Source organism: Diadema antillarum, unplaced genomic scaffold (assembly GCF_040938485.1).
Source record: "Diadema antillarum isolate AM-2024a unplaced genomic scaffold, OU_Dant_1.0 scf00000030, whole genome shotgun sequence".
Lineage (NCBI taxonomy): Eukaryota > Metazoa > Echinodermata > Echinoidea > Diadematoida > Diadematidae > Diadema > Diadema antillarum.
The window spans coordinates 2,145,249-2,217,337 of NW_027270919.1; the positions used below are offsets into that span (position 1 = coordinate 2,145,249).

General features: G+C 37.8%; 2 protein-coding genes and 1 long non-coding RNA gene across 3 annotated transcripts; 1 reads left to right on the forward strand and 2 right to left on the reverse strand.

The window, feature by feature from the left end:
• The first annotated feature begins 5,317 nt into the window (after positions 1-5,317).
• On the forward strand, positions 5,318-31,409 carry LOC139740350 (2,3-dihydro-2,3-dihydroxybenzoate dehydrogenase-like). The gene is made up of 9 exons (XM_071650947.1): positions 5,318-5,357; positions 15,308-15,447; positions 18,491-18,556; positions 24,526-24,664; positions 25,824-25,864; positions 27,859-27,928; positions 29,421-29,457; positions 29,795-29,843; positions 31,257-31,409. The coding sequence occupies exons 1-9, from the start codon at positions 5,318-5,320 to the stop codon at positions 31,407-31,409; spliced, it is 735 nt and encodes a 244-aa protein (XP_071507048.1).
• A 1,222-nt stretch (positions 31,410-32,631) lies between these two features.
• Positions 32,632-34,776, reverse strand: LOC139740804 (uncharacterized). Its single transcript, XR_011711591.1, has 3 exons — positions 34,677-34,776; positions 34,087-34,215; positions 32,632-33,286 (listed from the first exon to the last, which is right to left on the reverse strand). It is a non-coding gene; the product is annotated as an uncharacterized lncRNA (long non-coding RNA).
• Positions 34,777-36,371: 1,595 nt separating this feature from the next.
• Positions 36,372-41,261, reverse strand: LOC139740793 (polypeptide N-acetylgalactosaminyltransferase 1-like). The gene is made up of 6 exons (XM_071651368.1): positions 41,113-41,261; positions 39,774-39,940; positions 39,061-39,274; positions 38,569-38,647; positions 37,640-37,852; positions 36,372-36,771 (listed from the first exon to the last, which is right to left on the reverse strand). The coding sequence occupies exons 1-6, from the start codon at positions 41,244-41,246 to the stop codon at positions 36,376-36,378; spliced, it is 1,203 nt and encodes a 400-aa protein (XP_071507469.1). The 5' UTR covers positions 41,247-41,261; the 3' UTR covers positions 36,372-36,375.
• Between the last annotated feature and the right edge of the window lie 30,828 nt (positions 41,262-72,089).

Genomic DNA, 72,089 nt, shown 5'->3' on the forward strand with positions numbered 1-72,089 from the left:
AGGAGATTGTCTACTAGGTAGGCCCGATATTTAAACTCTTTTACGGGTTCTGAATCCATACTAATATTTCTTTTGTTGTTTTTTCTTTAACATTTTTTGATGATGTATTGAATGTGATTTGTTATCATGCATGCCTATTGAATACAGTCATTTTAATTGACCAAATACTCAGTAACCACTAAATTTGAATATGTGATTAATAAAAGCGAGAGAAATTGTAGAATGAATTAGTACGAGATCAATGTGTTGATTGATTGATTGATTGATTGATTGATTGATTGATTGATTGATTGATTGATTGATTGATTGATTGATTGATTGAATTTATTGCCAATTCATGGGGTGGAACACCCTGATCAGCAGAGCTGGTTTCCATAGGGGTCCACATATATACATACATACATACATAAATAATGGTAAAATGCAAACAATACATACATCTTGAGTAAAAACATATATCATGTATGCACAGCAATACATTATAGAACAATACAAGACACATAGAACAAGTTTAGATTCAAAAGTAAAATACATGTAAGACAACTATAACAACTAATTATGGCAGTCACACCTTAAAAAAAGATAAAGAATATTAATTCCATTACAATCCCTAAGATGAATAAACATATATTATATACTGCACATCATTACATGAATACAGATTTGACAGTACATCAAACAACAATAAGTAAAAGTCACGCAAAGAGTACACCACAACAGAAAACAAACTTTCAAAAAAGCAAGACACTAAACAAATGTAAATAAAATAAAATGTGTGCGTGTGTGTGTGTGTGTGTGTGTGTGTGTGTGTGTGTGTGTGTGTAAGCTGCACCATATAGCATTAGGTGATTGTTTGCATGCGCTCCTTTAATGTGCTGTATATTTATTATTGATGAAGTACGAGGTGAAAATAAAAAGATAGCGCCTCTTTCTGACATGCCCAGCAAATTCGACGTGATTTCATTCACGAGAGCAGACACCTTAACTTATCCTTGAATATAGGGATGTCTTCTGAAATTGGTTAAAGGCCATCTTCCAATATCTAAGGCATAGAAACGCCTCCACAAAAAGAGACAGATGTCACGAGGGCCACTGATGATGCTATTTTTTATTCCCCCAAGACCTCCTCCTTTCAGGCGTGACGTTAAAAGTTTCTTTCAAACAGCATTTCGTGAGAAACAGACCTCGGCAGAGATGGGAGAACAACGAACCGCTGTCCCTGAGACGAGAAGAATTAGAAATAGTCTTCCACCGAAAGCGTTTGCCACACATGAAAAATATTCCAAAGAGGAATTAGCCTAGATTTGGGATGTGATGTTGTTTTGCCTCGTATTGCGTCTGCTCAGTTTTATTGCCAAAATCGATTCCCGTGTGCCCCCGTGGATAACTATGCGCCGAGAGTGAGCGAGAAAAAGGCGACATGCTAATCATAAGGGAAGCGATTCATATTTACCAAATAAAATGGGGTCAATTAGACATAAGAAGCCATTTCTGAAAGGTGACCAGTTGTTTTGTCGTGTAAGTGAATTTCATGCGTGGTTGTGTGCAAAGAGTCATGCAGTTGTGATTGTGCCAGTCATCTTAATTGTGTGTATGAGTTGTGTGTGTGTGTGCACGACATTGTGTGTTCATGTGTTTAGTTATATTGAATGTGTGCAAACAGGGATGTAAAACAGTACAAAATGCACAATTTCCAAAGCAGTAATGCAAATGTATAGAGCATACACACGCCAAATGCCTTATTAACACAAACATATAAAAGCAGAAAATGATCAAAAAGTAATTTCATGCCTTTGATCATAAATCATAAATTCAGTGTTAACGTGTTTAAAATTAATGGTGCCTGAGATATTAAAGCATACGCCAACTGCGAGAGTGCATATCGAGTTTTTATAACATTATGCGCATTGTTCAGGTGATATGGACAAGAATCCATGCAAGGTTGGCTTGCGTTGTAATGAATACAATGAAAGGTTCTCCATACTCATTTAAAATTTTACCGATAATCTTAGTAACGCATACAATGATATAGGATTTTGTAAGAAAGGTTAACAGTCACGACATCATTCCGTTCATTACGTAACAGTTAGCAATCTAATGAGTACCAAATTACCCAATTAAGACACTCTTCAAACGACGTTTTGAAGTGTTGTATCAGTGACTTTTTGTGATGTAATAACGATCCAGGCTCCACAAAACCATGCGCATTTTTCGTTTAGAAACTCTGTACGTTGTTGTTCTATATAATACAAGCAAGACCTGCCCAATTCAAAAGCCTAATCTGATATTGTTTTGGTTGAAAAAATTGTTACTCGCTGTTTTATTTGATATGGTCATCTCCTTCAATCCTACGACCCTTTTAAGAAAACAAGGAATCGTATCTTATTCTCTTGCATATAACATACCCAGGGGATACTTCTCTAATGACATGTGTGAAACGAGCAAACATGAACATTCTTGTGGAACAGTTCATTCATTGATTAACTATATCAATGATTCCCTATGAACAAGCCAATCGTAGGACCTACTGCTTCATTTTTGTAGAAAATGTAAGTCTGTGATGTGTGCGTTGACATTTTTCTTGTTGTGACCTCATCCCTCCATGATAGACCCATATACGTCAGAGATCTTGAGAGCAGAGAGGCACAAAATTAGAAGAAAAAAAATGTCAGTGAGATTGGCTGTGGTAACTGTGGATGATGCAGCATCATCGTTGCTTAATTTGGTCTGATCGCGTCTTTCCGTGATGGACACTCGCCTCTCCTCATCACTTGGCCCGAGTGTCGCCGGGCCGTGGACATCACGAGATGGGTGAAAGTGGAGTTTTACGAGCCGCTCGTAAAGCTTGCACCATGCATACATCCTCCCGCGTGGAGCAAGCATAACATCTGATGATTCGGAGGAAATTGATCCCGTGATGAATGAGTTCTGTCCGTCAGCTTTCAGACAAGGAGAGAGGGACAATGTGAGATAAATAGAGAAAAAGAAGAAGATGAAGGAGAAATAGAAGAAGAAGAAGGAGGAGGAGGAGGAGGAGATAATGACGATGATTAAGGAGAAGAAGAAAAGGAAAAAGGAGGGGAAGAAATAGAGGAAAAAGAAGAAGGAGGAAGAGGAGGAGGAGGAGAAGAAGAAGAAGAAGATGATGATGAAAATGAGAAGAAGAAGAAGTACATAAATGAAGAGGAAATAGAAGAAGAAGAAGGAGAAGAAGAGAGGTTAAAAGAAGAAGATCAGAAGAAGAATAACGGAGGAAGAGAGACTGAAAGAAAAAGCAGGTGGGGGCTAGAATAAATTGACCAAAGAGGAGGTGGAGGTCATTAAAACAAGAGAGTAGGAGAATATGAGAGGCATAAATCTCGACATCCCATCTATTTCTGTAAAGTTTCCCCTTTTTTGAAGATCTCCTTGACAACATTGACAAGAAGTGCAAGCGTCTGATTACAAACAACCACCCTACATCCACCAGAATCCAAATGAAGCATGTCCATAAAACGCGTCTCCCATTTTTTGACTGGCAGTGGCCAATGAACCTCAACGTTCTCATTAATGGATATCTCTTACAATATTCAGTACGTCTTCTCAAAACCCTGTGTGTGATAAATCGTTCGCAGCTTGTAACCAAATTATCGTTTTGCCTCCCTTTCACTTAATGATGATTTAACGAAACAAATTCAACAATGTAGAAGATGGTATAGAGAGTGTTTCCTCTTGGGTGGAGAAACAATGACATGTGCAATGAGCTTTGTGTGCTAGGAATACGAGGTAAACGGCGATGCTAACAGTGTCTTTTTTTTGTTTTGTTTTTTAGACGATGCCGTACACGAATCGTCAACATAGGTACCATGCAGTGCGATCACGTAAGAATGAAGCCACAGAGGCCTGAAGTTCTCATGTCATGCCGTTTCTTAATGAACCTTGGCCAAACAAGATTTGCCATCGGCGAGATAGAGTCTGCGCTTTAAGAAGGGCCACAGCGGGAACTGGATGTGTTCATGTTTGTTGTGGCGGCTGTGCACGGTCGGATTGCTTCATAACCGTCACTTCGAAGGGGGAGGATGCTCGTTGAACCAGCACGCCTCCAACGACAAGTGCATTTCACGATAGTACGGACGGAAACGAGATCGAATCCCTGTACGATGGCTTGTCTGGCAGTCTTTTTCATTTTCATGACTGCCGCACATACTAATTATTGATGTGGGTATCAGTCAGATCACGTAATGGTAAAGCCACAAAGAGAATCCCTACACAAGGGGCGTTCCATGTGTAGACTTGCAATAATAGCGAATTACCACGATTACGGTGCAACCATGAACATAATGCATAGTAGGACCTATGCTATGTGACATCCCAATCGACAATTTAGGCCTACACCTCGCACAAGGAGCCCTATTATATTCATTATCAGACTATAGGGCTCATATACAACGGCGCTCCCACAAGCTGTGTTTGAGTGTAGGCCTATCTGTCCGTTCTCATGTAACATTCACTGGTTCACACATACGTACCGTATATGTACGCACATTAACATACTGAAAATTTCAGCATCCGTGTCAACATTATCCGGCATACTGAATTACCGAAATAGTCGAACTCTGTTCAGAGTACAGACTACTTCGTAATTGACGGATAACTGTGGAAGACATGTTCAAAAGCTTTGAATGAAATACGTAGAAAAAACATAATACAATATTTTCTCGGTTTATCCATCGTCATTTTTATACCATTTCTTTCTACCACGTTCAATCGTGTCTGGTGACATTATGAGGGTAGGTACTACATGCTACTGGCATGTCTGGGACCCCGGTTGCAATCTTCAAAGTCTTTGTCAAAGCTGCGGGTACCTTTTTTTATATCAGTTCCCTGATAGGTTCTTTTATGGAAGAGAAATGGGAGACTCTCTTCCGCCCTAGCTATTCAATACGTCTTTGGATAGTGCCCTGAACTAAACGATATGACAACAGGTATTAAGCCCCCGAACCCTACAGTATAAGTAGAATCCTACTCGTGCAAATCGCAGGTATACAAGCTGCTTTCCTTTTAGCATCTTGGATTCTCCTCCGCACATTACTGACGCCTCATGAACACGTTTGCCCCTTGGAAAAAACAAAACAAAATACGCTTTCCTTCAAAGGTTCGGTACACTGTTTGAACACAGCAGGGCGCTTCACCGCGGGTTCGTTCGTTCGGCGAAGTCTGGGGAAGAAAGTAACGATCTCCAGCAGACGACAACAAAGGTCAAGACGCGACGGGAAACACACCACTGCCTTCGAGATAGTCAATAACAGACGCAGAACTGTGCCACAACTAGACCATCATGAATGTTAGCCTGCAGGGTAAAGTTGCCGTCGTAACAGGTACATGACTTACTTACTTATCACGAGCAAGACGTTGACTTCGAATTCGTTATCCGACATTTCTATTAAACCCAAGAATTGTGTATAAAGGTACAATGCTTCTCTGATGACATGCATGCGACATGATGGATTGTGAAAAACGTGGAAACTTGAAGAACGAATGCATTTCCTTGTTAGTTTCAAATAAATATAAAGTCCATGAAATGAGCACTAAAACTTGAAGCATGCGTTGTGATACGTTAATAACAAGTAAATCAACAGTTTCAGACACTAGAAAGGACTTGGGAAAATCATTATGTAACATTAGCCAGCAATTAACGTTGATTAAGGGGTGGGAAATACTTATCAGTAAAGCAGCAAAAAAGTGACGGGTGATAATGCATGGGGTCCAGTGGATACTCGTTTGATAATATTCAAGATGGCTACTTTCTGTTGTGGGGACTGAAAACTATAAAGCTCGTATCTTCTGAGTCCTTAAGGTGTAAAAATAATGTTAGCAAGAGAAAGAAGAAGCAGAAAATAAACGTACATACGCACTATAAATAGGACAGAAAGTATCACACACTCAACATACAAACAAATATACTACCAACGACTGCATGTAGGCCCTATACTACAGACTCAATAGGGCGTACGGATCACGTAGGCCTACTTGAAATGCACTTTATTGATGATAATCAGTGTCACTCCTACATTCACGCTTTCCAACTTACATGTAACTATCCTGATTATTTACGTACGTGTTTAGGGTTAGCCAGACTCCTGGGCTGTTAGCAGTTTATTGATATTGTTTTTTTATTTATTCATTCAGTATTCTTTACCCAGGGTAGCCCCATCAGTGGTTTATACGCTGTTATTCTTGGAGGTCCTCCAACACTGCTTTTATCCACACAGAATGCTGAGTCTAGTATATTGCTTTATGAAAGCAAATTCTTTGAATGATAATGATATTAGTCGTAATGATAGTTGTTGGTGTTTTCTAATTTGGTTTCAAATCGATTTGTTCACCGTGAACTCTAAGAAACAATAGGTGTTAAAACCAGGTAGCCGAAAACTTTAAGCCACTCCGAAGGACGATAGACAATGGGGATAAAATGCCTTGCCTATTGTCTACAGGACACAGCCGCTGCAACCGGTGTCGTATCCCAGAGACTCCAACCCAAAGCACCATCTTATCTGGAGATTCTCCCGCCCGAAACCTCTAGCAAACGGGAGACTCCAAGTTGATGTGTTCGAAGCACGAAGTTCCTAGGGTTCTAGATGTTTTCTGGTGCTATCTAAGGCTTATTTTTTCAACATACGATAGCAATAAGTAAGAAATCCTTTCCACCGGGAGACATAGAGCCAGGGCGGGAGAAATCAAATCTCAAGCGGGAGAACGGTAGATTTTGCAAAAATGGGCTTTCAGCGGGAGATCTCCCGTCGAGAACGGGAGAGTTTGAGTCTCTGGTATCCGTAATAAGTATGATGAAGATAATGCAAATCATGATGAAAATACTGATTATATATATGGTTACTAATGTTTACTAGCACTCTCATTATTACAAGCAGTTTAATTATCTTTATTGATAATGCTCAGTGTTTATTTGGCGAGGACGGGTATTCTTGGAGAAAATGCTGCACGGATGAGCAATAAAACGCTTCCTGTCTAGTAAGGGTCACGAAAGTGGATGCTGTTCGTTATTCCGAAGGTTCGCTATTTCGAAGGTTCGTTATTCCGAAGGTTCGTTAATCCGAAACACACAAATTCCCTATACCTAGAAGTTCGTTAATCCGAAAATGAAAAAGGGTTCGTTAATCCGAACATTTGTGGCGTTATTCCGAATTAGGTTCGTTATTCCGAAGATTTGTTAATCCGAAAATGAAATTCGGAATAACGAACCTTCGGAATAACGAGCTGTAACCCACGAAAGTTACCACAGAGGTCTGTTGTTTCACTAGAGTTTACATTGACGAAGGAGCAAATGTGGTCAGATGCTCTAACTAGCATATGGTTGCGCTGAACAATAAAGACGTAGTGTCAGAGTTTCCATAGTTTAACGACACACATTGTTATGTGATCAGAGTGATAATACAAATTATACTTTCCATATACAAAGCAATGTGAAATTCCCCCCCCAAAAAAAAAATAATAATGATAATTGGACATCGTAGGTATCAAGTATTTCTCCCTTAATACACAATACATGGCTTCCAGCAGCATAAGGCCGCTTGCAATTCTAAATATTGAAACGTCGATTATGTAGTCTTAATATAGCCATATATAATGTGATGTGTTAGGTGTTTTCACTTCATATTTTGTACCATGCTTTGAATACTTCAACAAGTTGTGTAAAATAAAATGGAAACTATAGAAATAAAGGATGCTGTGATGAATACACGTTAAAATTGACAAGGCGCACTTTTGTTTTACAACAAGACAAGAAGATTGACATTTCGACACAATTATTATAGATGTTAAAATAGATGGTTTCAGATAATAGGCATAAAACGCTGGCAGATAAGGAAAAGAAAATTGAAACAGACACTTTTGCAACCACTTATTTTAATGAAAAGCAACAGACACACAAGCAGACAGACACACACACACACACACAAACACACACATAAATGCAATGTCATTTGTATGTGAACTAATTATCAAATTTGTAACTTACAAAAAAAAAATCAAAGATGTAACAGGTCATTACAGTTTAGCCTTCGCAAAAGAAACAACTTTAGGTCTTTTTCAATCCAGACAAATTAAATGATCATCTCAAGAAACTATGTAGAATTATCAGAGACATATATCGTATCCACATGATATAATTGGTTTGCGTTTGGCGAGAGGTTTGTCTTTACATTGATGAGACAAGAAAGAGTATCAGAAATACTCTTTGTTGACGATGATAGGATGATAGCGTAACCATAGTAGCACGCAGAAATATTCGTCTTCTTGTGTATCTGCATTGTTCTTTCACATTTTACCCTTTAGGGAGATTCGCATCTTTCGTCTTGAATGAACGCACGTCAGTGCAGCGATGCTGAGATCTTGATCGCCTAGATGTTGTTTTGAATACAAGCAGTCAAACAGAAACAACAGATTTGAATGATATGGAACGAATGATAAGAAACTCATGCCTGTTTGAATGCCAGTAATGTACTTTGTCACCGCACGAGACGTCTGCTGAATTTGCCTATCTGTAATTTTACCTTGATTCTTTGAACTTTCATATTTATCTCTGCATCTGTTAGCATGTTTATTTATTTATCTATCTCAGCCTTTTTAGTGTTTTTTCGCTATTGTTTGTACGTTAGCTTTAAAATAAGGAATAATAGTCTCACATTTTCTTGACAGACTCAGCTTTGTTCTCGACCTTGGGAAATTATATTCATCAGCCTAATTAGCTTACCTAGATACTTAGCATAATATATAATTATGTGATATTATTATGCTGAAACCTGAAGACTCAGTTAAAAATCTCATGACCTTTCTAAGGGCTTCCTTATATAGGATTACAACACCAGTTTGTAATTGTAAATAATGCAAGTGTGATAAACAAAAACGCAAGAAAATGATAATTTGCATCATAAACTAACATAAATATGTTCAACAATCAAGCAGATGATACTATATACCATGCATTTGACCTGGAAAGGTTGTTAAAGTTCAATTTTTAAATTAATTGCTTACTTGTGTTTGGGATGGGTATTGAAGTAAAAATCAGGATTGATTGCCACCTTGGCAACCTTAGGCAATTACAATTTAGTAGCCTAATGAGCATAATCATCTAATTAGCTTAATATCTAATATGTTGTTAACGCTCAATAAAAGAAATCCTGAAAACAAGGATACAACAGTTTTCTATAAACAGGAATCCATTTATAACGCCAGTTTTTAGGGAGGGGGATTTGTAGGGGTGGGAGGGAATATCTCTCTATAAAGCAAACTCAAGTTTTTCGTTATTGTATGATTAAAAAGATTGTTGTTCAAGCGGACCCTGCTCGTTCGAAGCAAAAAGAAAAGAGGAAAAGAAAAAAGAAAAAAATGAAGAGAAGAACAGTTTTTTTTTTTTTTTTTATGTAGTTTGCATCTTACATTTGACCCCAAACCATTATTTTTTTTATATCTCTAGACAAACAATGGCAATGAATTCCATATACTCTATGAATGTCAATCAACTGATTATGCTAATTAGGCTTATAATTAATTATGCCTAATTTGCTCCAGGTTGCCTGAATGATAACAACTCTACCCATCTGAATCACGATTCAAAAGTTTGATAACAAGAACGAAAAGTTGTAGTAAACTCTTTCAAATTCATAAGAATGGCGCGTGGTACCGACGGTACCGTCTATGTTTAACATAATCTTGATAATCATAGTAACCAACTCACGGCCGTCTATGTTTAACATAATCTTGATAATCATAGTAACCAACTCATTGTGCTAACCATTCTCTTGTAATTACATTCTACAAACAGACTGATATGATAAATGGATTCCTTGTCGTAGAAAACCTGTGAAAAGTTTATCCTTGTTTTCAAGCTTCATCCAAGCTCATCAACATGCTATTAGCTAATCATGCTAATAAGGCTGATGAAAAATAAATTCCCTAGTCTGCCATGGTGGCTATAAGGCTTAAGCGATTTTACTTTCCATTCAAAACACGAGTAAACAACCACAACAATAACAAAAATTGAACTTGTGCTTGAAAACTTGTCAAGGTCACATACATGGTATTAGGCATTTTCCATTAGGCTATTGTATACATGTGCAACAGGGCAGGCGGAACCGGGAGGGCCGGGTATTTTGTTTTGTTTTGTTTTGTTTTCGCTGGAGACTTTTTTGTTTGTTTGTTTGTTTGTTTGTTTGTTTGTTTGTTTGTTTGTTTCCTTGTTTGTTTTGCTTGTTAGCTGATGAAACCCGGAAGTGGCACCAGGAGTCTGAAGTGACCCCCCCCCCCCCCACACACACACACACACTTTTGAAAACGTGGCGCCGGCCATGTGCAATTTAGGTCATGGCGCTAATTATGATATTCAAAACACTTGTACCATTCTACAAATGGATTCCTCGTTATAGAAAACCCTTGAAAATCGTACTTTTTGTTTTCATGCTTCCTGCGTTGAAATTAACAACATGTATAAGTCATTGTTCTAATTGCTGAATGATTACTTTATGCTAACAAGGCCAATAAATGCCCTAGACTGCAAAGGCAGCGACCAAGCTAACTTTTCTTCGATATTTACCCGTTTAACACACGATTCAATAAGAAAAAAAACCGTTGTTCTCAGTAACTTTTACTTAACAACCAGGCCATGTGGTATGTATATGGTACCACCTACTGGACTATCGTAGGCCCACATTATGCAAATTAGCTCATTATGGTAATTATGCTATTTGAGGCATTTAAATGTATCATTGGAAACTGAAAACTGGTGTTGTAAAAGGATTCCCCATTACAAAAAAAAAACCTTGAAAATTCGTATTGCGTTTTCAGGCTTCCTGTTTGTTTTTTGCTTTTTTTATTTAGGAACACTGCTTCTTGCGTAATGCCATTTACATGGTTATGCTAATTAGGCAAATAAAAAAATTCAAGGTTGTCAAGGGGACATCCTAGATTTACACTTATACCCTTCTAGAACACGATTACACAAAGGAAAATAACTTGTGCTTAACAACTTTTCCAGGTTATGTACACGGTCTATAGGGCTGTACACTGGACTTTCATCAAATAAAAACGACATGTATAGTGTGCCTTCAGGCGAAAGTGCTTGCACGTATAATGCGTATATTTCTTATATTTTTAGTCAAAATCTATCGTATGTGAACTTCTTCATCTCTCTTATACATATGCATCTTTTTTTATATTCTTGTGTGTGTGGGCGTGTTTGTGTTTATACGTGTGTGTATACGTGTGTGTCTAGCATTATAATAATAGTAAGGTCTATAATTCATCCGCGTAGCCTCTTCAGTGCCGCCACTGCTCCTCCACAGGGCCCTGTCATTCTTATTAAACTAGCGTTGCCAGGTGCCCATTCATACATCTGGGTCGAGAGGGACATTTTGGGTAAAAACCTCTTGTCCAAGGAAGTAAGCACTGGGCGGGAATCGAACTCGGGTCCTCCGTTTGGGAGTCGGGAGTCTTATCCACTATGCCACAGGACCCTCAGAAAAATTAATGCAATGCAAATCATTAGTGGAATGTACGATATTGGAATCTTTAAAAAGAGGTCATGTGTATGGGGGAAAGTAATTACATTGTATTGAATTTTTCTCTACATCTGACATTATTTAGGAAGAGTTCCTTGTCTTTGAGGAGCTGACAGGGATTAAAATGTACCTCTGCGAACTTTCGTCTCAATACACGAACTTCCATCTTAATACCTTTCGTCAGCTTCCATTTTCTCACCATTTCGTCGTCCGAGTCACATGTTGTTGAGATGTAGTAGTCTAGTGGATTGTGTACTGCGGTTTTTAATAAGGTTCTGGGTTCGAGCTTTTTATAATGCTTCCTTTGCTGGGAAGAACACAGTGTGAAGTACAGAGTTAAATTCGGGCGGCTTAACAGTGTCAAAAGTAGTGTCCAACACTGTGTTCAGTGTGCACACATGATTATAGTCAACTATTTATGTGTACATCCTTTGAACACACGGTAAACAGTGTGGGACGCTGTGTTTTTGCAGGGTTACATCCTATGGGCTGGATACTTTATTGAAAACGATACGTTGTGCTGAGAGAATGACCGGATACTCATTTTGCAAGCTTGGCGTATTAAAATTTGGTTATATTTGAATCGTGTGTACCATAAAATGGCAATCTGAATTGAAAGGTCCTGAGGGAATCGAGAGAGTGCATTGTAAGTGCGAGTTCGGTATCATTAAGGGGGAGGGGGGCGGTGAGGTGGTGTACTTTTCATACGGCTTTGAGCGCTGCATCGTGGCGGAAAGGCGCCGTGTGAAACAAGTAACATCATCAGCATGATTAGCATTATCCCACGATTTATTGGTCATGCACCTGGCTCCGAGAACGGCAGGTAGTTTGGTTCATGATATGGTTTCCCATCTTGCCGTTTCGTTCTTATGTGATTTAAATAGACGAGATTTCGTCCAAAAACTTGACTCTACATTTCACACATGTATACCTTGAAATCCAATGCATTTATTAGAATGATTAATCACATCTCAAAGTCAAACCTTAAAGAAGCAATTAATCCACTAAAAAAATATCATGCAATATATCGGCAAGATTGCTCTCGTGATTGTAGTACCATTTATGTTTGCCATCTTGGCAGGGAACTATAATTATCTCACAATACACTTTTTTATCTTCATTAATAATTTGTCAATGTACAAATGAGCTCGTTGAGATTACACCTTTCATTAACGTAAATGTTGGAGGTGTGAGCATTGAATTTATGAAGACAAAACAAACGTCTGCTATCTCTCCCTCCCTCCTCTCTCTATCACAGCAGACCACCCCCCCCCCCCAATCTTTTCTCGTGTTTTCCTTTTTATTTCCCTCTCTGCGCGTAATTTTCGTTCTCTAATTTTCATTTTTCTTTTTGTATTCCGGAAGCGAACAACATCAAACTGTGACCAGTGACAATTTAGTCAATTTCCTCCACTTCTTAGAATTCACGCAGAGTGCCTGGTTTTCGTCACCTTGATATTGAATGTAGAGCATTTCTGTCATTCTCTGGTTGCATTTTCCGTCAACCATTGAACGTGAGTGGCGCTCTACAATTACCACTTATGGGCGGTAACCAATCGCCTGACCACAGCAAAGTGATGATTTTGGCTGATGGTAAAGAGTGGCTGACATCAAATTGTCAGAGAAACCAAGACTGCATCTTTACTCTGACTCACTCTCTCTCTCTCTCTCTTCCATCATATAAGAGAAAAAAGATGAAAATGTAAAGACTACTTGTGTAGGTAAAGGATCTGTACCATCCATCATGATCCATTCACACACACACACATAAAAAACAAACGATGAACACTAAAAAGAACGGAACACTTTTTATCCGGTACGTCATGGAGGCATTAAACTCCCTGTTCTTTAAGCAAAAATTATTGGATTCACACTTACAATGCTTATTCACACACCATAGTCCACTTGATTACTTTCTCCGAGTTTTCCTGTGAAGAGAGAATGAGGACTAAAAGTTTTACTGATTTGGTTGCTTCAGAACAAAACACTGTTGAACAAAAGTTTTTGTATCTTTTTTTTTCAAAACATTGACATTGAAACGAAGATCTTATGTGTACTTTCTATGGCTCACATAATCAAAACTAGACTGTGATGTTTATGTCATTGCATCATTGTTACGTACACCCCCACACACGCATACATCCACACATACATACATGAAATGCACACACACACACACACACACACATATATATATATATATTACATATTCATTCATTCATTTTTTATTTATTCACCTTTCTATCTATTCATTTAACAATTTGATTATATTCTTATATTCCATATAGTTGAATACGTTCAGGAGACACAAACTTGTCTCCGTAAGGTGACTTCCAAAAGCTGTTCACTATACTATTTCATAACATGATGTTATTGTTGCGTTTCACAATACTCTTACTATGGCTATCATTATCACTTGTAATGTCATCAACCACCTTTATCATCAAGTTGTTAATAGTCTGTTAAGCTCAGTACGTCTGTGCGGATTTTAGCATGCAAGTAATCAATTCCATTTTCACTTGAAGCTTATGACAAATGTGTCCACCACAATAGGCCTATCTCACACAATAAGTTATATGGTATGATCAAGCAATGATTATAAACATTGTGCAAGTGCCACTGAGTAGCATTTCACATGACAGCATGATACTGAAGTGCTCAACGAACCGTACTTATAGTACTCACAGACTTGACAAGCCCATAATACTCTCTTCCCCTTCTCACGCAGAGACATGCCGTTACGTCAACAAGAACAATATATTGAGAATTTACAATTTGTTTGTATGAAACCTGCAGCATTGTACCAATCTAATGAAGCACACAAGCGTATTGACTATTAAATATCCTGCTTCTCTCTGTCTCTGTATATATATATATATATATATATATATATATATATATATATGTATATATATATATATATATATATATATATTGTATATTACATATATATATATATATATAGAGTGTGAGAAGGGGTATCGACCATTTACAGTACCAGTGTGTGGCCTTCATTATTTGCATTCAGTGTGAAAAGAAGAGCCAGGTGGACGTAGCTAGGTCAACGTGTCTGTTTATTGCCGCCGAGCTTTCGGTCCCAAACGGACCTTCATCAGGGCTGTAACGATACAAAAATGACTCACTCGTATGGCTACACTAATAAATATATATTCATATATGTATACTAATATAAATCTAACTGGCGTGAGTCTGTAATGACTGTGTAATCAATTACAGCTGTATATAACATATTCCAATAATCATATACATAATCAATTGCATATTATTGAATACATTTCATATCACACTCGTGTTATTTGTATCGTTACAGCCCTGATGAAGGTCCGTTTGGGACCGAAAGCTCGGCGGCAATAAACAGACACGTTGACCTAGCTACGTCCACCTGGCTCTTCTTTTCACACTATATATATATATATATATATATATATATATATATATATATACAAGTAAACGGAAGAATGAGGACTAACGTAACCAGTGATTTGGCTTTTCAATTGGTAATCACATAGGTAATAAGTGTGTAGATTTCCTCTTAAGAGCTAGTGTAGTGGTTTTTGACAGCATACAAGTCAGGCATTATACATGCAGTTGTAACAAAGCGTGCATGCATGTCAATGTGCTTGTGCGTGTACGTGTGTATTAATGAGGGATGGGGAAACATCCTTAAATCATTTGTTTCCGACAAGTTGTGCATGCATTCATTATCGATCTGATTTCCCGCCGTGTCATTCAAGGCGCGGGAAAGGGCGTGGGTGCAGCCGTTGCGAAGGACTTTGCGGAGCGAGGGTGCTCCCTGGCTCTGTTGGGACCAGACGAGGAGAGACTACGGCTCATAAAGGACGAGTGCACACAGCGTGGGGTTCCCATCCAGAAGGTGACTCAAGTTAACCTTTCGCAGAAACGTTGCGGTGCTAGGAAATCTCTGATACATCATCGTATCCGCTTCCTTGTCCCGTTCTTCCTCCTCTCCCTCTTCCCCTTCTTCTCTCCTCCGTTCTTCTTTCATGTCTTCCTCCTCCTCTGCCTCCTCCTTCTCCTCTCCCCATCCTCCTCTTCCTCCCCCTGCTTCCCACCCTCCTCTTTATCATCCTCCTCCTTTTCCTCCTCCTCCTACTATCCATGCTCCTTCTCCACCCTTACCTCTGCTCATCTTCCTCATCATTCACCTTTTCCTCCCCTACTTCTCCTCCTCATTCTCATCTACCTACACGTTGTTATCAGTATCATTCATCATCATCATCATCATTTTCATCATCATCATCATTATCGTCATCATCATCATCATCATCATCATCATTATCATCATCATCATCTTCGTCATTATCATCATTATCACCATTATCTCCTCCATACTATCATCCGTAAGGACATCACCATCACCAGCATTACTCTCACTATCTCATGGACCTATATACAATATGCACTATGTTTATTACTTCATAATTTCGCGAGTTCAGGCTTCAGTTATTTCATTTCCTGATTCGAATCAAAGATTAAAAATGGTAACCAATATTCTTTTGTAACCTTCCTCTCATTCGCGACATAATTAGATGGGAAATTTCCATTCATTCAGGAAGTCCTCAGCGATCCAAATGACTACAGTATTCCGTGTTTTTAATATTCAGTTCTCGTCATTGTGCTTACGAGGGAATGAAGGACCAAACAGACAAACATAGTGAGCGTGATCGGTAAAACTATTATTATCAGTGATGTTGATTCGTGGCTCCGCGGTTAAGCATCACAACTTGAGTCTACGCATCATCGATACACTGTCTTGCTTCGCTTGCTGATCAAGATGCATGACATGACGGTGTTAATTTGGGGCCATCCCACGATCTAGACACCCACGAGTCATACTGCCGACGTGCTAGACACTGAAAAAAAAAAGGTCCACATGAGTCATATACCCACGAGTCATACAGCCCACGAGCCGGACACCATGCAAAACAGGCGCATGAGCTAGACACCAAGTAAAACAGGCCCACCAGCTAAACACGAGACAAGGCCCACGAGCTCGATACTACGTAAATTTCAATCCCATGATGTAATGTCGAGCTCATGGGCCGTTTTAACAGTGTCGAGCTCATGGGCCTTATTTGCCTGGTATCTAGTTCGTGAACTGTACAGTTCGTGGGTCTGCCTTACTTGATGACGCCCTCATAGACATTGTTCACTCAGTGTCTATAGCCCTTGAGCTGTATGACTCGTGAGTTTGATAATTCGTGGGCTGTATGACTCGTATATGTCGAGCTCGTGGTGTGCATTCGTTTATCCTAGTTGATTTGAGCATTTTTTTTACCTCCTTTCTCCTTCAAATAACTGGGAATTCGATGTCGATATAGTTCCTGAAAGTGCATCGTGGAAATCATTTGGAGTTGAATATCGTTAATGCACATTGTTAAGGGCGCCCCCACAAGATAGTACACTGATCACGTTTACTGCTTCCTGTCCTACATATCATTTATGAATTCCTGAGCCTACGCTTCATTTCGTGGATTCGTTCACTCGCCTTCTCTGATAATCTGTCTCAGCTTTTTGTGATTTATAGACGCATTATTTTATTATTCTCTTCTGCCATGTGGGGCCCGCGTAGACACCAAGAATAACTCCGAGCATACGCATTAATATAAACACTGAGAGTCAGCAACAAGAAGAAAACCTCTACAAGTGTATTTTCCCCAAAATAAAATAACTTTATTCCTGTGGTCTTAGTTATAAAACGACGTGTTAAAGAGGATACAATATAGCTGAAGTATAGTGTAATACCAGGGGCCCTCTTGGAGCGCGATGATACAGCACAAAGAGCATATCCTCTTTAGACCTGCAAATAACCCTAATTCATGTTAACTCCGAGAATAGTTACGCTTTGAATCTCATGTCGGGGAATATCATTGAATTGCCTTATCTTTGTTTAATAGGGGCTGGTTTCCAGAGGTATACGCAGGTCCAGGTTACGTGGTCTGCCTTGGCTCTGCACGAGTCACCGCTGTTACATAAACATCACCCTTTCTCGGTTGAAAGTTTGCCAACTACACCCCTTTAACTTCAATTCATCATTATGATAGTACCGCAATAACACCAACAGCTTCTACTACTACCACTATATACTATTAATATTACTACTACTATTACTGCTACTTCTACTTCTGCTTCTATTGCTATTATCATAACTTCTTACTTCTTCTACTCTACTACTAGTAGTAGTAGTAGTAGTAGTAGTAGTAGTAGAAGTAGTAGTAGTACTACTACTACCATGATTACTACTTCTACTTCTACTACTACTACTACTACTACTACTACTATTGCTACCTCTACTACTACTACTTCTACTACTACTTCTACTACTGATACTACTACTTCTACCTGCACTACTACTACTATTTATACTACTAGCACTATAACTACTACTACGACTACTACTATTACTACTACATCTACTACTATTGCTACTACTTCTACTACAACTTGTACTACTACTACTACTACTACTACTATTACTATTACTATTACTATTACTATTACTATTACTATTACCATAACCTCTATTAATTGCCACCAATATTGATGCTACTATAGATAATCCTGAATATATTAATCAAAATTGTAATATTGTGAAAATCTAAAACAACAGGCACATTTCATCGTCAGGCATCGCTACATCACAGGAATATGTCCATGGAAGCAAAGTAGGTTCGTGATAACACTTCGCTTTCTGTATTTTTATCACAACACACCCGTTCAAAATGAAGCAACTTCTGATAATTCTTGAAGTGCAGGCAAATCAGTTAAAGCAGGCACAATCTCCACTCCGTGAAGGAGTGGTGTGCATTCACTTGAATGCAGCTGCGTAGAAAAATGCAGTTATAACCGAGTGTGTGTTTATTCTACAGATATTGACTTTCGTCTCCGACGTGCAGAGAGAGGAACAAATGGAAAAGCTGCTGGCTGGAGTGGAGGCGTCTCTGGGATCGATTGATATACTGGTACGTGACATTGCTCAGTTTTCTTCCTTACTTGTCTGCCGCTCAGTACTGTGGCGTAGTGGTTGGGGTTCTGGGATCTCAAACAGAATGTCCCGAATTCGAATTCTGCCTGGAGCTTACATTACCATACAAGACTGTCAATTCACAATCTCCTTTTACCAAGGTGTGTAAAATGAGTTCTTTAGAGAGGTGAAGTGCTACTAATGGCAGCGCCCTTTTCAAGAGTTAATGTTGAAAATGGGGCTGCCATGTTAATCAATGAGGGGAGGGGGTAGTGCTGTTGTTAGTATCGTCTCCCTTAACAAGGTAACTTAAAACAAAGTAAATGATGTTAAGGACCTGATGAGAAGTAGCTGCGAAGACTGACCGTGATTACTGGCAACCACTGACAACAAATCGCCGACCAAACCCAGACATTTTTGATTGGCGGCTGGTTGTGTAGACCAGTTACCTACCGGTTGCAGACTGTTTGCAAATCATTTGGTGACCGGTTGGCGATCGCCTTGCTAACGTTTTGCTAACAACGGAAAACCTGATGATGGGTAGGCAACTGCTCGCAGAAAGGTTTGCAAACTCATCGGCGACTGGTCGGCGACTTTGAAGACCACAGGAAACTGGCAGCCAATTAGTTGCCGATGTTTGCTTGACGTTCGGCAATAATTCAAAGATTGTTATCTCTCCCTCAGTCTCAGAAGCACAAGATTGGTTGGTGATATCAAAATGGTTCCAGTCACTGTCATTCGGCTGTGATCTGTCCCGACCCTTGCCCCAAACGACGCGGCACGTGGACGCAGAAAGAGTTTATGGTTGATCTGGTCGGCGACCACTTCACAAGTGGTCGGCAACTGGTTGCCAACCGAAAATCTTCATGCCAAAGGTTAAAAATCACTGAAGACCAGTCCTCTACAAGTTGGCAACCAGTCGGTGACCGATTTCCGACCTTGTCACCACCAGTTAAGAAAACCTTTTGCCTACCAGTTTGGTCTGGAAGAGTTTTGATGCAGCACCGCAAACCTCTAGCCGAGCGACCCACACCGATACAGGTCCTAAGCTTTGTACGAAAGCCTTTTAGATTTAGGCAGAAATCGACATTGTCCTTTAAGAATCATGCACGCCTGCATTTCATAGCAACAGGTGAAAAATTCAATTTCGTTAAGTTATCGTGATTCATTTTAATGTTAAATTTGTAGCTATGTATGGTATTTGAATTATAAGAAAATTCTGTCTTATATTTTCATATTAGAAAGGACAAGGAGCATAATTCAGTGATCATTCAGGTAGATCATCATTTAGAAAAAATTTTAGCTTCATCGCAGAAAGAATGTACATATTTAAAGGGGAATATCATCAGCCGAACTGAAGGTTTCGACAGCTGTCAGTTCGAAAAAAAATGTGTATGATTGAGGAGGCTTCCTACGACGCCTTGCCGATTGTGCTTATATTGGTCACTGTTTAACTACTTTGACTGTATTCTCTTAATGAACTCTTCCTTGCTTTCTGAGACATTGGCTCAGATGAATAGATAGATTTAGGCTACTAGACATGCTAGATCATCAATATGACCAATACAGGAAAAGGCGCAGATGTCCTTGAATAATAATAAAAAATGGATGAATAATTTTATGTATTAATGAATGAATGAATGAATGAATGAATGAATGAATGAATGAATGAATGAATGAATGAGTGCTTGTACGTGAATGAAGGAATAAAGTAGGGGAGGGGAGTTCATGCCGTTGGCCCCGAAGTTGCTCCCTTGTAAGCATTCATTCATTCCGCAACTCCACATACAAAACAGATCATAATGCACAACAGCAATTCCTTGAACACCTGTATACAATATAACATTCTTTCAACATGTTCTGCCATTTATGGCGTCCAAGCGTTATTCTTGTCTTTGATTGCAGCACAGTTATCAAGTGGTCCCCTAGCATGACTAGCTTTGGATTTCCTGAGTTCGAATCCTGTTCTGGATTAAAGATCCATAAAAAGGGCGGCCGTTTGTCTCCACCTGACCCGTGTGTTACAAAAGGGTGTCAGGTAGTGCTGTGATTATGATGATAACAGAGACAGATGGTACCTAGGCTTAATAAGATGATGTCACGATATTAATGATTTTAATCATTATGTTAAATCTAGTGCTGCTGCTGCTATACTACGTCTACTTCTAGTGCTACCACTATTTTTATTACTACAACTAGTGCCTACTACTACTATACTACATTCTACTACTGTTGCTGCTAATACTGGTGATAACAACAATACAAAATATAACAATAGTAATACTAACGTTTATGGTTTTTCTTAATATCGATGAAACTTTCACTATGATTATCATGATTTCAATCATCCTTATCAGCATTATCACCATCGTTTTTGTAATAAACGTTATCAATGTTGTTACTTATATTGCTACGTAACCGTCTCGGTCAACGTTACTAATAATTGAGTAAGACCTGATTTTAGTATTCCCCGCCAAGACTGCTAGACCATGAATGAACCTCAGATTTCTCTGTTAATCATTCTGATCACTGCAGCGTCTGACGTGAAGACGTGACTCTCAATGTAATTCAGGAACACACCATGAGGCTTCACCATTCACCGCAAGCACATTTTCCCCCTTTTTCTGGGGAGGAGGGGGAGGGGGCTGGATCTGGATGAGTCTGCAAGTTGTAGATAGTTCATACGTGACCGAATAAGATAATGGGTCTTTTATCTACTCTAGCGAGGAAGAACGACATTGTTCCCCCCCCCCCCTTGCATTCTGATGGGCAGGCAGGCAGGGAGTCTTCTTTAATTGCACACCTGCGACAAGGGCAAACGCCGAGAGCTTGAAATCATCGTAGGTTAACGAATCATTGTAACATGTGCCTGATTCTTCGCTTCAGGTCGGTCTGATCAGCGAAACTGTAAACGAAGCGGATTAGATCTTCAGCCATTTCAAATCCATTCTTAAAACCCACCTTTTTCGTCTTCCTTGCTCAAGATAAACATTCATTACCCCTTTTTGTTAATTTTTGTATGTATTTTGTTGATTGTTATACTTGCTAGTCGTTTGTTTGTTTGTTTACATTTTGCATTTTAATTGCATAGAGAAGCATGTGCTTATTATGCGATTTGCAAATATATTGTTATTGTTATTACTATTATTATTATTGCGGTAATTGTCTCGCGATTATGTGAGATTTCTCATCTCTCGTGTCATAGTGATGCGTGGCAGTCGCCATGACGAGATATCGAGCTATTTCATTTTTTCTAGATGTTTGTACGCCCACTTAATTGGATTTGTTGTATTTCAAGGTATTTGTATATTCACTTCATTCTATGACAAACTATTACGTGATGAATTACCTGAATAATTATAAGAATAAGAATAAGAATTGCCTATGTGCCTATGATGACTGACGCCCAGTAAGTCGAATACTTGTATAGAGGTCCATTCAATTGATGCCTTGTTTTCAAATTTTCAAGAGTATTCTTTTTAAGCAAATTGATTTTTTTTAATGTTTGATAGGTTTTAGCCAATAACATAGCCCTGAGGAAGGCCATCAATTTATACAAGCAAAATTAGACTTGCATGATTGTATCATTTTGTTATATTTAGAATGTTTGATATTTGTCTATCTTGTGCTTTTTGTATAAATATCTTTTATGCGGATCAGGCCACTCTTTACAAGGATTTGCAATAAGTGAATGAAATAAATAAACGCAATGTAGACAGGAGGAACTTAGTGCTTCCTTAACTCCCGTTCGATTGGTAACAAGAACGACCATTGCGAGGGATTATGCGGGTATAAACAAATTTGATTTAATTACGAAATGTATACAGCAGCGTGGTGAGGATTAAAGCTCTCCATGAGAAAGGTAGTTTTTTGCGAGTTTACATGAATCCTACTGAAGGGGGATGGTGGAGGTTGGAGGGGGATGGTGGAGGTTGAATGGGGAAGGTGGAGGTTGAAGGGGGATGGTGGAGGTTGAAGGGGGATGGTGGAGGTTGAATGGGGATGGTGGAGGTTGAAGGGGGATGGTGGAGGTTGAAGGGGGATGGTGAGGTTGAATGGGGATGGTGGAGGTTGAAGGAGGATGGTGGAGGTTGAATCGGGATGGTGGAGGTTGAAGGGGGATGGTGGAGGTTGAAGGGGGATGGTGGAGGTTGAATCGGGATGGTGGAGGTTGAAGGGGGATGGTGGAGGTTGAAGGGGGATGGTGAAGGTTGAATGGGGATAGTGGAGGTTGAATCGGGATGGTGGAGGTTGAAGGGGGATGGTGGAGGTTGATGGGAGGAGAGGAAAAACCGAAAAAGAACAAAATGGGGTGGGGATATCATAAACCAAGAGGGGCAGAAAAAGAGACAGGCAGACAGGCAGACAGACAGACAAGTAGTAAGTCAGACAAACAGACAGACAGACAGACAGACAGACAGACAGACAGACAGAGTGAACGTGACAGGAGAAAAAGTATAGCACAATGAACAAGGATATTGCCAAAAAAGCAGAGCACAATGAACAAGGTGATTCCCAGCGGCAACGCGTCGTAATGGTCCATAATAATAAACATCTGTATCTATCAATTTCATTTGTCTTGACAGATTGAACTCTGTCTCATCAAATCATTCAAGATTTGTTCGATTTGATGTCCGTTTGCAGCCAACCCCATAATACATATCTAGACAGCGTCGTAGCAATGAGCAGTGATTAGAGCTCCTATAGACTAATTTGATTATAGCCTTGTCCTGTCTGCTTGGGAGAGCTTTGCTGTTTCACAGAATGTCAATGTGCGTCACTCTTCGAGAAATGAATATTAGAATATGTTCGTATCAGATAATTATGATACAAGCAGTGCCTTTCACATTCTGATCCCCAGATTAAGCCGTATTCATATACCGGTCAATATATCTCTTTATCCCTCTCTATATTCTTTTTGTTTGTTTTTGTTGTTGTTGTTGTTGTTGTTGTTGTTCAATTTCTCCCTCTCTCTCTCTCTCTCTTTAATCTTTTAAATCTTATCAGAAAACATAATAACATAACATTGTGTTAAGATTTGATTTTTATTATTGTTAAATTGTGCTGATCGTATTCAATCACGTTTCTCAGTGCTGTAGACCTATTCTTGTTTGTACTGTTGGGTGTTGGATGAAATTAACTCTGAATTGCATTGCAATTTAATTCGATTTTAGCACACAGATAAATATTGCCTAATCAAGAAACATGCTGTGCCTCAAGGCATGTAAGTTGCTAGAGATCTATGGAATTAAGGAACAGCCAGTTTCTAAGTTATCTCTCAAATTGCTGAAGCCTAAACCGGTTTGGAACGAAACGAAGTTATCTTCATTTTTATATTCTCTCAACTCTTTCGTATTTTGGCTTAAAACGAAATTCATCATTCTAGTGGATACTCCCACAACCTAGTAGGTATCATGAAGATAAAGGCATTCCTGCGGTAAAGTCTTTATTTGACTAAATTCATATAAATTATCACCTTCAGTAAATAATATCATTTATGAAAATGCTCATGACATTTTGAGGCGATGGTATATGACTGTATGAAGACTTCCAACTGTCTGCTATCAGTTCTACCTTCCACCATGTCTATATAATTGTTGCTGGGTTTCGATTATCTTAGGACTGACTGTGGAAGGTATATGTACTTATGTTCGTGAAACATCGATGGGAAACGTAGATAGGGAGAGGGAAAATGAAAAACGTTGAATGAAAGCAATGGAAATTCTATTTCAAAGAAAACAAATCAGTCAAATAGATCGGCGATAACAAGTCATGTGAAAAAACAAACATATCATTATATTGAGAATAAGAATGTATGTATATGTTTCTGGGTGTGTGCTTATGTGTCTTGTAATGCAGGGAGATACTAAGTGAAAACGAATAAACAAATAACGGGGTAATCGTGATTACAAGATTCTATTATCACCATTGTGATGTAATTATTGTCATCGATGTTCTTTTTCTTAGGTCAACGCCATGGTTAGTATGGAGCCAGGGCAGTTAGCTGATACAACGCCCTCTATGGTTCATGGCGCCATGAATTCCAATGTTATCCCCATTGTGATTGCTACCAAGGCTGTCGCGAAATACTTGGAGAAAACGAAAGGTACAAGTAGTTTCAGATCTTTGCAGGTGTTTCGTGTACACGCTTTTTTATGTTGTTGTTTTTTTTTCTGTTTCAACTCTGTTGCGTGATGTGTGTGCGTGAGTGTGTGTGTGTGTGTGTGTGTGTGTGTGTGTGTGTGTTTATTGGCGTTTTACTGTTGAGTATAAGATATCAATCACATAAAGCGAAGCACCCACCGTACTACTGATATGATTTGAAATGTAGCAGTCACACTCTGTGTTCTTTTACTCAACATCACTTTGTATAATTAGTACGATCGTATTTTACTATGATAATTACATGTGACGTTATTACTAAAGTCGACTCGATAAACTACTTCTACCAATGTTAGTAACTCCTTTACTTCAAATTCACAACATAATTCAGAGACATCACTCATTAAGCATGAATGAAATGACTACAATAATGTATCTCATTCTAATCTCGCCGGATTGATGATTACGTTACAGCCAACAAGAGCAAAGAAGTGAGCTTATTTCAGGAGAGTTTGTTAGGAAATGTTATAGTATTATGTTACTCACCAGACATGCTATGATACTAATCAAAGCATGAATCATGTTATAGGAATACTATTTGACTCACTCACATGTTATAAACTGAATTACATGTTTATGTCATAGGACAGTAAGACTTCCAAAACCATTGATCTTATATCCCATTTAAAGACAGGAAAATATGAGAATATGACATCAACTTTGTGATCTACTGACTTTGAAAAAAGACCACCTTCCTTACTTTAACCCAGTAATACCTGCCGTAATCAGGGGTTACACGCGGGCAATACTCCAACTATAGCCACTTTGAAATCTGCGCCTAAACATGGGACCGAAACAACAGTTTAAAATAAATTGTATATGATTTTATTCAACGGAACACTCGATGAAATAGCAAGATCAGCCTTCGCAAGACAGTGAAAATAGAACAAAATTAAAAATACATTTCCCCTGCCATTCGTACAAAACAAGCATGTACTGCAAAAAGAAATATTGATACCCCACTGAAAGAACAATGAATTTCTCTTAAAACAAATCTTGGAATTGCCGAATGAATATTGTTTGACCCCCCGAGCTTATGTAAAGCAGCAATCGAGGATTTACTTATCATCGTTACTGTTTCGTTTTCATTTGAACTCCTCTAGGTTGTGTGATAAACGTATCCTGTGCTAGCGCCAAGAGAACGGTAAGATAGAGAGAAAAAACAAAACAAATCTGTATTTGAGGGCAACCAGCTGTGAAACACAAATCTCTTACTTAATTAAAGACCACAGAAACGCAAAATAAGACTCTCTTGCCTTTTTGTTGTCTTGGAGTGGGAATAAATCATTTTATGGTTCATTATAATAATATAATTATATATAGATATATGTAATTTACATGATAATAACTATTTATTATTATCATTATTATAACTATAACTATGATATACACACAAACTTTTCTGCGCGGTGAATGTTAAAGCGGACGAAGAGGCAAGCGTGATTTAAACTGCGAGAGGGACTGACATTTAACGAATTTAACGAATTTAAGTCAGATTGACAAAGCCCTATGGGCAAAGATTCGTGAAATAATTGTCTGTCAGTCATAGAACTATATTAGGGTTAGCCTTAATACGCCTCCAAAAGCTTCGAGCAAAAAAACAAGCAAACAAACAATTAACAAACAGACATTATAAATGTATATATATGATTAGTATACACCATATGTCCCCCCCAAAAAAAAAAAAAATAAATAAAATAAAATACAACGGGACCCTCCGCAATTATAACTTTAAAGATAGTAAATCAATCCAAATACAATTTCAGGGTGTGAAACCATAACTCATTGCCCACATCTCACAGAAAACCCTATTCGATTTGCTTCAGTGGTCAAAGAGAAATGAGGAGTTTTGTAGAGCATGTCAGGAATCCCTTCCCGCCAAGTTCTGCCCATTTATACAGTTCCAAGAGCATCCAAGTGCTAAACTTGGCAGAATCAGACTCATAACATGCTTTACAATAATCCACATTTCTCTGTGACCACTTAACAAAACTAAGTAGGGTTTTCTACCAAATAGAGCTAAGATGTTGTATTTGTAAGACCCTGAAGTATAGCATTGAGACAGTTTAATCATATTGGGAGTTATCAATGCGAAAATCCGATTGTAATTTTCGTTTTTAACATACTGTATATGTTTATATATCTAAATAATAATAATGATAATGATAATAAAAAATACATATATATATATAATTCAAAAATATAATTGGAACAGAATATATATTTTGAATGAAAATGAGGATGAAATGAAAATGAATACAGGATTAGGGTTTTTCCTCAAGCTCAGACGGTAAGCAAGTAAGAGCGCAGCTGACTAGCAATCTGGGGGTCTCGAGTTCGAATCCTCATGGAATCCCATTTTCTTTGCTTATTTTCATTCATTTTTTTCTCTCTCAATTTCATATATATATTCATATGATATATGATATATACACACAGTTAATGTATGAGAAATTCATCTGAAAGTTGTTTTGTTTTTCCTTCGATCTTGCTTATCATTTTTACCAACGATCGCCTTTACATATCATCAACAGAAATTATTCCAGCTAATGATAATGTCTCGAGATGTTAATTTGCATCTTTCTGAGATACAAAAAAAAAGTTTAATTTTCACCACATTTCACTGGTATGTAGAAATGACAGAAATTTCAATTTACTAGAGGTGGAGATCTATTTTTTTTTTATCATAAAGCAAACAGAATGGTCTCAAGCAGTGTATATCTGAATAAAGAGAAATACATGTAGATACTGACAAAAAGGAAGGGGCTTCCCATTTTTAACACCAAATCAAAATAATATTGACTGCGTACCGTTCTCAATATTGTGAGAGTCGTCGTTACTAGGGTAGGCCTAAGGATGGGGATTGTTTGTGCTTTTTGTTTGTTTTCGTTCTTACCTTCAATCGACAAGGGTTATGAATATCTCTGGAGGGAAGTGTGCGTATATATCTCAAACTGGTATGTCAACATCATATTCTCATATCTCTCCTTCTTCATATCCTCTGTTAATCCTCGTTTACCGATCCATTGTTTCTTTGTCTCACAATTTGCTTGACTGTCCATTATTCGATGAATCGTTGCGTCTTCTGTTTAATTCTATGTAACATGAATGAATCGACTGTTCTCATCTCTTTACCAGTCACCAAGTCTTCTGGCGTTCGGAATGTCACAAGCTGCCGTCAACTATTTCACAGAGACGTCTGCGTTAGGTATGTGAATTATTATATATCATAATTATTGTATCTTCTATATCATGTATCATGTGTTATATATTATGTATTATATGTTATCTATATTATATAGTATATAGTATATCAAATACATTATATAGTTATATATTATATATCATATGTTATAAAACTATGCATAATATGATTCCATATTATACTTAATGTCGAAAATTCCTTCACGCTGTTGTCGTTACTGTTGCTTCAGCTCCTGCTATTTTTGCCAACCATAGTTGTTGTTGTAGTTGTTGTCGTCGTCGTTTTTGAGCACTTCTTATATACCGACAGTGCAAGAAGAAGAAGAAGGATTAAAAAAAAAAAACGACACCACAAATTCCAGAGACTGAGTGCATACATGTCGCAACCATGCTGCGAAAGGCCCTAAGAGGTGATAGGGTATACGACACTGTCAAATCTCTGCGGTTTCTAATAGATAAAGGATAGTTTCATGACGTATCGTGACGTGGATATGACGTAAGGTGTTCTCTGTACTTGAGTATGATATTTCCGGTTTGTCGAACTCGTAGGAAATGGGTTGATTAATATCATAGATCTGATGGGGATAGTCCGTGGAAAAACGCACGTCGTCCGTTAGTGATGAGGAGAAACTGAGAATCTGGTCACCGCCAAAGTAAACAGAGCGCCACCTATCTCCAAGAATAATCTTCTGTAACAAGGGCTCATCACATTTTAGGGCATGAAAAAATGAAGCAGGTCGGAAGAGCCAGTTCACGTTCAAGCGCAAATCTGTCTCATTGTAGACTCTAATTCCAAAACGGGTTAATCGTAATTTTAAACGAAATCCTTTGTTAGATAGAGAAAGGTAAAACCTTCCCAATAAAGCTTCACTTATATAGCCTACATGGGCGATCCTGGAATTCCGTAAGGAGGTGGCGCCTTTACAAAATTAAAGGGGGGCGCACGCACCCCTCCCCCATTTTTTCTTTTTATTTCTTTTGTTTTAACAAAAAATAAAGGGGGCGCCCGGTGCGCTCCCCCCCCCCCATCCCCCACTGGCATATGAAGGAATATTAAAAGTTATAAATACAAATGATCCCGTTTTTTGCATTAGTCAATGTAACGTGTATGACACCAGAAATTGGATTTTTTTTTGTCAGCTGATTGTACTGTTGATGACATCTGAAAAAGCAAGAATGTTAATATGAGGGCTTAGTTAATGGGAGCAGGGAAATATCAAACTACATGTATTACGTAACACAAGAAATAATCTGTTGTGAATAAACAGTTCCAGAATTTGTGATTTGTAAAATTTTTCATCAGCAGAGGTCAAGGTGGAATTAGATGACGTGGGATATCAAAAGTGAGTCAATACCACTATCTTATTATAGGTGCATGGCGTTTGTGAAAAAATCCTATTCATTTCCGCATTCTCTACTAATAGATTGATGAATTTACCAAGAACATGACGATGCTTTCATATGTTGCCCTCCTGTTTGAAATATTTTTGACACAGATCTGGCGTCGAGAAAGATCCGCGTGAACGCAGTGAGGTGAGTAGGCCCTTATACACGACAGACATCTATTGAAGCATTGCTTTGTTTTTAGATCATAATAATGCATGATTATAATAATATTATACACTGCAGCTATAATTCAAAAATGTAAGAATCTTTCAAAACCATGTTCACGGACGGATCAAGGACGTACCATACACGAAGTGTTTGTAAGTGTAATGAGAATGGCTCTTAAAGGTGAGAAAGGGGCACGATTAATTAAAATCGTGATGATAAAGACAGCGAGGACAATAATTACAATAAAATAGTAAAAACAAGAACAATAATAATCACAGCTTTCTATTTCATTCACGTCCTTCCTTATTCACTGCAGTCCGTCAGCAGGTGTCTTCACAGACGTGATGGGAATACCTCCATTAAAGGTAAGCAAAATATCATATCACATTAATTTTGCTGTATGTCACCTGTCCTGTGCAAAATTTAAACACACACATACATACATACACACACACACACACACACACATATATATATATATATGTACATATATATATATATATATATATTAGTTTTATATGTTTAAATTCATGTATCTAAAGGCATGATGAATTATGTATAGAGAGGGGGTGAGGCCTGGGAGAAAGCTGTACCGGGGATTGTGACATCATCATCGTTATCACCATCATCATAATTTTGACTTTAACTAGATCTGGACGATCTCAGAGTAAAGTAATTGGAACGTTTAGAATAATATGTGATCACACGATTCAAACAATGCGAATTGTTGCCTCAGGTTTCATGTTCGTCTCTAAGACAGTAACAAGGGAGGTTGTTAATATGCCACGTTCTCAGCTAATTTGTTCAAGCGGTGCAAGACATCATAAACAAGTTTAAAGAACTCTGCAGCACCAAGAACGCGTTATGAAATAGTTTCTTTAGTATCTATTTATTTAATAGCTTATATATATATATGTATATATATATATATATATATATATATATATATATATATATATTACTTTGAATACTGAGATGGAATTATGAACCTGCTCCAAATCAGTGGGGATTCGAGAGCTCACACAACCGTAATTTGCTTTGTTATAATTCCTATTTTACTTCCATTGTTTATGTTACTTGAAATGTTTTATCAAGACACCAGTTGAGATAAACCTTACCGTACCTCGTTGAGGACCCGTTAAAGATTATGTTATTTTCTACTCGAAGATTATATATATTTGGCCTGTCAGATAATTTTACACACTTAAGCATGCCCATGAGAAATGTAGACATTATATCCTCACCACCTTCTGTATGTCCTGTTGTAAGGAAAATGAGCGAGAATATTCTTAGTTTTGAGTCTCTTACCGGAGGACATTACTAGATGGTATTTAGATGAACAAAGTTACGAGAAAGCGTCCACAGTGAGACAATTTCATCCATCTTGGTCGAAACTGATTATAATCTTGTCACGCTTTCCGGAACTTAAGTCATTCCGCCGCCATTCGATCATCATTATCTTCCATAAAATGGCTCGCAATTCCTGCTCGGAATCGAATTCCTAGTGACTTCCCTCATCCAAGCCTGTACATGTATCGTGGGAAAGCCCATTGAGTGTGTGTGTGTGTGTGTGTATGGGCGGGTGAGTATGTTTATGTATGTTGTGCATTACCATTCATTAAATTTGCGGATTCTCTTCCACGGAATATCTCGTGTACGAAATTTACTGGTTTCCCGTACATCACAAACCAACAGGCAATGCGAAAGTGGTATTTCGGTATCATCAGTAGGTCCTACATTCACTTTGTGCTATTTCCATATCATGCAACCACATACAGGAGCCGCGGTCGCCCATTCTGCCCCACAAAGTGCCAACGCTGGATGACGTCACCCAGGCAGTGGCTTTTCTCGCGTCTGACGAGAGCCTCTTCATAACGGGCGAGAACATCTGCGTCGACGGTGGATACCACGCAAGTGGCATCGCCTTTTAGCCCATTGATGACGTCAGACCGAACAAAGGAAGAAATTACAAGTTTTGAACAGGCCTCAATTATAATAACGTATTATGTCTTACACATGCTGCGACAAAATAATAAGCCAAACACCATCTATGACAACTCCAATGATTTACCCGCCGATGAATAGAAGCCCTTTTGTGTACATCATCAAAATAGAGGCAGTTATTCTTATGAATGACAATTCATGAACCGACTTTATTGCAGAGTTTATTGTTGTTTTAGTACATAGAAGACAAAAAGGCTAACAATTAAAATTTAATCATATATAGGCAGTAACTGATTTTTTTATCATGCAGGCTATTCTTTTAGCATTTCCCTTCTCTTGTGGTACCAGATGTTAAAGTAGAATTAATGAAGTGACTTTTGATACATATTGAAGCGACCCCTTTTCCGAAAAGAGGGAATTTATGTTTACATTTTTCATGGATAACACAATTTTCAAGCATTGCTGACGAGAAAACTTGCAGTCGCTTGGATATTGCAGAGAGGCAGCCTATAGCCACCCCTCCCCCCCCCCCAAGTGGTAAATAACATTTTGTCAAACTTTAGTTCTCGTGAAAACAGGACCTGAATGTTGTATTGAAAAGAAGGTTTCGTCTCTGGTTTCAGACAAACACTGTCTTCTTCAAGTGTTTGAAGAGAGATTGTTCAGAAGCAAAAGTTCACATCCAACGTAGATGGCGCCAATGCCATGGAGCAAACACTGGTCCTTGCGCTACGTTGCACAAAGGAAGGTTTGCACCCCCTACACAGTCGATGGGTTGCTAACTTGCTATAATTTCATTGCTTAAGGGGGGGGGGGTATTCCACTCCATTTATAATTTCACATCATGTAGTATATCAATCAATAGTGTCATGCTTGGAGCAAATACATCAATTATTCTCTGAAAGACACAAAACAAAATACACAGAACAGTGATGATGACATAGGAGGCTCACACGTTATTCCAGTAATGTGGCAATGCCATTCCGTTACAATACTTCTTGCTCAACAAGTTCACCTGTGAAGAAATACCATTATGCATGTTTTCTTTAATTGTTCTGCTTGCTCGGACACCAAATCATGCATACCTTATGTGAAGCTGCTATGTCACCATTCTCGTTCATCATAATTTGTTATGACTTTTGAAAATATCTAAATCACAATAGATTCTGAAACTCTGTAACCCAGTACTACTATAACCCATTTAATGTTCCAATGCAAAAGTATACTTATCATCTGGACCTCTCCTTTAAAACACATAACCGAGCACAAACCAGCTGATAAAACGCAATTACATGCCAAAGTACACTGAAAATGTCATAACCATAAAACCTTTAAAAAAAAAAGAATTAGACGGATCATCATGTAATTGACAGTCAGTGTAATGGATGTGTATAATGCATGTGTCAGAGCATCGAGGTGTAGTAGTTGGGATATACTAGCTATTAAATGAAAGGTCCTGAATTCGAATCGCTCCTGGAACAATGATTCATTGGAAAGACATTTTCCCAACAATGTCGCTCTGTACCTAGGTGTATTTATTAAAATGTTCGTGGTGATGCTGGGGTACCACCTGGCAAAGCTGCGACCACAGAAGAGCTTAGAATTGAATAAGACCATCTTCCGTTGCAGCTCTCGATATTGTTTTTCGCCTTACTAGAATACAATACTTAAAACGAGAAAGAAAGATGAGAACGAAGTAGGTTCGTCAAAGAAATATGTTTTCAGGTCGAAATTTTTGCGGCATCTCCCATCGTTGACCAGGCTTAGCTTCCGAGCATTCCTCCATAACTAGTCCTGCTTCTTTTCCTATCGACTTGTCGACAGTTAGGCAAGATTTATGAATGCCATGAGGCACAAGTTTTGTCTGGAGAAGAAAAAATAGATGCAAGGTAGACGGCAATAGTCTGACTGATATCATGAAAAGCAGGATGAACACAACCATGCATTTTAAACAAGACGCATGTAAATCAGAGGTTAACGCTGGGGTAACAAACTTATTGAAAATGGTGCACCGAATTATCTTTTTACATTGCTATTATTTAAGACTCTTATTGACAAGTGTTTAGGTATTCTTAAATTCCTATGTGCAATGCAAAAGAGCAAAACAAATCTCCAGGCGATATCATGCTCATTTTGAAGGACCCTTACCAGAAATGGCTCATCATTAATCATCCACATTTTGTTCTCAAGCTGTAAGGTCAGCTAATCAGCAGTGTGGCGTCTTTTCTTATGTCATATTTAAACAAGTTATCAAATCTGAGCTCTTCCTCACAAGTTTGTCTCCATTTGTTTATTTTCTGTGAGGTCCGCTAATTAGCAATAAAGCGTTTTTTCCTATGTAATGTTTACACAATCTAACAGGTAAGCTCATCTTCACAAGATTTTTTTCTACATTTCTTTGTTTGTGATTTTCTTTTATTGCTTTTACTTGGAACTTTTTTTTCAAGTGCAAGTGTCTGAATTAAAATGAATGAGATTTTTTTTTGTAGCTGATATATCAAAATAAATATATTGAAACCGTTTCTTGGTGAATGCTAACCAAGCTTATGTCGAAAAATCTATGTTTGTTTGTTTGTTTGCTGTTTTCTTTGGTTGTCGTTGGAAGGGACTTTTTCCATGAACATCTGTAAGAATTATGATGAATAAGATTTTGGTTGTACCCACCTTGTTGTCCCATTTCCAAAACTGGTTCCCCTTCATACCGTGACAGTTGAAAGTGACGAGAGCGGATCCGTCATAATCCAGGCAAAATTCGTCATGTCTGATCTCAGAGTTGTTGGTGTATTCCCAGAGCTGTCAAGTGTTTCATAATTTTGTAAAACGAAATAAAACGGGATGGGGGGGGGGGGTGTAGATATCGACATTGAGAGGTATGCCATATTGTGCATGTTATCATAAGAATTTGGGAGTGATTCACAAAATTTACAAACTATGCTTTTTGTGGATTTCCCCTTTTCATATACAGTTAAAAGAAAACAAAATTGTAGTTGCTTACTTGTTCGTTTATCGAAACATAAAGATGAAATGCTATGATATGACTGTACTATGTATAATGAAATTTGTGCGATTTTAAATTAATTATTCATCTTAGCATTATGTATTTACCCTGCAAATAATTATCACTTTCAACCTCTCTGTGAGGAGTCGGTGGAAAAGCGTTATACTACTGGCTGACTTGCCTACTTAATAATAATGTCTGCATTCGATTTTGATACCTCTACACATTGTATAATTAAGCCATTTCAAACTCTTACCTGTGAAAAGAGTTGCTTATTGTTGCACTTTCCAAGCTTTGCGGCTGTCTTTCTAGAGCTACCATAAAGGCAGCTGTTAGTGTCCGCCAGACTTCGAATCTATAAATTACAAAATAAAATGCCATTTTTAGAATCTTTTTACCCTTCCACATGGCTTTTGTCCAAACATATTCTTTAAAAATGTATATTTGAGAAGAAAAAAAAAGGATTGAAAGAACGAACAAAAAACATTAAAGTATCTTTAGTATATCATGTAGAAAATTCAAAGTAGTTCTGTATACTGTTGTGTTTCAAATCCATTTCTACTTTGTAAAGGGATATGAAGGTCAAAATTGCTGATAATGCATATAATACATACAAAAAATAATTGTGATCATCAATGTACACTAGTAAACTCCAAAATTGTGGTTCTATGGAGAAGTAGTAAAGAAGAAGTAGGAATAGAAAGGGGAGCAGTCCTTGTGGTCGATACAGCATCTTTTTTTTTTTACTTTACCGAGACTCCGAGTGTAAATTTGCAATTAAGAAAATCATGTCATGGTTTGCGTGCACTAAAGTAACTTTTAGAAGTCCTAATCATTCTTATATATATATATATATATATATATATATATATATATACATGTATATATATATATATACACATATATATACATGTATATATATATATATATATATATACACATATATTACGTGTGGTGTCGTTAAATTTGGTGTCGTAATATTGGGCATATATATGCACACTCTGAATATATGCTTTACTACATCTTAATATAATAAGCTTTATCTAAATAACCTTTTCTACTTCAACCATGAAATAATAAGAAAAAATGATAACAAGGATTATGATAGTATGCATTAGTACCTCATAAAGCGTTAGGTACTAAAACATGGTTTCATCGTTTTACAAAATTAGTACTTGAAAATTACAGTCATAACGTATCAATGAACCACAAAACATATGGAAATACTTATAACAACATATATAGATCACTCGTAATACAAATAAGAAACCGAAAATATAAAAGTATGAGCGCGTTTCTAAAACACTCCCGACCTAAATGTTTCTAAAGATTGATATTTACAAACGGAGGTGGGTATGTTATTCAAAGGTTTGTCGGGGAATGAAACCCACATTTACGTGGAAATTGTTGAAATGCAGCAATATCAGTTTTAAAGTTTTGGTGCCGCCATCTCTTGATGTCATATGGAACAAGAGGGCTTTGCTTGTATAAAATGTGAGCATATACATTACTTCGCTGAGGTAGATGTTCATTTACTGACGGGTTGATAACAGGCCTTCAATTCCATGCCATTAAGAAGCCATATCAATTGAGATATTTTCTTTCAAATGAGATTTTGGAGTTTTAAACATTTGAAGCAATAACAACAGACTCGGAAAATACTTTTGAATGTTTGACAGAAATCCTTCGAAACCGCATGAAAGTGCAACATTTATGGACAACAGAATTCTGGAAAATGTTCAGTTAGAGGTATGACAATAAAACGATAGTATTATTTTAAACATGACAACTAGATTAACTTTCACTCTCGTATCACCCTCTCGCCTTCTCGTTCTGAAGAAGGTGATTTGCAGGGTTTAAGAATTAAAGTTGCCTTTTTCAAGCTTCTGTACAATGAGGATTGCGTCAATAGCTGTTTGTGGCAGCATAGCGACATCTTTTTCTCTTTTCTTTTTCTAATCGCCAGCTTCATACGTTGAGAAAAGGAAATTATTAAAAGTAAATACGAGACTCTTCTTCGAGGTTATCATCCAACTCACTCGTCCGAAAAGCCGACCAGGGTGTGGCCAGGAAGACTCGGGAAACACGTTCTCAAGATACCATCGAAACGACTTACATCCGAGTCTACTCCTTAGCGCTTTCTGTTTGGAGACGTCTCCGCCCTGAACATGACGCATGCTCGGTTGCATTAAGTAAAAGAAGTCCTGATATTCGTCCAGCCACACTTCCGCCAGACGTTTGTTGTTTTTCATCAAGGCATTCCCCATCCCTTGGTAAGGTGCAAAAGTCCTGAACACGTGACCGACATGAGAGCACACCATCACCGATAGCGTTCCACCACACATCCAAGTCTTCAAAATTTAGGATAGGAAATGTGGTGAGAGAGATATTGGTTAAGTGTCAGCAAACGGGATTTTGAAGAAAGGCGAATCAACTTTATATTCAATATGAAAGCTGTCTACCGTACTACAAAGAAAATAAAAGACCTGTAATGTCTTATCTGAATGCGATACGAGCTTAAACATATAAAACATGACAATGTATTTTGACATTTACAATACAATACATTTGAAGTCCGTCTTGTGGAACTTTGGAACAGCGTCAAAGATTCCGGCTGCACCTCACGATTTTATGACAGAAATACGATTAAAAAAACAACGTGAACCAAAGATAAAAAAAGAGCATCATGAAAAGACCAAAAGTTTAACAATATTCAACAAAATGTTTCTGAAATTGCTTGAGACCATCAATCCAAAGACCTAATACTACAGCGTCTGTTTTGGATACTCATGAGGACACCGGGATCTTGATTTGAAAATTTGTGTTTCTCACCACTGTGTCGAGCTTCCGAGGATATTATCTTTAAGCTTGGTATTACAACATCGTTACTATAAGTGTTATTTTCTGCTTTAACACGGTCAAAATATAGCATGCAAAAAGTAGTATTTTGATACCAATAAACACATTAAAATTACGTGCGTGTCAACACAAAGTTTCGAAGAAAATGAGTCATGAAATAAAATGATACCAGTCAAAAGTTTTAGATCAGAAGTTTAAAAGAGATTTAAGAGCGACGAAATATAACCCCTTGGGCAAAATTATTAAAGACCATACTACAATGTATTTCAGAATCCCATGGATTTCATGGAAACAGACGTAATGATGTCTGTTTTTGTGTCCTTTCTCCGTCATAGGTCTACATGCTTGCTATAGACCTACCTTGAATGAAAGTTCAAGATTTTCAGCTCCCCAGATTTGAAATCCCGGATCGTACATCCCAAGGTCCATGAAGAAGCTTTTGTCGATTGCAAAGAGCCCGCCCGCCATCGTCGGCGATCGAATCGGCAGAGTTGGATCGGCTTCCGCTGCTTCCCTGTCAACCCTTTGAATGGGTGTCCAGCGAAATGACAAACTCCACGAGAAGCTGCCAACCTTTGAAATTGATGAATATCATTACATCAGACAATAAGATATGTGATATATGAAATCAAAAGAACTATTCTTCATATTCGATTTGACATTGGTGAAAGTTAAGTTATTGAATAAAACATTGACAGTCCTGTAAAATTCGAAAAGGAAGCTAGCAAAATGTAAAAAAAAAACACGGGAAAAAAATCAAGAAACAGTAGCACTGATCACAGTCTTTTAAAATGTAATAAGACATAGCACTTAAATTCTTCAAATAAAGTTAAATCTCCGAGATTCATAACAGTACAGAAAATTAAGTGCACGAGTTATTTTTGTTTGGTTTGATTTAGTTTATTTCTGCATTCAAACGGGTGCAAATTCAAACTCAAATTCCAATGATTCATACAATGACAAATGCAAAGATCAAATTTTGACAAAAAAATCACAAGTAGAAAAATGTAAGCAATAGTACAATACAAATCACTGTTAACACACTATTTTCGAAGGAAAGGGGTCATATCACAAATGAGACAAATCAAGAGTTTAATTTTAGTTTGAGAGATTATAAACTGCCCACTACAGATCATATGTTTGATAGGATCTGAAAAGAAACTAAGAGCGTCAAATGGGAGAAATAAACATCGTTGACAAATAGGACCTGGATCTAAATTAACCATTTCAGTAGTATCATACTGTAAACATCTTTGACATTAAGCAAATACAAGGATGATGCCATTCACCTGCGGAAGGGAAGTGTGTCCTCTATATTCAAAGGTTTTGTCGTTGATAACATCAATGACTGGTGTCACAACATTTCTCCTGCAAGCAAATATAAGATTAATGGGTGCCTTGGTTACACTTCGAGATTGTAAGATGACGTCATTATTTCTGAGAAATGCATAAACGTCTGCTGCAGATTGTGATGAATAATTATTCTTATGCATCACTAGAAAAAAAAAACCACCAAAACCCTTCATCATCATTCGCTTCTCATTCTTCAGTGTTCTTTAAAGTATCAGCAACGATTATGTTGCACATTTTATCCTTTTTCCTTATTACTCTCATTGCTATTGTAATAGCTATCATTATCATTAATATAATTAAAATTTGGGTGATAAATTGTCATATCTCAAGACAGACATGAAAGATGTAATCAATTGCGATTTATCTGAATCAAAGCAATTTCAGAAACATTTTACTCAGAAAGGTAAAGACTCTGATGAGCTGCGTACCTGTCCTGCTGCACTCGAGAGAGAAGTGGTTCCAGCCAGCCAGTCGTGACTTCACAATGAGAATCGAGGAAAGTAAGCACGGTTCCCTTGGCAACCAGGGCGCCATGGATACGAGCACGAATTAGTCCGGACCGATTGAGCAATCGCTCGACTCTTACTTTCGGTGGATTGAAGTGGCGGGAAACATAGTCGTCAAGTTTCCGTTTTAGGAATTCTGTTTAAAAGGCATGTTTCCAAATAATTACATTTACATCAATGAAATTCAGACAACATGAAATACAATGCCATTTTGTAGGGAACACGTGCATCTTATATTTGTACTTTGTTTGTGATCTCATCAAAAAAATATGATTTAAAATAAAGTAGCAGAAAGGTTAAATTCCAATTAAACACGTATAAAAACACACATACAAAAAAAAAAAAAACCCTAGAGTAAGTATGGGAGAAATTACACGCAAACTGAGAATGACTATGAACTAAAGAAAGAAGAAATATTGGTCGAGATGGCGAACCAACATTGAAGTAACTGAAGCACCATCAAGAGGATATCAAAAGAGAAATTACAATGAAGAGAAGTGCCAAGTATTACTGTCTGGTAGTGACTGTTGCACATGATTGTGCATGATATTTTACACAATGTATTTAATCGTGCAGTATTTCGTCACGGTACAACGCAATCATTTCCCCTTCTCAAAGTCATCTGACATGGATACCCTTTTTGCTGGCATCGTCGACGAGTATGACCTCAGCCAGGAGATGAGGCGGGGATCGGTTGAGGACGCTGTGAACAGTTCGGAGAAGGGTACTCCACGCCTCGTTATGGAATATGATTATGACACTGGTGTTTGGAAGCGACGATGAGTAGTTGATGGACTTACACCTACCGGAAAACAAGGCATCAATATTGCCACGCCGTTAAACAGCATCATGACGCATACATTTCCCCCACACACAGCAAAAGTCTGGAACTCTTATGCCGAATTCTCTAGACACGATGAGTCAGAACAGGATCAAAATAATAAGGATAGGACAGTTTGTTTTTCTTTGACACAACCACGCGTAAGTCGTAATGCATCCACTTTTGAAATTCGAAATAAAGTGAAAACATTCCATTGTGTGGCATATCATATCCATTTTTAAAGAAATTTCCAATCATATGATTTTACTCTGTTCATTCAGGTCAACTTGCGCATACACAGAGTGACTTTTCACGAGCTGAATAGTAAATCCTGCTTTATCTTATAATCGTAGTCTGCCATTTACTTGACATTTTTTTTCTTCTTGTGTCAGCTTCTCTTCCTCCCTAAAGTCTTCTCCACTATTCCATCGTCTTTATTGTTGACGTTAATATTTATGATTATCATCATCACATTCCACATTTTCTTCTGTTTTTCTTTATCAAATCCTTTCGATTGTCCTAGTTCTTCTCTTACTTTTCAGTCACATTTTCGTAATTTCTCGTCAGCACAGTTACCTTCGTGATCTAGTATTTCTTTCTCCATTTGATAATTGCATGTTTTCTGTGCTGATGTTATTTCTTTGGATTTTCTTCTTCTCTGTTCATCAAGTTACATCATTACGAAAGTTACTATGGTTACTTAAGGTTTCTTGTCTGCATAATTCATCCTCTTATAATGAATGTGTTTTCGTTAAGTGGATACGCTACGCTGCATATAATAACCTGGTTAACATCTTTCTGCCGTTGGCAGAATAAAAATAATATTAAAAACGTCCTTCTCCTCCAATAAATAAATCGATAGACGAATAAACAAATGAATAAAGTATATATGAACACACTTTCGGCAATACTTTTTCCGTCGTAACATCGTCATTACATAATCAGCTCATCAATTCAGAAATATAATCATATACAATCATAAATCTATAAATACATATAATCAGTTATACATATACAAAGGAATATATACAAATTGTATGAACTATAATCATACAAATAGATAGATGATAGATAGGCAGACACACAGATAGATAGATAGATAGATTGATCGTTGATAGAAACGTGTTATAGCAAAGCCGAAACCAGTAACTTACGCTTCTGGTCGGAAATCCGGAAGAGATCGATTGAATGCTATTCTGTCGCTTGCAATCAGATTGAATGCATTTTCGTGGAACAAGAATTTCGCCTTCTCTTCGAGTTGCGGTTCGAGGATAACCGGTTTTCCCATCTCTCCGGGGCGGTTTGCTGGGTCTAATGGTTTCTGCCCAACCGTAACAGCTAGGAGCAATGAATATTGAAAAAACTGAATATCCACAGTCATGAGGATAAACACGAGCGAGAACAAACCTTTTGTTATGCGTTTGCAGAATTTACAATCAAAATACTTTGATCAATGGAAACGGTGTCTGTGGAGGAAAACGCTACGTTATTCATTTCCTTGAATAGAATGTAGATCATAAAATTGTTCGCAAAAGTAAAGCTTTCATACTGTTTTCATTAATGGCTTGAATTTTCAATTCATAACGTTTAAAAACGATAAATGTTATTGTAATCAATGTTTCTGTACGCTGTATTATACAATGTGATGGTATAGCTGTTTATATCCATAATGTGATATGATAGTCATATTACTGAAAGCATAAAACTCCCCTTTATTTCTTTCAACGTTTACAATGTAAAAAGAAGATGAAATGAAGCATGATTCACATGTTTTTCACATGAAAGGATGACATAGGTCATCATAACAAGGCCGTAACAAATCAGATTTAAAAAAAAAAACAAGAAAAGAGAGACGAAGTATATAGTGAAAGAAGAAGGTGTCCCGTAAGAGTTTCATGGGCTATAGCAGTGTTGGGATCTCCTGGCTGCAAAGAGTTGGAATACACAAGAATGTCGTTAACACAGTTTTAACCACACGATAACTATCACCAGCAAGATTATCACAACATTATTATAACTATCTTCATTGATACTGATATTAATTAGTTGGTAATTAGATTTTAAATGGCCTCACTGTCATACGCAATTTGAAGGGATAAGATTAGGCGAAGTTATATGCAGTGACATTTTGTTCTTCTATCATGTGCAAGAATGGTAACAGTTCTGATTGGGAGATTGAATCACAACTGAATTTTTTTTTTATTCAAGTTCCATATTCCACATTCCATATTCAGGTTTCATATTCCATTTGATTTCGGTGTAAAATATGTATAACACAACATTCAATTCTAGACATAATTTCACAAATGTATAAGGACATGTAATAAAATGATGTGTAAATATGAGGAGCCTACTAAAAAGCAATGCTTGTAGGATGTAGGTTCCAAAGAAATAATATAAGCGTTTAGTACACCATGGTAATTACGAAAGATGACGAAACACAAGCGAAAATCGGTATGTCGAGATTATAATAAACTCTACGGAATGTACAAAATAGTTTATGATGTTCAAGGTAAAACTCAGGGATGCAATGCTCCATAAAATTGCACTATTGGTCAAAGAAATGTGGTCAAATGAAGTCACCCGAGCAAGGCATCATTGCGAATAAGAACAGATATATCAAAATCAAGTAACTATACATAAGACTTTCAAAAATTGGCTTTTAAATTTTGCTTAAAGGAACTTAGAGAACTTGATTGCAGCCGGACAGAATCTAACTCATTCCAGAAAGAAGGACCCGTAGAAGTAATTGTCTTAAGGGCTAAAACTGTACGAACGGGGGAAAAGTGATATGATCCACTTTGTCTTGTAGGGTAATTATGAATTTCACTGTTTTTAACAAACATTGCGGAAAATAAACTAGGAAGATCACTACATACGTTCTAATTAACTTCATAGCTTCCTTCTCCATATTGTCCTTTGATTAAAATTTTGCTGAGTTCATCTCATTCATCGTTTTGCGTGATATTTATTGTAAAAAACGGAGAATCAACAACACCAACAAATACGTGTGTGAACCTTGTCGCGTTTTCATTGGAAGAGATTGATAGAATAGAGACAATGGTTTCATTCAGGAATCTTGCGAAGCAAATATGAGCTTTCAGACATAATGTGAAGTGAATATTAACACTTTTAGTAAGTGGTAACCACGGTTATTGACAAGAAATCACATACTCAGTCATGACTGGAAAACAGCTGTAAAACTTTGGCACATGGAGTCTAAGTCACTGTCATAATAAAAATTATACGGATTCACCGCAGTTATTGTTGGAGATATGAGAACAATGCGTTATTCTTATCATTAACGTAAATCGATGAAATAATATATAAATCCTGAATTGATTTGTTTACTTGACCACTAGGGAAGCAATGTATGCTGCATGTAAGCCAGCAACCACACATTGATGGTTATAAATCCCCTTGGCGATTAAATGTATAAGGATAAAGTGTATGTTTATAATAGTCCTGTTCGGTTTGAGTGTTGTTTGTTTCAATCAATTTCAGGTATATCTGGGGGCTTCAGTATGCCTAACAGCTGATTTATGCGCAGACATAGCAATGCACTTGATTCATGGCATAACATACTGAATCCTCTTTTCTTATCATTTTTTCATAAGATAAGATGAAGATCATTTATTTTTGGAAGCCTCCAATTATGACCGACATAAGTTACAGTGTTTTAAAGCCGAATACTATTAGTAGGTCATGGCGGCACAACCAAAGCAGCCCGGGGACTTGAGTCTGTGACCTTGTGAGTGAAAGTTCTTGGTCTTGTACCACAGAGCCACCATACACCTCCTGACAATGGTGAATTTTAGGTGAAAGAACCTGAGTTACTGACATATTTTAACTGTTTCATCTCGGTCAAACAAAACACATTGTATAGCCACTATAACACATCTCCGGAAACTTTTCAGACCGTTTCAATCACTACTGCCTTGACATTTATATTTCACCAGAGTGTAAACACTTGCTGCATGGTAAACAATATAATGCGTTGAGAGCAATCTATGCTGTGGACACCACCTAAAATCGCGCAGTGAGAGCACACTTAATGTTAGGAGTTCAAGTATATAACCAAACAAATCCCACTTCTTGATCAAACACCTGTCCTGCTGATTAAATGTTTAGCAGTCTACTGTATAGTATAACAACAGATGCGTCTTGCATCGTATTTAAGTCGTGATAGCGTGAAAGCACAAAGCGGCATCGTCGAAACAAAAACAAAAAAGTTTCTGATGATTAAAACGAAATTTATAGTGTCCAACAAAATCTGATAGCAAATATTTCGTACAATAATTTGTTTTACACTTCACATACGAGACAGAGAGCATAAAAGAAACTTGCGTTAACAGAAGGGAATTTCCTGCCGTAAATCAGAATCTGATATCAATATTTATATAAAGTTATATCACGTCACAATATTCAATGTATATCTGTGCTATCTGATGAGCCCCTGCCATCCAATTCAATTAGCAGCCTGCAAATCTGGCTGGGTAAAGACTCTCGCCATAAAAACAAACAACAAAAACGGTATGTGGAACAGGTGGTAGTTTTGCGTCATGTTAATGATGGCGGCAGCTATATACAGTCGCACATTTTGTTATCAGTTTGGGGACATCTGAGTGTGAATCTTTTCGCTTTGATTTAGAGCCAGTTATGATTTTAAAGATGTGTCTCGCAGAGTTACACGTTACATGTCGTGTGGAGAAGCCATGCAGCTAGTAATGTCTGATGTAACTACGAATACTGTTTGAGGGTTGATTCTAGAGGATTTGTCTAATATAAATATATATCATATCTATCTTTATCTCTCTCCGCCTATACGTGTATAATGAATACACTGTAGAACCATATCATTCTGTAGTACCGTAAATTGCATGGACGATGTTAATCAAATTGCTTAAAATGATGTAATGTAACTGTAAAGCATGCCTTGCAGAGAATAAATCAAAATATTGATCAAAAGAGGACATCACCTCAGCTACTCTGAGTCCTTGTCTCCTTGAGAGCTCGAAAGCCGTTTTGCAAATCAAACCAACTTTTCTTCCCCAGCCACTGTCTTATGTGGAAATAAAAATAATAAGGTGTAACTTCATGAACTATATACTTGTAAAAATTACTTGGCATTTTTCATCGACGTCGTTGTTCTATTCGTATCCTGTTCTGTTTTGAACGTATTCAAACATTGTAATCATACATTGAAAGTTCATGTTTTAAAAGTACACATTCTAATTTCAGTGTTTTAGTACATACCTAACAGGCTCTTGTTGAATTTGTCTGGGTCAAACACGATTACAGGCACACGACTTTTCATGACTGGTTGATCTAGGGCTGTTTTTTCTGTGACCAATTGCACTGGAGCATTCGGGAAAATTCGTCCAGTCATATTCCCAATCCCTCTCCATGGCAGTTCCCGGTCTGCTATTCCAACCTTCGTCGAGTTCTTTTTGGATGAGCCCTGTACATCCTGGTCATTCTGATTTCCAGGCAAGGTTGGTTTTGGTTGATGACGTTCCGTACTCTTCGGGTTTTCTCTTTGTCTCTTGTCCAGTTTGACGAATGCCTTGTCATTAGGCCTACTGGTACGATAGTACCTCTGATTTGCAAGAGGGGCGTTGTCCTCCTTCACAACTTGCCTATCAGCTTTGTGTTCTAGGACCAGAGCACGATGCTCCTTATTTCTTCTACGATGCCCCGTTAAAGCTTGTTTGGGTTTGTTGCCGTTACCAATATCCGCTTCATCACGAAATGCATTTCCCGCGGCAATATCAGACCCATTAACACGGCTCTGTGGGTTCAATTTCCTCTTATCCCACGGCCCTGTCTCCTCCACTTTGTTGGCTGGACCTACACGCCGCGGAAGATCCAGGTCGCTTGTAAGGTGGGAATAGGGAATTACATCGTTCTTTATAATGGAATAAATTACAAAAATGACGAAGGCCAAAGCGCAATATTTCAAAAGTTTTCTCGGACGAAATCTCATATTGTCTGTTGGAAACCGTAAACGTAAAGTCCAGAGGTGAAGTGCAAACGTAACTGAAAATCCTGGTACGGGATATTGTGCGTAGCATGAAACGATATCTGCCCGTTCAAACCAACCAAGCGACAGTAAATTAGAAAAAAAAATGGTGGTCGTGTTGCCAAAGCACAGACGGTGTTTACCAGCATCACATTATAGCAGGGCGTGTATTTGCTGCAATCCGAGCCCGCTAATTGATCTATCAACATTAATTCAATCAATTTGTCATAGATCAACAGATCTGTCATCCTTTTCTAGCTCTCTTACCTTCTCACCCTCTCTCCCCGCTCTCTCTCCCTCTCTCCATATATATATATATATATATATATATATATATATATATATATACTGTATATCTATTTCCTATAAGAATCATCATTACCACATTATCTTACATAGATTTCATTATAGGGATCGTCATGCTTCCATGTGTTTTATAAAGAACCCATTCACTCACGAATGTAAAATAACGCCAGTCTCAAAGGGATTTTTTTTTTACATATTTGATTTTGATATATATTTTTTCTAATTAGGTATAGCAACATCTAAAGCCGTGAAACTGGCAATGGGATAACCTTGTGCTCTTGTCGTTGCAAATATAGAGTGCAACAGCCTTACTCATTTACTATATACTTGTATACACCTTCAGTACATTGAACCCCGTATGCGCTTTGAGTGACGATTAGCACAGAAGACCTCGTATTGTTGTGCACACAATCCTAAGTCCCTGGCACACAGAGGGTTAATGCTAATACACTCGGCACATGCATTGTCTCGTCTCACAGCCACTCAATACTACGTTTCGTCACTCTGAACAGATGGTATCGTTAAATCACCACTGTCACAGGTTCCAATGATCAACGGCTGTTAGTTTCCCACAGTAGCAGTCTGCTAATGTTGCCCGCTCACTGCAGATAATTATGATGACATTGGTTGTCACTAAAATGTGCCTTCAAGAGAAACTGGCTCTTTTTGCATGACACGGTCTGTTTCCGTTGTCTGTATTATTGCCACATAATAGCAGATCACAGCCACCATATACATTGTACACGATGCCAGTGACATAAACATAAAGTATATACGTTTTGTTGTTGCTGTTGTTGTTGTTGTTGTTGTTGTCGTTGTTGTTCTCGTGTGCCAGCCGAAAATTGTATCCGAGAATGAATGATATAACAAGCGTTGATGCTGCTTAGCATTGTAGCAGCTTGGTGTGAAATGACATGTTTTACACGACTCAAAGTGCTATGTCTCAAATGGCGATCACAAACTTAAGAGAGATATTGGAAAGATATACGCAACCTCATTTTCGTTTTAAATAATATGGGGAAACACTATCAGCAGATCAGCATAGATCTATATAGGATGTCACTTAAAGTATAGCACCCCAGTGAAGGGGTTTTAGTTACAGTTTGTTTAGGTACAATCCAATTGATACAAACTTACGTTCATTAAAAAAGGAGATATAAAAGTGTGAATCTTCCTGTAAGGTATAATGAAGGTTGCAGCAATTTAATTATAGTTTTGTAGACTTAGATCTAGCGGACATTTTCTTTGGAAGAAAGTCCTTTAGACGTAGAAAGGTTACTGCCTGGCAGACGAAGAGACTGTTAATAAATCATTAAAGTTATTAGTAAAATGTCAGCTGTGTTTGAGGAGATGTTGGAAAACTCTTCCAACAACTCCAGGTGTAAGATAGATTGTATCAACAAGCATCAGAAGGAAAAGGGGGTGTCATCCTTAGGCGATTCCCAAGCTCCTCACAGAATGAAACGGGGCATAACCGTAGAGATTGGATTTTGGTCTCATACACGTCTTTTTTTATACGGAAAAGCAAGAATAAAAAGGATTTACGGCTCCGTCCTGAATTCTGATGCTGGTTCTCAACAATTGGCTCTCTTGGAATTGCCTTTTTGTTTGAAGTAATTATGTGAATGATATCAATATCGTTTAAAGGACTCTGGCGGTTTTTTTTTTTTTTTGTATTTTTGTTTCCCACAAGATAGATAAATATGCAAAGCCCGAAGGGAATACGTAGGAGATGGGATAATGAAGGTGAAGATTAGAGCTTGTTTTATTGGCTTTTCTTTTTAGGAAGGAGGAGGAGGAGGAGGAGGAATTTGAAAGGTCCCATTTAGAATTGTACATTTATACATTTCTTTCCTGATTCTTTAAGACCACTATATACTTTAATTTGTCTGTTTTGATTTCATTTGTTGTTGTTTTTTCTTCTCATTTCATATGCCATAGGGGTAATGATGTGAACATGTATTTGGTATTCATTCAATCTCTCTCCACTATCTTCCTTTTCCCCTCCCTCCTACCACTCAAATTACAACCATATACATATCAAAAAATGCCACGCGCAGCCACTACTACCATGGAACTATACATGCTCCCATGCAAAGTGCAAGCGAAGGGCATATTTACCAATCGTTTACCCTTCAGTCGGATCGCTCAGTGCGACTAATATACCCATACGTTAATAACGTATTTGCCAACTTGAAAAAAATCGGTTAACTTCTCAAATAGCGATCCAAAATATGCAGAGGAGGGTCTGAACTATGAACTCGAAGGAGTACACTGTTGGATGGATCTTGACAAATTCAGTATAAACCGTGAAAGAATGTTACGTTTATTAATGAATTCCTGTTATACTTTCACAAAATACACTGTTTGAATACAGCAAATATAAAGTATGCCGCAATCCTTAAAAAAAGAATATTTAATATGCTGTGAAGCAATCCAGCGTGTTACTGGTACAACGTCTGAAATGAAATATTCACGTTAAAAGTGCATGCAGAAGATAGGTGAACTAATTGAGTTTCTTTTCATTCTGTCATTATTTTTGAGACGTATAACTTGATTATTCTTCCTTTAATTCATTATCTTTCAAACATTGGCTATGACTCATCTTGCAAAAGATACATGAAATATCTTGCGACATTACAAAATAAAGCACTGAAGAATTTTACGATGAATAAGTTCCCAAAAGCATGTATCTAATCTCGAGCCTCATCAAATCCTATGACTACATCGTAGGCCTATCAATCACAGAACATAGACGAAAAAAGTGGATCATCTGGAGATGTTTATATATAATTTTGTCACGGTTATAACACCTTCGTTCAAGAGAGTGGTGACTGGGATTTTTCCAAAACCCTACTGATTAATACTGCCAGAAAATGTTAAGTTGCAGGGGTACATATATATGCGCTACTGATAGCCTCTAACAATGACATTTAATGAAGATATCAATCCTTTGTAACCAAATGAACGAAAACATTCGAAGTTTAATTTTGTGGCATGCTTTCCTTGATATCTTTAAAGAATGATCTGTTTTCATTGCAGTGTACAATAATAACACATGCCTAATGCTATAACTCATCATCATTCTGACACCTTTCTAAAGCTCTTAGTTCCCCTTGTTTGTCATTGACAATTAAGGATCGTCCATTATGAATTCATAGAGTTTGTAGAGTTTTAGCCACAAGTCTTCGACAGCTGTATTTGATTTATTACGACTACCGTGACTACACTCTTAATAAAAGTACAAGGAATGAAAGTATATATCACTCAGCCATACTCTATTAGGTGCATTCATTTTGTCACTCTTTTTTGGTAACATACAGTGGAGAGAACAAGGCCATTGGCAATTTTGCGTTCATAGTTCTTTTGATAACAATTATAGAACCGATACATATTTATACAATAGCAGAAAAGAAAAACATGGAAAGCTTTGTCTTTAGTTTGTACGACGCAGTTTTGTTTTTATGGTGCCCATGGATTATAACACAATCATGGAGAGTTAAGATCAGTTCCGAGCAGGTTCGTTTGGCTTTAGCATAATCTGAGGATGATGTCACTTAAGAAAGAAATTCAGCATAGGCTTACAGGTATTACTGAAATTATGAAGAATTCTCGGGGTATATGTCATCAAAACCATATCTAATGAACATTTCTAGTTCTTACTATACTTATATCAGGGGCCGCGTAAAGCACGGGACTTCAGGTCGATCCCCCCTTTTTTTTTTGCGGGTCTTGAGACCCCCCCCCCAAAAAAAAAAACAAACAAACAAAACAAAACAAAACAAAACAAAACAAAACAAAACAAAACAACAAAAAACAACCCAACCACAACAACAACAACAACAACAACAAAACAAAACAAACACCGGAATGAATAGTGGAAAAACACAACATCCATGAAAGGAAAAGGGGAAAGGTACCATTTCTCTTCACCCCACCTCCCTCCCCACCCCCGTTCCACAGCCCCTCCATGCTAAAAAAACGTGTTAGGAAAATTGTTAAAAAATGATGGGGTATATATCATCAAATCAATATGTAATTTGCATTCCCTAGTGCTCACTACTTATATCACTGGTTGTGAAATGATCAGTAATATAATGGTTTGCAAAAACAGGTGACAATTCAGACATCCATAACATGTGGTCCCATTTTTCTGTGAAAATTAAGCTTTCATAATACTATGTCTTTTTCAAGTATTATTTTGTCCCCGCCCCTCAAAAAGGACTTCTACTATTCTCTTCGTCTGATTTCACTCTTATGCTTGAGTCAAGTCACCATGGTTGGTATTCATTGCATTAAGTTTTACCAAACAAGAGTATACTCCACATAAATGTGTATATGGTACAGATTTCACTATTCATAATAACATCTCTTGATCTCCATCTCTGGCGCATTAAAGCATACAATAATGTGATGTTAAACGTACCACATGCTGACATTTTTGAATCGCTTTATCTTAACATCGCGTCCTTGTATCCAGTTATTGTGCACCATTACAGGGTGTGTGATATTGCTCCTTATCCGCCTTTTCTCGTTGAAAAAATCCTTACCGTTTGGAAAGAGTCTTGGCTTTAGATAATTCTTTCTCAATAGATTTTTACCAATTTCGTCCCTCAAAAGCTTATTCAGGTGAGTTTGATCAGGTGCAGCAGGCTTCTTTTCAATGTACTTTATCCACCTTTCAACAAAACTTATGGTAGCATTCGTGGCATAGTAATAAACAAATCCCGCACAGATAATTTTACGGTTGTCCGCCTGGTTAACAATATCCAGCTGAAGATGGACATCGAAGTCCCCAACGAAGTATGGGAATGGGTTCTCGAGCAGGACGATGTCGACGTCGCTGAAAAATACGTCGATGCCTCGTTTAAGATAATCGAGGATATAGTTTGGTCGCTTGTTCACCAGTTCTTTGTAGTCTTTGGAGCCGAACTTGAGATTATTGCTGGGCGATTTCTGACTTATCGTTAATCTCACATCTAATTTCATATCCGTCCGATTGCTCAGATATTGAAAGGCCTCTTCGTCCTCTGCTATAATGGTCACGTGTTCCTTGATACCACACCTCTTCAAGCTTTCCAACCAGTTATCCGTGAAGTCCAGAAAGGCTTTGTTCGTGGACGCCAGAATCGTGAACGAGCCGGGTTTACGGTCCCCGAACACACTCTTCCAGTTGGCAGTGAATGGGGTTGGTATTGGTTCGTCCTCTTTCGATGCGTTGACATTGTGGATGAAGCGATGCATCTTATCCCCTTTGAAACGGAATTGACTCGACGGTACCAAGCTCCTTACTGTTGCTGTTTGGATCAGTTAATAGACACAGATATATGACGTCATAATCAATGTAGATTAAACACTTAAATATAATTCTGCAGGTGTCATGGTCTAATGGACTTTTTATAATTTTTCTATTGGTCATCTGCAGTGAGGTGTAATTGCATTGTTACATATGCAGGAGAAAGGTGCAATCTTCAGTCTTTTCCATTATGCTCACAAAATGTGACAGGAATATATAATTATTATCTTTATCATATCCACAGTGATGCAAACATAAGGTTTATTCAAAATCAATATAGGAAATCAAATAGCATGATCTTCTGGTATGCTCAATATAATACATGTAAAACATAAGTGAATCACATTCATCAAGATGACTACTTTCAGTAACGTTACCCACGTTAAATTTTATAAGTTTATGAAATGCATAGTTCAAAGTTCAAAATTCAAAGTATTGCATTGTCATATAAAGAAATACAAAACAAAAATGAACTATCGTTAACTTCATTCAGAATAAGTTGCTAGTTTTTTTCTGCTCTTAGATTTCTTTACAATTTTTTATGAAAAAATATTAAGTTATTCCATACATCACGTACATCAGATATTTTACCTAAGAAGCATTCCTTTAATCTCTATATTTATCTATTTTGATTTCACCACAATTTGCTTAACCTCCAAACTTTTACATTCTATTTTTCGTTACGTGTTCATGAAAACCATCACTCCGCGAGGAAAAAAAAATCTGATTTCTGACAAAACTTACCAGATGAAGAGTTCCACCATAGGAAGAAGGTTGCCACGATGCAGTTGACAAAGATGAACGTTGTTTTAAACTTTTGTGGAAATTAGAAAAAAAAGTGAAAAATGTTAATAAATACACATAAATTTATGCCTTTGGTATAATCTCACAATCTAGAAAATACGCTTTCCTTGTCTGGCAAAGGTCAGGTGACAGTCGCGCCCTCAAGGGTTAGCCAACAGACATAGTGTCCTTCCCTAAAATATTTGCTTTCTTTCTTTCGGTCACCGCTTTCTTCTTCTTTGTGTGACAGGTCTTCAGTACCTTTGTCTTCAGTACCTTTTAAGAGGAAGAGGCTGCAAAATGTTCGGAAACACAGCTAAAGTGGCGGGAAATCAAATTAAAGGATGAGTGTCATCAAACTATATTCAACCTCTTAATCCATTCCAGGTTTGAACTTAATTCCGATACTTCTGTTCTTGGTATAGCTATAGGTAAAATCAATTACGATAAATATGTATATTAGGCCCTACCTCCTATACCTCTTACGGGAAAAGTTCCGATATACTCAAATCTCATTTTCATCATCCGATTACTGCCGTGTCTTCATTTGAATGTTTTAATCTAATCTTCACTTCAGGGTTTCTTCTTACGCTTTGTTCTTGGGTTTTTGTTTTCGTTTTGGCTTTTGTCTTTGTTTTTTGATTGATGAAACTTAATTGATTCATAAAAACACATTAAAGCCCACTATAAAAGCATTCTATGCGTTTCCCTCCCTCCATGCCAGGCTAAAACCAGATAACACCTTAAATCCAGCTGGAAAAAAAAGTAGTCTTGAGAAGAGTATATATGGGAAAACATGGGGCAGAAAAGAGACACTGCGAGTATGGAGGAATATGTCTTACTTTGCCATAAGCATGAGTTATTCCAAGAATACCATCTAATAGAGTATACTTACTAGTCTGTTATTTGACGTTCCCTGCATCATGATGACTTATTATTGTTCCTCCAGAGGAATAAGACGATCAATGCTGCTGGCGCTATATTCATCTATGCACTGTCTAGGGAAAAACAAAACAAAACAAGACACGATATCATGCAACCTGCAGTTTTAAACACTTGCATGCTACTTTTGTAACAGATTATGGAACAAAATGATACGCTCTTCAAACGGAGAGTGCCCTGATATCACTCTCATGAACCGATTAGAGGAATATCACGTAATTTCCGTCTTTTTTTTTTTAAACATATTATCTCGTTACTCTTTGATAGAAGAAAACTATTTTGCAATTGACATCAAGATTACACCGAATTACTAAATAGCAACAAAGAATAGAAAAAATACACAAAGTAATAGTGGGAATCAAATTGTCAAAAGACTATATTTCATTTTGATGATAAAGTGGTAAGTAAATAAACTTTGCAACTACTATTTTTCTACATTCTTGGTTTTATCAACAAGACAACCTGAAACGGTAGATGAACTTACTTTAAGACATTGTGAGCTTATTGATAAAGAGTTTACTACACCATATAGATTAGATAGCATTAGATGAAATATATAAGTCGATGATTTAGTTTTAATTGCATGCGTCAGTTTAGCCAGTGTAAAGCATCAGCTTGATGGCAGGTTTTTGATAGTTTCAGCAGCTTTTAGACATTCAAAATGCCCATTGACATAACTGTGTATCAAATACATACAAATCCTTCATGACATATAGGCCCGCCAAGTACACAGGCACTCTTTAAAAACTCACACTATACTTGAAAATGTGCTCTTTCTTTACCAAACTACCAATGACAGCAAAAGAAATGTGGGTTAAGTGAACTTCGTTACCCCTAGTCAAGTTGCTATCTTTTCCTAAATTATATAGCTTTATAGAGGCCTACAGATACTTCATGACTTGTCTACATCTTTGAACAATCTCATGCCAAAATTCTATAATATGCAGTCATGTCTTTCTATTCATTTGCCACTGCATAGAATCTTTCGTGGTCGGTTGTGCAACTATATCTATTGATATTTCTCTTTTTGTTTGAAAAACAAATAAAGACTTCTGAAAAATTTTGTTTCTGTTATCTACTGATAGCGATTGAACCATGGCAAAAAACCCACCAAACAAACATGAAGTAATTGATGAATGCAATTACACTGCATGTGATGCGAATGTGATACTATTATGGATAATTACTTCAGTCGTAATCGACAAAAAAAGAGATTCATCCATCCACCCCCTCCCCCATTTCAAAATCGAAAAGAAGCGCACAGATAAATTCATCAAACTAATGTAACAGTTGTGACCAAAATTATAATGTCCTATTCGTTTTGAACTCTCTCTCTCTCTGTCTCTCTCTCTCAAAAAAAAAGGTACACATACATGACTTATTGTAACATAATTCAGTATTGTGTGAAGCAGGCCTATCATTCATGAACCATCAAAGTATTGTCCTTCCACATTTTTTTTTGCCCTGTTATCATCTTCAACATGTTCAGTTTATACATTCATTATGTCGTCTTATAGGCTTACAATGTTACGAAAAACTACTTTATTTGCACTATAAATATAGACGAATAAAGACGGTCCTGTAAAGGGGGCAGAAAAGGCAACTTACCGATTTGCATCTCTGCACACATTCTTCATAAACACGAGACCTCATGATCAGTGCTTCAACGGCAACATGGCCGATCACTGATGACCAGGGCTGATTCGTGGCGTAGTACGATGACCTCCGAGATGATCCCCGAGGCTCTCTTTTAAGAAGTCCCTCTTTACTTTGAGTCTTGTTTGATGACCTGTTCTAGCGCTTTCAATGAAAAACTGTGCCCAGTTTAAATAAAATGGGACTGTACTTTCCGTTACCTCTGTAGAAGCACTGCGGACATTGCGGTATGCTGGACCCAGTCTTAGCCAAGGAGTACTTAAAAAGGCGATCAATAATATGGACCGGTGTATCGTAGTCGCGATAACAATGGCTTTATACAGACCGCAAACTGGTCCGGACGTCCATATTCAGGACATGGTGTAGTCCACGTAAAATGACATATATGCATGCACCTTGAATTAAAACCTTAGTGCAGCAAAGCATGGTTTGTGGTCTCCAAAAGTATTGACCCTGTAGGCTCCAATAGAGCATTTTGATACTGCAAACTATATCCAGTGGCTCCAATTTTATTTCAGTAGGCCTATGGTTATCGTGGTGTCATCCCGCATGGTATTCTCAATTCCAGCAGGAATGCCACTGACGGAAAACAGGTGCCTAAATAACATGATTCAATTAAGCAGAAAAAGGATAACCAAGTGGAGGAATTAAGTACGTTAGAGTGACATTTAAATCGTCTTTAGGAGAACATTCGTTCACGGAAAGAATTTGACACTGAGATGAAAAATGGATATAGAAAGCACATTGCATTTCCTCCATGAAGTTTTTACTTTCAACCCTGGTCAAGCAAAGAGTTTGGAGCGGTGCCCGCTAGATTGCTGCAGAGCGTCCACTTTTGACACACTTTATCTGCCATGTTATACACTTCTTGATTTCTCTGGGCGTAAAGGTCAAGTCAAGTAATATTTTCAACAGACTGTAAAATCTTCAACGCTTGCGCGGTCCAGTGAAGAAAAATAAAGCAAATGGAGAAAAAAAATCGATTATCGATTTTGTAGTGGTAAGGCTTACTCCCTACTGGCGTGCTCCAGCTAGTAATTGTGTGTCTACATAATACACACCCACACACACACACACACACACACACACACACAGACACACACACACACACACTATTCATGTTATTAAGCACAACATACTGGCACATTCATATGCGCCAATCGTGACGACAGAGCATGATGCTGAAAAGCATTGCTCCCTGATTTCAAAGTACTGCACTTGCTAGCTTATACACACAAATTTCAAGAGAGAATCCACCCCCTTCTAAACAAGAACTCTAAAAGAAAGAGACAAAAATACCTCTAAAACGTTCCGAAAATTACAAACTCGGATAATAAATAAGATATGACATTTTGAAATTTCACATTTCTTCGAGCTCGAATGAGCGACTTGATGATGTCATGCCCACACAAGTTTTCATGTATGTTAAAAGAACTACGAAAACTGTTATTTTTAGCTAATACAGGTAAAAGAACATTTCTAAAATTCTAAACTAAAATATATCAGAGGTAACATTACATTTTGCTCTTTTTTATTTCGGGTCGTTTTAGACCAGTTTTATATTATGTACAGCTGAAATATGATATTTTTGTCATTTGTGTATATGAAATGAATAAGAAATTGTGAGAGCATGACATTATCAACTTGCTGATGACGACTGGTAAAGTACCGTTTGTCGAAAAATTTAGAAATTTAAACATGTCATAACTGTCTTAATTCTTCTCTGATTTGATCATTTTTCACTGTTCTGTAGGAATATTTTCTCTTTGTTATAAAATTGATACAATCTTAGAGTGGACTTCTTCTTTAAGCTGCCAGAAGCTGGAGTAGCGATTTGACATTACGTGTGCCTGCGAACAGTTAACACTTTTCTTGCTTGAAAAGAATTAAAAGATTCAGGTAGACACATTTACATCTATACAGACTAAAGGGAAAAGCATTACATCCAGTTTTCGGTCTTAATTTTGATTTCGCTGTTATCTTTATCTCACCTAAAAAAAAAAACATGAAAAGAATAGACAGAAAATGAAACCTGAATTACTTTGACTTAAAGTTGATTGTTTGATTGATTTTCCGGAATGACCATGTAATTCAACACGGTACATTCAAAGAAAGATATAGTCATTTATAATTGAATATCACTATGTAAAATCCAGAACGGATACAAAATATCATTAAAAATAAAATCAGTGGTGGCATACTCTTGATTTTTATTTTTTATTCATTTATTATCATCTTCTTTTTAATAACCTCCAATTCCACAAAAAATTCCACAAAATTCACTTTTTTAGCATAATGAAAGAGCACTTGACTAACCGCTTTCAGAAAGCAGGGAAGATAATATTGCTACCCTTAGCATAATCATGCCAGTATCAAGTTGATGGAATGTGTAATTTTCATGAAAAATTATTTTTTGTGGAATTTTCTTTACATTATTCTTGATAATTGTTGTCCGCTCATACGTCATAACCTCTAGTAGCCTCCTCATCCCGCGGTTCCAACACCGAAACTTTAAACATTCACAACTTTTGCATCGATTGTCCGATTTTCCTCAAACTTTCACAGATGTGTTCTATACTAGTAATATTGCTGCCTTCACTCAATCCACATTGCTCTTTGGGTTTTGGTTCCTTTAACGTGTCCGCAAGTGTTCAGTAATTACCCATTTTGAGACGCAAAATTTGTCTTTGTTTGAGATTTGCTGCTTCCCATCATTGGTGCTTATTCAAAGGCAGTTTAGAGTCTGAAAAGGCACCTCAGCCAAATAGGACCGAAATGAGGATTGTAATCTATATTGTTTCCCTGTTTGTCGCACATTGTTTCAGAGTAAACATACAGTAACAGTAGACATCAGGGACGTGATACTGCGTGGCCGCAAGTGTCAGTTCAGTTCAAGTCAGTTTATTCTATTTTATTTTATTTTAGCACGGAACCTGCTTCAGCCAATGGCTGTTCTTCAGCTGGTCCGTGCCATGCATCTAAATCACATATACGTCATCATACATTGTACAATAACAAACATATCAAACAAACAAAACAAAAATACAATGCATTGATTAAAATAACAAAGAATACACACAAATTACAAGAAAGTGAAAACAAAGCCAGACGTTTACCCTTTCCCATCACCCCGTCCATTCATAACATGATACTGAATATTCACATAATATATATCTTTATCCATCAAATATGTTTCATAAATTAACTCCATCTCAAATCCAGCAGATGGCTTATTTTTTATATGTACATGAAGTTGATTCCATTGTGTAATTCTTCTATTTGATAAGTTCCGTTTCTTAAAATTTGTACGAGTTCTTGGTAATTCTAAATTCTAACATGCATTTCTCAATCCATAATAACATTCTTTGAATACAAAATATTTCATAAACTCACCAGGCATCATTTCGTGGACAATTCTATCCATGATATACAACACATGTTTATCTCTCCGTACTGAAAGATTATCAATATTCAAACATTCATATACATCTCGACTACAAAATCTCCACTCGACATTGTGAACCACCCGGAGTGCCCTATTTTGCATTCGTTGTAAATATTCCAATATACCCTTTCCCAGCCTTCCCCCATATTAAGCTGCAATAATCAAACTTGCTTTGTATTACAGATTTATAAAATGTTAAAGCGGTTTGTTGTGTAACATACGGTCTTAATAATTTTTAATAAATAAATATCTATTGTTGTGTTCTTTCTTAAATAAGTCTGTTTATCCCAATTTAAATGCTCATCAATAATAACTCCGAGATACTTGCAGTGCGTAACGAGTTTGAGAGGAATACTCTGAATACATACATCTGGAGTAACAGTTGACTTAATTCGTTATTTAGTTGTAATCAAAAGAAATTCACGTTTTTTTCGCATTCAGAGCAAGTTTATTCCTTTTCAACCATGAATCAATAGATAACAAGTCTGCATTTACTGAATCCGTCAATGTTTTGGGATTTGCATTGACATGCCAAAGACAAGTGTCATCTGCATATAATGACATTGTACAATGTCATGTATTCACATACTGAGGTAGATCATTTACGTATAACACAAATAACAGTGGGCCGAGGTTACACCCCTGCGGTATTCCACATTGCATCATCTGCGAGCTGGACTGAACCCCATTTACACAAGTATATTGCATCCTATAGATCTAAGTAGGCCGCCTATAGCTGCGGAACCATTGTAGGACCGAGTCGTCCAGTCCTGCAAGCTGTAGCTTATTCAAAAGAATGGAATGATCGACTGTGTCAAAGGCTTTCTTTAGGTCGAATGTCACCGCTCCACCTAGTTCACCTTTGTCTAACCTATCCAGCCAGTCTTCCATGACATTCAATAGTGATGTCAAGGTGGCATGTTTCGGTCTGAAATCGGATTGATGACAACCTATATCTTTGTTCTGGTCCAAATAAGTGTAAAGCTGATCAAATACTATTTTCAACAATTTTTGCTATTACAGACAGAATAGATATTGGTCTATGATTGTTCATATCACACTTCTTGCCTGATTTATATAATTTAAAGGAATAACACGAGGCCTTTTCCATTGCATATAGCTACAACTCCCTGTTCCAAAGATAAATTTATGACATATTATGTAAGAGGTTGTGCAATTTGATTTGCAATTAATTTCCAGGATGTAACAGGTATGTTATCTGGCTCACAAGCTTTCTTTTCCTCCAAATCATTTATAATTTTGAGAACTTGATGTTCATAAACTCGATCAAAACAAAAATTTAATTCACAATAATAAGAGTATCTTCTAACTTTTCATTTCGACCTACAGAGGGCGCAATACTACTTTGAACTTCACGTCCGATCTCTATAAAATGAGAATACAAAGTCAGCAATTTCTTTTTTATACATCAACATCATCACGTTCTATTTTAATTATTTTCATAGAATCATATTTTTCTTTTATTTCCATTAATTCTGATATTAGCATTACAGACTGACTACCGTTTTTACTTCGAGTAATGAATTTTTCGTTGCTTGACGAATACATGCAGTAACCTTGTTTCTGAATTCTCTATAACATCTCCATGCATTCATCAGCGTCACCATAATCACATCATCTTGCCTTTTTCTTTTGTTCATTCCTTTTCTGATTAGTAATAAGATATTATTGTTAATCCATGGAGATTCTTGTCTCTTAATACGAATTTTCTTTACAGGTGCGTGTCTGTCAAGTATACGTGCTCTCTAAAAAATCGAGTGAAAATTGAAGAGTTTGTTTGCAAAAACCAATAAATCCATTTTTGAAGATTTTGAAGTACGGCCTCTGTCATAAAGTACAAAATTGTACCTTTAAATGATATATTGGTCACTACATATAAAGGTATATTTTTGAAGTTATGGTCAAAAGAAGCAAAATCTTTCTTGTTATTCTCTTTATTTTTCTTGACCTTTAATCGCAAATATCTCCATTTGGCAATATAGACTTATCGGTTTTTGCCAACAAACTTTTAATATTTACTCTTGACTTAAAGAGTGAATACAAAAAAGAGTGAATTAAGAGTAAAATTGGAGTGCATTTTGAGTGAAAATGTTCATTTTCACTCATTTAGGAGTGACCTCAAGGATCACTCGAAAATTTTGAAGTGATCCCTGAGGTCACTCGAGAACGAGTGACAATAAATATTTTTATTCAAAAATCACTCCGATTTCACTCTACATTCACTCCTTTCTGTTATTCATTCCTTCAAGAGTGAACATTTTCATTCGATATTTTTTAGAGAGTATCAGTGTATTTTCAAACAAAAATTCATAGGCATCGTTTACACTAATCTTGTTGTGTAATTCTTCCCACGATATAGCAGCAACATTATCCTTAAGTTTCTCAACATTTACTTTCTTCATATCTCTTCTAACATTGTGTCTACGTTCATTCTCTTTCTGTTGTTTACCTCTGGTACAGTAGACAAGATAATGATCACTAGGCAATATTTCAATAACATTGCTTTACCTGTCCTATTTTTTTTTCTTGCATATTTGTCCAAATCAAATCTATCGCTGACGAATATTATGCATCAATTTTCTCTTACATCATTTCCAAAGACTTAAAAATGTAGCGACATTATAGCATTGGTGGTTTATATCAGTTAACAATAATCATTGGACGTGAATACGGGCGTCAGACTTAAATGACAATACTTTCCAAATTATCATCACATAAAGTTATTCTCACATAAATGACAACACCACCACCTGCTCTATTCCTGTCTTTACGATCGACACAATAGCCATTGCATGAGATTTCAGAATCGCCGATGCATTCAGACATGTGGGTGGTTTCACTTACAGTAATGACAATACATCAATATATTTGTGTTCGTTTCAACAAATACTTTTTTTTTTAAATTCTTCATCAGAGAAGCACAGTTCAAATGAGCTAATTTAAAACCGTTACATTTGTCAAATGTCATGAGTTGTTCTTCTACAGTTTATATTTCCCTCTTATACCATACAAATCAATCTCTTGAGAATTATCAGGTAAGTTAAGCAACGTTAAACGATTCTCCTACACTTCGATGCGGAGTTGGGAAGAGAATGCACTTTGTAAACCATACTCGATATTAACGGGTAAGTAATTATTTTCGAGATGATTTCGAGTATTTTCTCCGTCTATCATGTCTATAGGAAAACCTACTATAGGTTCGACATTTAAAAAAGTGAGTTACAACTATTTTCAGATCCTTCATTATGAATGTCATTCACAAAGTTATAAAATGGAAAATCTTTCAAACAACAGTTTGCACATATCCAGTCATCGCTGGAAAGAAAAAAAATGCCCTGTCTATATACTCGGGAACATTTAAGGTGGCTCCAATTACAACAACTATAACAGACATATTGCATCCTGTTTATACCTAACTGCTCTCTCACAAGTAATACGCCGGTATTATACATTGACATTGTTGATGTACTTACTAGGGATATTGAGAGCTTAGTCGTTCGATGTCATTGCTGTTCTTTATCCTGACTCGTCGGTCTTCAGATCCATGGACCTTCTCGAGGGCTGTGATCCTGAGCTGTCTTGGCTCGACACTCGCTTGATGCTTGATTTCTCCAGTGCTTTTTCTTCATCAGATCTCTCCTTTTTGCTGTCAGATCTTCCTGCACAAAAATGGAGCTCCTTTGAAGCGCGATTTGGCCTGGTAGAAGGACTGACGGATGTTGTAGGAGCAGAACTTCACGATGATGGGTTTGGAGGACTCTGGTGCGTTGTCAAGTTGTAAGTCGCCGTTAATCTGTTTTACTTCGGTGGAAATCCTGTGGCTCCGATCGAGCAACATCCCTGATTTGAAGAGTGATGCCAAGTCGATGTTAAACAACTTTGATCACGACAGCGTCAATCACCACTGTATATTTTGTGACGCAAAATTAATGGCTGTCCTTGTTGGAGGTTTGCTGCTCCCCATCATTGGTGTTAGTCTGGTCAAGGAGGTTGGAAGAGATGGAGTAACAACAGAGTCATTCCCTTTGATCTAACAATGTTCGAAGCCGCCGCTCAAAAATATTTGAAGCATGTGCCAAACAGGAATTGCCGCGCCGATACGATGATTGAATCGTGTCTCATTGCATAATCACCAGCCATTTTCAAAGGAAGATATGTCTTTGTGATGGTAATTACTTTTCGCTATCCCTTCTTATAAAACCTAGGTGGTACAGACACGAGGATGCACGAACAGAAATTGAGGGGAAAAATGCTGAAATGAAGATGAAAATTACTCGACTGGGCATACGCGGGCACTAATCTGATATATCTATCAATGATTATACTTGAAGATTGTTACATGTTAGTTTCATTTGGGGAAATTAAGTCGAAAAGTGATAAAACCAGCTTTCCAGGACGGTACAGCTTTAAAATTTTTTCACATATTACAGCTCTGATTTACACTTTTTGCGCAAATTTTTGAACGGAATTGACTTTTGTTTTACATGCTTTATTATCAAGTGAATTTCTTTTCATTTATAAATAAGCAAAATATGGCCAACATTATGATAACGTTCGAAATGAATCTTCAGATTGCTCACGAAGACGGCGGTTTGGAACATCGATCATCAAAGGCACAAGTGCACCTATGGAATTCTTTTGTACATCAATAGAAATCTGACATCTGTTTGAATAATTACAGCCAGTTGGAACTCCACGTATAAAACCTCCTTGGTCTGTTTTTGAGACCCTGGACTCCGCGGCCTGGCGGCGCCTTTTTGTTGCCGCAGGCTAACAACAAAGGACGAAACGTTGAGGGCGTCAATATCCTGTATAGCAAAATACGACCTGTGCCTGCAGCTTGAAGCCAGACTGTTTTGCAAGGTAAAGGCGCAGTTCAGTCTAAAAAGGCAAATGGGACCAAAATGATTGAACAGTTCTCTATTTGGTAGAGAAACGTCTAAATAGGTGGTGGAGGTAATACCGATGAAGGTATCAGTGGTAGGTCCATAAATAATGGTCAGATAAATTGATCGCATAGCTTGCGTTCGCTGCGCAAGACTCGAACATCAACCGTTCATTGTCAACGTCAATGCAAATCTAAGTGCTTTCTTCTACGTAGCGTCGGCCTACTACCCAAGCGGTAGCGGTTTTCATCTACCACTCGGCTCTCGGCTGAGTTCAGGGCAGCCAACATTGTTTGGATTGGTGAGTACATGAGTCGCACTGTACAAAGTGCTGTGCTGCTGTATGTATTGTAGCTTGCACTCTTCACCAAGTTATTGCTATTATCATTATTTGTTGTTGTAAGACAGACAGTATAATGCAGTCTTCCCAATCCACTTCAGCTTGTTTACCAAGCGATGATGGCAGTCCCATGTGTGTGTGTGTGCTGGCACTAAATGATGGATGGATGGCTGTGCCTGTGAATCGAGACACACAAGAGTTCTATTTGCAGCTATGTGATAGTATTAGTATAATGTACAGTTGTAACCCCGGCGCGGGGCGCTGTAGCTGTAACCAGTGCAACTGTGTTGGGGACGCTGCTATTCTGCTGCGGTTTAAAAAACTTGCCTCTTTCTGAGTTTTTGCTTACATAGTTTATAGAGAGCATGTGCGACCCAACAGGAGGCTGCATCACTGACACTGGATTGACTGGAAGAGCAGCCTCTCTGAATAGTGAATGTTAATGCCTGGGTTGGTAGTCGCGACCACGGGTCCAGGCAGATGGTTCCAGGAGAGGACCGCGACGGACCACATCCATGAAACCGACTATAGCCAAATCGTGATATCAGTCCCCTCTCGTTCTGCGTGTGCGTCTCCACTAGAAGTAGAAATACAGTCACGGAAACTCGCTCATGAGGCTAAATGAGGCCTGCTCCCCCGTACAAGCACTCCTCTGCCTCATGAGGCCTGCGTAGAGCCTCCTGACGCTCCTGGGGAGAGAGACTCATGAAGCTCCCTGTTCACTTTTTATTCATCTCACATCTGACATTAATAGATCTACAAATTGTCACAACTTTGCACGGTGATTTTTTGTTGCACAAACATGTCCACTATCCATGATGAAAAAAAAAAAAATTCAGTCTGTTTTAATCAACCGATGCACAGCGACTCACCGAAACAAGAGTGCTAGTGGGTTTGCATTTAAATGCAAGGTTGCCGCACCTAGCCTAGTGGCCTGATCCAATTAAAGATTTTCGGTGCTTTTTTCTGTGGCTCTCACCTCTCTGCGCACGAATCAGCCCCGTGAAACTGAAGTCTGACATCTTTTTACAAAAATTTGCATGAGAAAAATAAAATCAGTACTAACCTGATCTTGTGCATATACTCCAAAGTCCAATTTACTATTCCACACTGATAGAGTAGGTAGATACTCCAGTTAGTTAGCAAACTAATCACTTTGTAGGTATGACGGGTTCACTAATCGTTGGGCGCTTTTTCTGGAATCATCCCGCGACGCGACATCACATCACGCATCCAGCACTACAGACAGCGCACAATGACAAGCTGTGAGATTTTCAGAGCGAGCTTGCATTAATGCACTGGAGGATACAGCAGTATCCTTTGGTGCCTGCGCAAACTCGCTCTGAAAATCTGGCAGCTTGATGTGATGTGACATCGCGTCGCAGGACCGGATGAAGAAGAAGAACAAAATATGCTCGCAAATCGCAGTAGTGGGCAGTACTTCCATGTGGTTCAACATACAGCATATATATAGCATGTAGCATATCCTTGGTGTTTTCAGGAAAACCTGCCATCATTAACCCATTGAGGATAGACTGATTTTGCTACAATACACATTTCCCATACACACCTGCCTGAGTATACTCGGGACTTGTCCTCAACGGGATAAGCTAAAAGGATAATAGGCTCAGTTTTTGTTTGTTTGTTTCCTTGCAGCTGCAGCTTGATCCCTTCCCATCATACAACAGATCAACATGGCAGTCTCATGGATTAAAGTGGAGGTAGAAGATGATGATTTTAAAGAAGCAGAATATGCATCACAGTGGAAGGTCTTTGTTGAAGACATCACTGAAGGAGGTAAAATAATTTTGTCAAACTGGATTAGTTTCTATCAAACTTTAATTGGCTTTGGCATGCTGTTATAGTAATGTTTGAGGGAAAAACTGTCAACGAATTATATTAAATCATTGATATGGACATTGCGATGGTGCTTGTACAAAGTTGTAGATTTCTGTTGTTAACATCTCCCCAAAAATGTATTCCAATGCTGAAATGAAATAAAATGCTTTATGATGCATGCTTAGGCGCACCTGGTAAACTAGGGACGGCGAGCGACGCGGTGCGACGCTTCTGCAAATTTCTTTCAATTTCCGACGTCAAAGGACACCCAGCGACGGTTAGCGACGGCGTACAGTCACTAGTTTAGACTGCGTGTCTGCGGGCGCCGCCGAGCGTCGCAAAGCGTCGGCTAACTCCCAAGTATACTTGTAAAAGACGAGCCCTCACAAGTGGACCGTTGCATGTACGAAAAGGAGCTTACCTGGTGGCCGTCTCGCTGCGTCCGCGAAATAAGCTCCTTCCCTCTACCCTACCGATGCGTCCCGATGCGTCTCGAGGCGTCCCTCGTTGAATGGCGACTATTGTTTCGTAATGAATAGAAAACTAAAGTGCTACTACTAGTGCTAAGCGGAGAAGCCATCGGCAATCCAGGATTTGGGGCCACGCACTGTTTTGACATGAAAATTACACTTACTGATACATGTGCAAAATAATTAATGTATTTTAGGTTACAGAAATGAATTGTGACATGATTCAACTCCTCAGCAATGCAACTGCGAACCAAATTCGGCAATTAGTATTGAGAAGGAAATGCCATAAATATACTATTGCTTGATGCTTTAAAAAATCGCGAGTTTACCGTTTAATTCGCGCTACTCGCTCGCTACTCATACGAATCTCCGATACGCGTGCGTGTACGTAGTGCAGCGTCCGAGTATACTTGGGCACACAATCTGCGCCCTGGGCTTGAGATGAAATTCTGTGACTTGTGAGAGCTAAAACATCAAATGCAAGTCCCCGCACCGTACGTAAATTTTCATTTAAACGCAAGGAAGTTCATTGCTAAAAGGAAGCGTGATTCCGTATAGGCAAATATCGAACGCAACCTTCGCTAATCAAATGGAATAGAAAGTGCTACATATTACTACTAATAATACTAGCAGACGAAGCGGAGAAGCCATCAGCAATAGAACAGGGTTTGGGGCTACGCACTGTTTTGACCTGAAAATTACACTTACTGATTTTCTAGGTTACAGAAATGAAGTCTGACATGATTCAGCTCCTCAGCAGTGCAGTTTCGAACCAAATTCGGCATTGAGTATGAAGGTAGAATTGCTGCCCGATGCTTACAAAAATCGCGAATTTACTGTTTCGCGCTACTCGTTCGCTACAACTCCCGATATCGTTCCGAAAATCCCCGATACGCATAAAGTATTGTGTTATAATATAGCGTGTGGTATAGTGCACATAATCTAAGCACTGAGCTTGGGAAATTTCAGTAGTTGTGAGAGGTAAAGCATCAACACATGCAAGTTCCCGCCCGAGAGCGACAAGAAAGTTCATTGCTAAGCGGACGCTCGATTTCGTAGGGAAAATATCGAACGCAACCTTGACGAATCCAATGCCAATTTGCGTTTGTTTCTAATTCAACGCACAGTTTCAGGCAAAACTGTATTACTTATTTGCAGTTGCAAGTCAAATCTCTCACAGGGCCAGCGAGCCCTGGTCCCAACAACTTTTGTTACTGTCATTTTAAGGCACGACGGACATCCACTCGTTGGTATTCCAGAATGCGTTCGGAATACACTTTGTACCTTTTATCTCAGTGGCATGCACTCGAGAATGCGCCCATTCTATACCAATTCCGGCCGTCGCCTGAGAATGCTCAGCTTAACAGGGCCTAGAAATAAGCCGGGCATTCCGGAATGAAACTGAGAATGCATCAACAATAAGGGTGACTTTGTCTAATCTCTCTATTGTCTGTTAAAACCTAACGGTAACACTACCAACAGGATTAATTTGCCAGGGTTCACAACCTTTGTCTTCTAGCATGCATTCCATCAGCCCCACGCTTTCACCAATGAGGTGCATTTTGTATACGTACAGCCGCTACTAGCTCACCGTTTTGCTTCCTTCGCTAGCTCTCAACGATCGAACATGTGGCTGGATCTCTAGCTGGCCTGGTATTGCGAAGGTACCAAGGTAGTCTTTATACAGGCATGCTAGATTTCGAATTTTCTATCAAAGGACATTTAATTCAGTTTTCGCCGAGAAGGAATAAATCAATCCTTTTGCATGGCTACGTGAACATTTATGATATCAGGGAGGTGAGGTCTGTTCGCTATATGCTTTTTTTTTAGGCGAAAAGAAAGACAAAACAGTATCATATGACGTTTACAGGAACTCAAAAGGGGCTTTTACTCAAGACTAGTGCTAGAGACATGTCCCTGGCTCACTCCCACTCCCAGGCCAGACTGTCTAATTGATATCTACACGTGGTTTACAACAAGGGTGGGGTGTGAAGGAATGCATACGCGCATTCCTTTGCTGGCAGGCAACACTAACTTATTGATTGATCCACTCTGCTTTCATGGAAATTTCCACAAGCTTGGCCTGGCTGGGCATAGGTATCATTCCCATTTATTCAGCTAGCACATGTTCCTTTGTTTGTTTGTTTTAGTTTTAGTTTAGTTTAGTTTTTGTTTTTGTATTGTACCGAACTTCTTCTTTGTCGGGTGGGCTGGGGAGAGGAAAGATCAAAGTGAGCTGAGAGGGAATGAGACAGGGAGAGGGGAATCAAAAGGAGGAATCGTCTGCTGAGCATGTTGTCTCCTATACTTTTGCACAGTTCCATAAATTGTCCTCAAATGCCGATCATGTGAAATTAACCGGATTTGGATCAAACAGAATTGAACTGATATGAATAATAATATGAAAATCAGTGCTGTTGCTACAATACAAACGCATTCTACGTCACTACGAATGATTACAAGTTACTGATCTTATACTGCAGGACCTATAATGTATTACAAAGCGTTTTTAAAGCGACAGGGCTGTTATGAAATTACAGACCAGCGTGGCTAACGAGCTACCCTCACAACCATGAAGCAAACGGGCAAATTACAGATAGGAAAATTATTCGACATGTATTCTAGCATGTTCCGGAGCTGCATGTTATTGCTATTTACTTTCGAACGTAAAAGCAAACATGTGACATTTATTTTATCGTCGTACGGAGTTGAATATTATCGTTATTAATTTCCGAAAGTTAAAGGAAATATTCCACATTTATTTTAGCATCTTCCGGGGCCGAATGTTATTGCTATTTACTTTCGAACATAAAAGCAAACATCCGGCATTTATTTTACCATCGTCCGGAGTGGAATATCATTATTATTCATTTCCCAACGTCAAAGCAAACGTGCCACGTGCGATATTTATTTCAGCATCTTCCACAGCCGAATGATACCCTTATTCATTTCCCAACGCAAAACCAAATACTCGACATTAATTTTAGCACCGTACGGAGCTGAATCTTACTGTTATTCATTTCCAAAAAGTATAAGAAAACATCCGACATTTATTTTAGTATCATACAAAGTCAAATATTACCGTTATTTATATCCCAAAATTAAAAACAAATATCCGACATCTATTTTAGCATCTTTCGGCGGTAAATGTTATTGCTACAGATTCGAACATAAAAGCAAACATCAGATATTTATTTCATCGTCGTACGGAGTTGAATTTTATTGTTATTCATTTCCGAACGTCAAAGGGATCATTCGACATTTATTTTAGCATCTTCCGGAGCTGACTGTTATTGCTATTTACTTTCGAACGTAAAAGCAAACATGCGACATTTATTTCAGCATCTACCAGAGCCGAATGTTATCTTTATTCATTTCCGAACGCAAAATCAGATATCTGACATAAATTTTAGCACCTTAGGAAGCTAAATCTTACTGTAGTCATTTCCAGAAGTATAAGCAAACACCCGATATTAATTTTAGTATCATAAAGTCGAATATTACCGTTATTCATTTCTCGAAAATAAAAACAAAATATCCGACATTTATTTTAGCAACTTATGGAGTCGATTGTTAGCGCTGTTCATTTCAAAAGTATAAAGGCAAACATCCGACTTTTCTTGGTGGCCCGATCGGTCCACCAAAATCTTCATACAGTTTGTATATGAAATTCTGGTGCCCGACGTGCGTTTTTTGATGGCCCCGGGCCACCGCTAGTATCGAGACCTGACGGTATACCTGGTAGGTACCTCCTAGCAACAGGTTGGCGTCTCAATCTGGCAAGAAAAAATACGAATGTATCGAACTGCGGTACGAAACGCAATTTTAGGCGACGAGTATTATATCGTAAAAAAACAAAATAACCAACATACCAATACAGAAATCGAATAAAACAAAATCTCTGTGTTAGAAATCAGTTTCCAGAGACACTTTCACTCATTTTTTTTTTTCACACTGAAACACAACGTGTATAATGGCGCGACTTTTCTTTCTCACAACGCAACAGGGCGGCGTGTAGTTCTTTTGAAGGTCAAAGACAATAGTAGAGGTGCACGAGGCCGCTATCATTCTTCGTGAATGAATGGTTTCAGTATAACGCGTCTGCATTCTCGGACGCATTCCGGACGCCTTGAATAGAGGATTTTATAATCCCCATTCTCGGAATACGACGGAATGCCTCTATTCACAAGGCTGAGGGGAGTAACAATAGGGCATTCTCAGTGCAGGCAGAATGCGTGGACCGGGAATGAAGTAGAGAATGCCTGAATGTGCGTCATCATGCGTCCCGAGGAGTCCCTCTCTGAATGGCGACTGCTGTTTTTTAATGAATAGAAAGCGCTAAACTGTACTGGCAAACAAAGAAGAGAAGATTAATCATTATCTTACAATGTCTTAATGAAGCGTAAAGTTACTCTAAATACTACGGATTTGGAAGTAAAACGTGATTCGTTTTCTTCTCTTAAATGCGTTCTTTGAGACCTTCAGCAAATTGTGATAGTCCCTTACGTGCTACTAAGTAGGTTATAGCTCGTTATTCCGAAGGTTCGTTATTCCCGAATTTCATTTTTGGATTAACGAATCTCCGGAATAACGCCACAAATGTTCGGATTAACGAACGTCTAGATATAGGGAATTTGCGTATTTCGGATCAACGAACCTTCGAATAACGAACCTTCAGAATAGCGAACCTTCTGAATTTTGAATTGATTTGATTTGATTCATTTCATTCTCATTTTCATTTTTTTCTTTCATTCCACAAAACATAACACAAAGTAAATCTCAAATTCAATCATAAGCATAATTATATACATTACAAAGTATAACAATCAATGGTAATCAACAAACTTGCAAAGATATGCACACATACTGGAATTACAAAGTTATGTTTGAAGGATAAAAAATGAGAACTGAGGGGTCCACTAAAAGCATTGCTTGTAGATTGTGGACCACTCTAAAATATCTTCAAAAATACTTGTTGTAAAGTACAAGTGCATGACTAAACTGAGGGGGATACGATTGAAAGGAATACCCTTAGCAAAAAAAAAAAAAAAAAAAAAACACGCACACACATTTAAGGGAAGAAGGGAAAGAAAGAAATAAAGAGAGTGCCTGCACGCTGGACAGAGAAACGGAAAAGGGGATTGTGGAAGTATTTCGGACAGCTGGTGACTGCACGCAGCTGTGGAAAAGTTAAGGATATAAAATGCCGAATTTCTTTATACACTTGTACTTTATAATGCCATTCTTTACTTTATAATGAATAACGAACAGCACCCACTAAGTACAGTTGTATTTAGTGGCAAGTATAGATACGAGGCCGATTGTAGTCATCATCATGAAGCATACTAACGTAGTATTTAATCTTCCAGCGCGCGTTGGTGCGTTGTTTGTAATTCTTGGTAAAACCATTGTTTTCAAAGAGAGAACATCATCTTGCTGATATAGATCTGCTCTACAAAGCTGTCACATTCATGACAGCAGTTTTAAATTTTGTATTAAACCTATGTCATTAAACTTTTCGTCTAAATTTCGTCTTTATATACACACTGATTAAATACGAAAAGGTTTAAAATGTTCATCAAAGAAGGAGGTCTGGACATTCACATGTTGGCATCAGTGACTGTTCATTCATCACGATTTATTTTTCTCTGTTCATTCACGAATCAACAGTATCATCATTCATCTAGTATTAAGACAAAAAGGTAATGTATATAGATAGGGAACATAACTGCATCACCAATAAAATATTATCGATGTGTATGACTGTATCACAACATACCTTGGTACCAGTGCTCACACTCGTGTTCATTCGTTTGTTTTGGTTTTCATAAAATTCATTCTTTCATATCTTGGTGGTACCTTATAAGCAGCCGTTGGGTTTGCAATTCCCTCGTCGATTGAATGTCGACGGACTCTTCGATGATTTTCAGCGTCGATTACTAACTTACCTTAACACCCACAGACACGCACGACAGCTTTCAAAGTCCCTTGGCTGTAAACTTGGAGAGGTGCTCACATGGACTGTTATCTCGGTGTCGTAACATGCCGAAACACAAATTCCCTATGCCTAGAGGTTCGTTAATCCGAAAATGAAAAAGGGTCTGTTAATCGGAACATTTTGTGGC

Coding starts and splice junctions, on each gene's coding strand:
- LOC139740350 (XM_071650947.1), top strand. CDS start 5,318: ATGAATGTTAGCCTGCAGGGTAAAGTTGCCGTCGTAACAG. Junction 25,865..27,858: donor GTGCTAGCGCCAAGAGAACG/GTAAGATAGAGA, acceptor TCTCTTTACCAG/TCACCAAGTCTTCTGGCGTT. Junction 29,458..29,794: donor ATCCGCGTGAACGCAGTGAG/GTGAGTAGGCCC, acceptor TATTCACTGCAG/TCCGTCAGCAGGTGTCTTCA.
- LOC139740793 (XM_071651368.1), bottom strand. CDS start 41,246: ATGGGAAAACCGGTTATCCTCGAACCGCAACTCGAAGAGAAGGCGAAA. Junction 39,275..39,773: donor CGACGATGCCAGCAAAAAGG/GTATCCATGTCA, acceptor CCTTTTAAACAG/AATTCCTAAAACGGAAACTT. Junction 36,772..37,639: donor ATCTTGAACTTTCATTCAAG/GTAGGTCTATAG, acceptor TAAATTTTGAAG/ACTTGGATGTGTGGTGGAAC.